Raw genomic sequence first — 59,325 nt, forward strand, 5'->3', positions numbered from 1 at the left:
AAAATAAATTGATAAACATTAATACATTATTACTTAAATAATTACTTGATTAATTATAACATTACATTATAGTTAAATGATTACTTAATTAATTATAACATTTCATTATAAATATTAGTACAATACTAAAAATAAATTATTAAAATTTTAATTAATTATAAATTACATTAAAGATTATAGTATAATTACTTAATTCATTATAACATTATATTATAGTATGATCATAAATTAAATAATTATTTAACTAATTATGACATTATATTATAAACATTAATAATTTACTACATTAGTACAATACCTATTAAATAATTAGAAATTTAATTATATAACATTACATTATAATTTATAGTATGATTACTAATTAATTATAACATTACATTATAGACAATAATTACTTAATTAATTATAACATTTCATTATACCATTAGTACAATACTTAATTAAATTATTAAAATTTAATTATTATAATATTATATTAAAGTTTATAGTATGATTACTTAATTCATTATAATTATTATATAATTAATTATAATATTACATAATTAAATGATTATTTAACTAATTATGACATTATATTATAAATATTAATAATTTACTACTTAGTACAATACTTAATTAAATGATTAGAAATTTAATTATAATATAATATATAAAGATTTATAGTAGGATTACTTAATTCATTATATCATTACATTATAATTTAAAGTATGATTACTTAATTAATTATAACATTCCATTATAACAATAGTACAATACTTATTAAATGATTAGAAATTAAATAATTATAACTAAATAATTGCTGAATTAATAATAACATTACATTATAATATAATCCTTAATTAATTATAACATTAAATAGTTAAATGATTACTTAATTAATTATAATATTTCATTATACACTTAGTACAATACTTAATTAAATGATTAGAAATTTAATTAATTATAATATTAAATTATAAGATTTATAGTATGATTGTTTAATTAGTTATTTATATTTTAGTTTTGATTGAGGAATTTTATGCGAATTGTGATGAATCGATTGAATTCAAGTGTTGTCTAGATATTAGAGGATTTATGAGTCACATTGAACACAAATTAATGAGTACAAAATTTGTTAGGAGTGTATTATAAACTTATGCATTTTTGTCATTTTTTAAACTAATAGGAGGTAATTGATTTTTTATAGGGTACCAGGGGAAGGAATCGAAACCTGCATTTTAGGTTCTGGTTCCTTGAATTTAAGAACCACACTGCATTATGCGGTTCTGGTTCCAGTTCCTTTTTTTTTTGGGAACCTACTTGTGCAGTTCTGATTTTAGTTCCGGTTCCGGTTCCTTTTTTTGGGAACCTCCACTGTGCGGTTTCGGTTCTGGTTTCCTTGAAAAATGTAGGGTACTCGAACTGATCACCCCTAATTTTGAGTGTGAATAAGAACCAAACTAGAAACTCTTTTATTAATATAAATTAAAAAACTTGCACCCTTTTTTTTTTCTTTTTTTTTTTTTTTTTTTTGGGTCTTTACACACTATTAGAAGAAGTGCAAGAGTGAAAGAGAAAATGTTGTTAACATTCCTTAACATACGACAAGGAACATGAAGAAATTTTAAATTTTACTAAAAGTAGGGAAGATCACTAATTAACAAATAACAAAACAATAGGGACTAACTTGAAATTAACTCCATTTTCCCGGGAGCCAAACAAAACAAAACCCAAACCACCACACATTCCGGACTAGAATGAGAATTCTTTAAATCCCACTTAAATACATTAAAAAAACTATTAGCACTAAATGAGAATGAATATTTTCTTCGTTAATGATTTATTTTGATTGTGATGTTTTAAACTCATCATTTCCATTCATTTTTTTTTTTTTTTTAATGATCGAGAGTATCCATAACAGTTTACGTGTAACTCGACTAATCCTCCGTTCTTAAATTAAGGATCACTAAAATCCCAGTTTCTAATGCCCGGGGCCTGAAGTTAAGGATCGAGTTCGACTAACTCTTGGTTGCTAACTTTTCTTTAAATCCCAACTTTAAAAACATTAGAAAAAACTATTAAGACTGAATGAGAATGAATATTGTTCGTTAATGGTTTATTTGATGTGATGGTTTAAAACTCATCATTTTCATTTTTTTTTTTTTTTTTTTTTGGTGATCGAGAGTGTCCGGGTCAACTTGCCCGCAACTCTTTTATCCCCTAAGGCATGAAGTAAGGATCGACTAACACTTAGTTGCTAATCTCCCAAGGCTTGAAGTTAAAGATCAAGTTCGACTAAACTCTCAATTGCTAATCTCCCGGCCTAAAGTTAAGAATCAAGTAAACTCTCGGTGACTATCCATATTAGCAATCGAGGGAATCGAACTTAAGACCTCTTGAGTATACACCCAAAAATCCTATTGGCCACCTGACCACCCAAGGGTGATTATTTCTCAATTCATTTTTATTACATAACTAATAATTGTATAATTTCATTGTTGGTAGACTTAATGATATAATTCTTAAGATATGATAATATAAAACTCCTCTTAGATTTTTAAAATAACATAAATCCTTCCGATGAATTATTAGGAAACTATTAAAATTTATACTAGGGATATTAAAAGGTTACTAGAATCTTATATTACTTAACAACTTATATTACTTAACAATCAAATATAATAATGCCGGTACTGGAGTAATGGGAGATAACACCCCGCCAACAGCCCCTCGTTACTCTTCGTACCCTCTCTCACCCAAGGAGCAAATATAAAAAATATAATCTATTAGACATTATAATTACCAGATTTCTGTCCAACAAATTTTAATTAATTTACAAAACAAATGCCGCAATTAAATCTATACAGTTTGAAACTGATTTAGAGATAAAACAACGACTCAGCTTATTTAAAAACCTATTAACTAAGATATAAGATAGTATCCTTTTACAAATAAAAGGGATGTTATTCATTTTCCATTTACAGAACATACTGCTTCATATGTAAATTTATTTATTAACTAATGTGGTGAAAATCATGAAAATACTCATATTATCAACTCATGTTAAGAGGCATGTTGAGAGAGTGATTAAACAATCGACATACATCTGTTCCATTAAGGAATTTCTATTATGACAATTGCAAAGGAAACAATGATATTCACTAAAGGTGAATTTTGAAAAGAGTCCCAAGAATTGAACTAATAGTAGAACAATATAGTTTACATAAAATTTCATATTGTGCGCGCACTATAGTATGCCCCAATATTTCTTTTCTTTCTGTGATGAATTTTCTTATTGTACACAAAATGGATGACAGTAATAAGTTACAGGAACCAATCGATTATGGAAACATCCTCTTGCAAGTGTAATCAAAGAGTGATTGTAAAAGACTTTTACGCACTTTCTCATCCGGTACCTTTAGAAGGCGACAACTTTACAGAATCCGGCATGAACCTATACAAGATTCTTCGTTTACTTCTGGTTTCATCTCATTGTTAGAAGGTTTGGCCTTGTTAGAGCCCATTGCATTCCCCATATGGCCAATGGACGCATGTAACATAGCGCTCTGAATCCCACCATCGTGGTCCAAGCTTCTGGAGTTTGGAAAGAATAGCTATGAACAAAATAGCCGTTTGTCAGTGATTGGAATAAAAAGTACTAGAGCTGAAATTATTAATGTAAATTATGCAAGTTTAAATAGTACTAGAGCTGATAATTGTTTCTTCTACTGAATGGTTCAACAGCACATCCACAGACTTAGGTAAGCAATGATTTTAATCAACAAACATGCTTTCAATTTCAAGTAACAATGTTTTTATAAAGTAAAGGGGATCTTACCCAAGTCCTTTTCAGACCATGTGCTTCATAGATTCCACTAGCAGTTTGAAATCCGATATCGACCAAATCTTCATGATCATCGTTGCAGCAACAGCATATGTGACACCGGACCATATTTCTCTTGACTGCAATTTTGTCATGTCAACTGTTCCATCAGGTAGCATCCCATTTACCGCTCCCCTCTTCCATCCATAATCTTCAAGACATTATAGTTAAAAACCTTTTCTAATGCACTTCTCGCTTTGTCTTCATCAACAATCGGTGAAAGACCACATGCTCGGGCATACCTACAACAGAGACACTATATATGCATCTTTAGTGAAAATGCAATCAGATCAATTGCTTTTTATATTGAAGTTTAAAATTTTTCATAAGTTTTCGTATTTTGATATTTAAGAATATCAATACAAAAGTTATATCTGTTGCAACATACCATTGTCCAGCCAATGATCAGCTTGAATAATGAACTTGAGCAGCTACCACTATTGTCAAATTGAAGTAAGACCCATTCCACAATTTCTCATATACAACTTTTGCTTTCTGAAATTTCCACCAAAATAATCCTCAGAACCCTTGTCACCAACTTCATGTGCCAATGCTGATGTGGCCTGCAATGCTGCCACCCATAGGCCTCCACTGTATGCACTCACACCAGAGACAGACCATGTATCATACGTCTGATCTGGGAAGCCATCATTCTCAATCATCCCATCACCATCCTTATCAATGGTCCATATATGCCATCGCAACATAAACTGAGGGCCACAGCTTGTGCAAACTTCTTGTCCCCTGTGGCAACCACATCCCTGTAAACTGGAGAACAAATTTTGGATTCAAGTCTTTCCATCGACACGTGTCTAAAGACAGTACCATTTACTTCAAACCAGGGGTCTCAATTCCAATATCATGGGGAACAGCTCCAAGACCTTTCTGGGGACCCATTCCATCATGTATAGTTTCATCTTACTGGATCATGCATCATTACTGCTGCTGCAAAGTCCTTTGGACACTGAGTTCAAGTTTAGGAAATAGCATGATCAATGAAAGATGAGTAGAAATGAACATCATAGGTGTTCCACATGGGATATTCAATTCCTTCAAGATAAAGGAATTGGCCAATGTTTTCTTCACCATCTTCAAGTAAATTTGTTCCGAAAGCAGAACTGAGTGCGACTGGAGTGTGTAATAGCTCAAAAATTGAAGTCATCTTCTCAAGAATGTTTACGGCAGTATCATTATGATTGGGTACGTCAACTTTTTTCTTCAAATCTGATTGTGACCTATCTAGGGAAACTTCCTATCACCAATGTTTATTAAACTATGAACAGAGGTGAGCCATCTGCAAAAAGAAAAATGTAGAGTGAATACATAATCATTAAGATGAGCCAGCATTCAATATAGTTATAGTAGACTCCATACCATCCAAATGGTGCCCCCTGAATTTAGGTAATAGAGCTCTTAAATAGAGTGATAGGGTACCTGCAAAGAACATTCAGAAAACCTTTAGAATCTTACAGTATGATAAACGACAAATAACACATCCTAGCTTACCATTCAGGAAGCCTCTTGTCTTCAAGAAGGTCTTTGCCATGCTTCTATCTGTGATTCCCAATTTCCATGCTCTAAGTTTAAAAAAAATGAGTTAAAGTTCTTAACAATTGAAAATGTTTTTTGTGTGCCTGCTAAGTACTAAATGGGAGCATAACAGCCAAATTTAGAACTATGTGTTACATGATATGCAATCTCGCTTCCTAATTTGCATACTTCAAAGTAAAAAGAAACTGCTAATTGGTAAAATGTAACTGAAACATTACCAAGAATAGCATCATGGGCTATACTTGCAGCTGCATCTCCATGAGTACCATAGAATTTCGTGTAACGCCTGTAGATAAACTTTCCAGAATGTGGATAATATTAAATTCTGATATTTTTCAAGAATATCCACCAACTTACCGATAATATGTCTTTCCACTAAAAAATCTCACTTCTGGCAATCCCATGCCAATGAAAATGTAACAGTGCGCACTGCACCCGTGGGACTTTCACAGAAGCTGCAATAGCTGCCCCATAGATGATCCCTGCTCTGAAGGCTTTGATGTTCAGTAGAATTAAGGCGATCGAAGGATCCATCTATTACAATGAGAATATATGTTATTAGATAAGGATATCAGTTCAGCAAAATTCTTCCTCTATGATGCACTAGTAAATTATCGGAATAAGTCTACCCACCTCTTTTATTTCATGCCACATATCTTTTGCTGTTAAACCCTGGAGTTTCCAGATATCACAAAACAAAGGCACTCTGAGACATGGACATCATCAGTCTCTTGTGCCGCATTGCGAAGTTAATGGGGATTGGCCATCTGCACTCCTGTATTTGTAGATAACATATGCTATTTAAGGAAACAAGAATACATAGTGACTAAGATTTATCAACTAAGTCTTGATTTCTTTTTTCTGTTTATATCAAGGAAAGGAGCCTTACATGTGATGTAGACCCTCCACGCACACCATCCTCCTCCTATCAGGATTGATGATCTTGTCAGTTCGTATAAACCATAGGCATGACACAGCAATAATGTAGTTTGAAAATCTTAGAGAAATAAGTTAAAGATTCATACTTTATTTTTGAGTTGTAGTGTTGACCAGTAAATTCAAAGCTCCTCCAACAGAATTCTGCATACAAATACAATTCAAACTCTTGCCAAAAATCGATATAATAATCTCACTTGCGCATACAAGGATAAATCTAACAAAGACACATAGATCAAACAATAGAGATGCAACATAAAAATGATCAAGGGATGAATACACCAAACAAAAGACTTACTGTCATGTGAAAAGCAAGGTGACGTCTGCAGAAGTCTTTCCGGAATTATTTAGCTGAATAAATGCGAATCAACAGGTTCTAAGAAATCTGTATCATATGTCCAACAAACTAAATTTACACAGAGTACTACTACCGTGAAGGAAAAACGATACAGGGAACTGCTCTCTTTGTAATTATGGGGTATAAAGAAATTTGGCGAGAAACAATTGTAAGTTCGGGGTCAGGTTCACCTGCATTTACAGATAATAGGATGGTTTCAACTTTCAATGTCATGATGGCCTTACAATTCAGAAATATCTATTTCTCAATGTTAGATTACCCTCATATACAGTCCAGCCCTTGGATACAAAGCGTGATATGTCGAATTATTCCCCTTCAGATTCCAGTCCCAAGATCCAATCCCCGAAGCCATTGTTGTATCCCGTTCATGCACATGAATCAGTTTTAGTTGTTTTTTTTTTTTTTCATATAGCTTCTTTTCTGTCAAATTGTTGCATGGAAAAAACTGTCCCCTGGAATATTAAAAAATAAATAAATAATTTTATTGAGAACAAAAATAACTAGGCAGTGAAATGCTGGCTTACTTGAGCACCTCTGAGGTCCTTTCGCACATACAGTAGAACGTTTTTCACCATTTGAGCGTGAAACAAACCTGCAAGTGGTGTTCGCATTCATGGTAAAAGTATAAGATTATTTCACAGAAGCCATCAACAAAAGAATTTTGCCTAAAAATTGAGGGTTGTCCCCCCAAATTCAGTAACTTTCATAAAGGAAACAATAAGGTAAAGTTGTGAGTCAGAATATAGGCCATGAAAGAAGGGAAACATAAGGAGGAAGTGAAAAGAAACTTCAAGAATCCAATTAAGGCCGTCTAGAGTCTTGTGGAACTTTATCGGTGGCTGACACTTACAAGTAATGAATTTTGAAAACAACTTTTATAGCCATGACTAAATTTTCGTCTTCATTCTCTTGTTACAGACTTACAGAAAATTGATTTGCTGGAATCTGTTTATCTTCACAATTCGAGGGAACATTTGAAAGCGCTGAATCCACCTCTGTAACTAGTTCCAATGCTGCCTCCACTGAAAGTTTGTTTCATTTCTCAAAACAGAAAAAGAAAGAAAAGGATATTAGAGGAGGAACAAATAAACAAGATAAGTTCAACAACTGATACAAAACAAACAAGCTACAGCTTTAAAAATCGGTCTTATATTATTTACACACAGGACATGTTGCAATATAAAAGCTAGTAAAAAACAATATTGTTTGATTGGTAATTTTATAGCTCTAAATATAAATTAATAGGTAAGATAAACATGCTGAAATTTATTCAACACTCAAAATACACTCTAACATAACTACCTAAAAAAAAAAATAGAATTAGTTTCTAATGCTATGCAATGTGGTAAAAGATATGATATATAGATGTAGAAAGGCTATTCATTATAAATATCAATTAAAACTAACGAAATAGTTGATTTCTTATGCTTGAAATGCCCCAATAAAAACTGCAAATAGAGGAGATTTAAGTAAAAAGATAACCCAATTCCACCAAGAGGAATGCCTTGAGAGATGTTAGTAACGCTTAGAAATGGATTGATAAAAACCCGCTGCAAATGAAACCACAAGGAAGCACATGCCGCAAAAGGTTTAGAAATTGTGATCAGATCAATTCTTCAAAGCTGTGATACACACGGTAAAGTGACTTTAAAGATATAAGAAAGTTACCTTTCCTTTGGCACCTCTTCTCGAATAAGCTGCAGAATCCGAATACCTATGGGGGCCTATCCAAACCAACAAACAGTGTTTAGACATTAAGACAAATGAGGGAGACAAAGATTTGTCATTATTAACATCTTAGCAAATGACTTAAGTTCTCAACTGTCTGCATTAATCGTACTATTGAAAAGCCAGCTTGTGACTAATTCATTTGTGCATTGAGCATAGAGAGCTGTGGATCATGAGTTCTAATTAAGCAATCCTGCTATAATCTCCATCATTAAAAGCTTTTGATATCTAATTAAGTAACATACCAGTGAATTATCTCCTTCCAGTCATTGAAAACGACGAAAGGGTGATCTCATCGCTATTTAGTTTTCTCTTCCGGTAAGAGATGGAGGTTTCGCTGGGTTGACCTGAATGCAGACATATAGCATATTTTATAGAGGATTGGAAGACTTATCTCTCTTTCATTAGAAATAAGAGAAAACAAATATGGGTTTTCTACGCTAAAGTCATTACCTTATAACGATGAATCTGATGCTCTTTCTCTCCTCCATGAAAGCCATTTTCCACAATCTTTTCCTCAGACATCTGTCCTGTTAAACAAATGAAGATAAATCAAAAGAAGAAAAACAGAATACAAATAACTGAATCCCAACTTCGCAAAACAAAAACCAGCACTTTACACAAAGATCTAATCTTCTGCAATAGAGTAGTCCGATAAGAAGAACATTAACTCTTACATCCTATAGAACATTCAAAGTTTCGATTCCAAAGTCTCTGCTAAATCAAACAATAAAAGTACTATGACCAAAACCTTCCTTCCCTCGAATCCTCCAAATTCCATGAAACTCAACTTAACCATCCTTAATTACTTAATGGGGTCAATTCCAACTCAATTTTTCAACAAAACTGAACTGAAAAACTCTACAGATGCAATGAAACAAAAGAGGTACATAAATCATCACCTCTTCAAACCCAAAAAAATTAAACAAAAATAAAAATTACACACTTTCATAGCGCTAATATCACAAAACTCACTCCTTTCTCATCAAACAAACACACATACATAATAAAATGGGGTCAATTTCAATACAATTGTTCAACAAAACTGAAATCAACATTCAACATACGCCAATAAAACAAAAACAAAAAATCAACACCACTTCAAAACCAAGAAAATCTAAAAATTTCGAAGACCTAATCTTCTGCTGTAGAGTAGTCCAATAACAAAAACATTAACTCATACATCCTATAAAAATTCAAGGTTCCAATTCTGAAGTCTCTACTAAATCAAACAATAGAAGTATTGAGATCAAAACTCCCCTTCCCTCGAATTCTCCGAATTCCATGAAACTCAACTTAACCATCCTTGATTACATTATAATGAGGTCAACTCCAATCCAAATTAACTCAAAAACTCTACACAAATCATCACCACTTCAAACCAAAATAAAAAATAAAAAATAAACAAAAATCAAAACTCCACACTTTCACTGCACTAATATCACAAAACTCACTCATTTCTCATCAACCAAACACACGTACATGAAATGGGGTCAATTTCAATACAATTGTTCAACAAAACTGAACTCAACATTCCACAGATGCCAATAAAACAAAAGCAACAAATCACCACCACTTCAAAACCAAGAAAATAAAAAAAAAAATTCCCACGTTCATAGAACTAATATCACAATTCACAAAGCTTACTCATTTCTCATCAACAAAACACACATGAATGCATGCATGAACAAGCACACATACATGCATAATGTACAAAGCCATTAAGAGCTTCAAACTCTTTCGACCCATTTGAGGAATCCATGAGCAAATCTCAAAAACAATCCGAACTTGAAGAAAAACTCATTGCATTCAAATGGGGTTTCAATACGTTGACTAAAAATAAATTAAAGGGAAGAGCTTGAAGCAATCAAAATCTGTCAAAAGCATCAGAACCAGAAAGAAAATGAAGGAACCGTAGAAACACTAACCTGAGAGGAAGAACTGGAAGATTTACAGTTATGTTTGAAAGCAAAAATGGTGGAGAGTTTGAAGAGAGAAAAACTTATGTTCTGTCTGAAACATTACAGTTACAGATCTTTATATAGAATTATAACGACCCGACATTAGGAAATTAAATAAAATATAATATCATAATTCGATGCTTGATTAGATAGATTTAAAATGTAATAAATACTCCATAGACCCCAAAAGTTTGTTTTAGTGTTTTGGCCCCACCAAATTTCATGAGGGACCCCATTTGAATAANAGTACAATACTTAATTAAATGATTAGAAATTAAATTAATTATAACTAAATAATTGCTGAATTAATAATAACATTACATTATAATATAATCACTTAATTAATTATAACATTAAATAGTTAAATGATTACTTAATTAATTATAATATTTCATTATAAACATTAGTACAATACTTAATTAAATGATTAGAAATTTAATTAATTATAATATTAAATTATAGATTTATAGTATGATTGTTTAATTAGTTATTTATATTTTAGTTTTGATTGAGGAATTTTATGCGAATTGTGATGAATCGATTGAATTCAAGTGTTGTCTAGATATTAGAGGATTTATGAGTCACATTGAACACAAATTAATGAGTAATCAAAATTTGTTAGGAGTGTATTTATAAACTTTTAAGGCATTTTTGTCATTTTTTAAACTAATAGGGAGGTAATTGATTTTTTATAGGGTACCAGGGGAAGGAATCGAAACCTGCATTTTAGGTTCTGGTTCCTTGAATTTAAGAACCTACACTGCATTATGCGGTTCTGGTTCCAGTTCCTTTTTTTTTTGGGAACCTACATTGTGCAGTTCTGATTTTAGTTCCGGTTCCGGTTCCTTTTTTTGGGAACCTCCACTGTGCGGTTTCGGTTCTGGTTTCCTTGAAAAATGTAGGGTACTCGGAACTGATCACCCCTAATTTTGAGTGTGAATAAGAACCAAACTAGAAACTCTTTTATTATAATATAAATTAAAAACTTGCACCCTTTTTTTTTTCTTTTTTTTTTTTTTTTTTTTGGGTCTTTACACACTATTAAGAAGGAAGTGCAAGAGTGAAAGAGAAAATGTTGTTAACATTCCTTAACATACGACAAGGAACATGAAGGATAATTTTAAAATTTTACTAAAAGTAGGGAAGATCACTAAAATTAACAAATTAACAAAAACAATAGGGACTAACTTGATAATTAACTCCATTTTCCCGGGAGCCAAACAAAACAAAACCCAAACCACCACACATTCCGGAACTAGAATGAGAATTTCTTTAAATCCCAACTTTAAATACATTAAAAAAACTATTAGCACTAAATGAGAATGAATATTTTCTTCGTTAATGATTTATTTTGATGTGATGGTTTAAAACTCATCATTTCCATTCAATTTTTTTTTTTTTTTAATGATCGAGAGTATCCATAACAGTTTACGTGTAACTCGACTAATCCTCCGGGTCTTAAAGTTAAGGATCAACTAAAATCCCAGTTTCTAATGGCCCGGGGCCTGAAGTTAAGGATCGAGTTCGACTAAACTCTTGGTTGCTAATCTTTTCTTTAAATCCCAACTTTAAAAACATTAGAAAAAACTATTAAGACTGAATGAGAATGAATATTTGTTCGTTAATGGTTTATTTTGATGTGATGGTTTAAAACTCATCATTTTCATTTTTTTTTTTTTTTTTTTTTGGTGATCGAGAGTGTCCGGGTCAACTTGCCCGCAACTCGTTTAATCCCCTAAGGCATGAAGTTAAGGATCGACTAAACTCTTAGTTGCTAATCTCCCAAGGCTTGAAGTTAAAGATCAAGTTCGACTAAACTCTCAATTGCTAATCTCCCGTGGCCTAAAGTTAAGAATCAAGTAAACTCTCGGTGACTATCCATATTAGCAATCGAGGGAATCGAACTTAAGACCTCTTGAGTAATACACCCAAAAATCCTATTGGCCACCTGACCACCCAAGGGTGATTATTTCCATTCAATTTTTTATTACATAACTAATAATTGTATAATTTCATTGTTGGTAGACTTAATGATATTAATTCTTTTAAGATATGATATAATAATAAAAACTCCTCTTAGATTTTTAAAATAACATAAATCCTTCCGATGAATTATTAGGAAACTATTAAAATTTATACTATGGATATTAAAAGGTTACTAGAATCTTATATTACTTAACAACTTATATTACTTAACAATCAAATATAATAATGCCGGTACTGGAGTAATGGGAGATAACACCCCGCCAAACAGCCCCTCGGTACTCTTCGTACCCTCTCTCACCCAAGGAGCAAAATAATAATAAAAAATATAATCTATTAGACATTATAATTACCAGAGTTCTGTCCAACAAATTTTAATTAATTTACAAAACAAATGCCGCAATTAAATCTATACAGGTTTGAAACTGATTTAGATATGAAAAACAACGACTCAGCTTATTTAAAAACCTATTAACTAAGATATAAGATAGTATCCTTTTACAAGATAAAAGGGATGTTATTCAGTTCCATTTACAGAACATACTGCTTCATATAGTAAATTTATTTATTAACTAATGTGGTGAAAATCATGAAAATACTCATATTATCAACTCATGTTAAGAGGCATGTTGAGAGAGTGATTAAACAATCGTACATACATCTGTTCCATTAAGGAATTTCTATTATGACAATTGCAAAGGAAACAATGATATTCACTAAAGGTGAATTTTGAAAAGAGTCACAAGAATTGGAAAACTAATAGTAGAACAATATAGTTTACATAAAAATTTCATATTGTTAGCGCACTATAGTATGCCCCAATATTTCTTTTCTTTCTGTGATGAATTTTCTTATTGTACACAAAAATGGATGACAGTAATAAGTTACAGGAACCAATCGATTATGGAAACATCCTCTTGCAAGTGTAATCAAAGAGTGATTGTAAAAGACTTTTACGCACTTTCTCATCCGGTACCTTTAGAAGGCGAGCAACTTTACAGAATCCGGCATGATACCTATACAAAGATTCTTCGTTTACTTCTGGTTTCATCTCATTGTTAGAAGGTTTTGGCCTTGTTAGAGCCCATTGCATTGCCCATATGGCCAATGGACGCATGTAACATAGCGCTCTGAATCCACCATCGGTGGTCCAAGCTTCTGGAGTTTGGAAAGAATAGCTATGAACAAAATAGCCGTTTGTCAGTGGTTTTGGAATAAATAGTACTAGAGCTGATAATTATTAATGTAAACTATGCAGAAGTTTAAATAGTACTAGAGCTGATAATTATTTCTTCTACTGATGGTTCAACAGCACATCCACAGACTTAGGTAAGCAATGAATTTTAATCAACAAACATGCTTTCAATTTCAAGTAACAATGTTTTTATAAGATAAAGGGGATCTTACCCAAGTCCATTTTCAGACCATGTTGCTTCATAGATTCCACTAGCAGTTTGAAATCCGATATCGACCAAATCTTCATGGATCATCGTTGCAGCAACAGCATATGTGACACCGGACCATATTTCTCTTGACTGCAATGTTGTCATGTCAACTGTTCCATCAGGTAGCATCCCATTTACCGCTCCCCGCTTTCCATCCATAATCTTCAAGACATTATAGTTAAAAACCTTTTCTAATGCACTTCTCGCTTTGTCTTCATCAACAATCGGTGAAAGACCACATGCTCGGGCATACCTACAACAGAGACACATATATATGCATCTTTAGTGAAAATGCAATCAGATCAATTGCTTTTTATATTGAAGTTTAAAAATTTTTCATAAGTTTTCGGAGTATTTGATATTTAAGAATATCAATACATAAAAGTTATATCTGTTGCAACATACCATTGTCCAGCCAATTGATCAGCTTGAATAGATGAACTTGAGCAGCTACCACTATTGTCATAATTGAAGTAAGACCCATTCCACAATTTCTCATATACAACTTTTGCTTTCTGAAATTTCCACCAGAAATAATCCTCAGAACCCTTGTCACCAACTTCATGTGCCAATGCTGATGTGGCCTGCAATGCTGCCACCCATAGGCCTCCACTGTATGCACTCACACCAGAGACAGACCATGTATCATACGTCTGATCTGGGAAGCCATCATTCTCAATCATCCCATCACCATCCTTATCAAATTGGTCCATATATGCCATCGCAACATAAACTGAGGGCCAAACAGCTTGTGCAAACTTCTTGTCCCCTGTGGCAACCACATCCCTGTAAACTTGGAGAACAAATTTTGGATTCAAGTCTTTCCATCGACACGTGTCATAAAGACAGTAGCCATTTACTTCAAACCAGGGGTCATCAATTCCAATATCATGGGGAACAGCTCCAAGGACCTTTCTGGGGACCCATTGTCCATCATGTATAAGTTTCATCTTACTGGGATCATGCATCATTACTGCTGCTGCAAAGTCTCTTTGGACACTGAGTTCAAGTTTAGGAAATAGCATGATCAATGAAAAAGATGAGTAGAAATGAACATCATAGGTGTTCCACATGGGATATTCAATTCCTTCAAGATAAAGGAATTGGCCAATGTTTTCTTCACCATCTTCAAGTAAATTTGTTCCGAAAGCAGAACTGAGTGCGACTGGAGTGTGTAATAGCTCAAAAATTGAAGTCATCTTCTCAAGAATGTTTACGGCAGTATCATTATGATTGGGTACGTCAACATTTTTCTTCAAATCTGATTGTGACCTATCTAGGGAAAACTTCCTATCACCAATGTGTATTAAACTATGAACAGGAGGTGAGCCATCTGCAAAAAGAAAAAATGTAGAGTGAATACATAATCATTAAGATGAGCCAGCATTCAATATAGTTATATAGTAGACTCCAAATACCAGTCCAAATGGTGCCCCCTGAATTTAGGTAATAGAGCTCATTAAATAGAGTGATAGGGTACCTGCAAAGAACATTCAGAAAAAACTTTAGAATCTTACAGTATGATAAACGACAAATAACACATCCTAGCTTACCATTCAGGAAGCCTCTTGTCTTCAAGAATAGGTCTTTGCCATGCTTCTATCTGTGATTCCCAATTTCCATGCTCTAAGTTTAAGAAAAATGAGTTAAAGGTTCTTAACAATTGAAAATGTTTTTGTGTGCCTGCTAAGTACTAAAATGGGAGCATAACAGCCAAATTTAGAACTAATGTGTTACATGATATGCAATCTCGCTTCCTAATTTGCATACTTCAAAGTAAAAAGAAACTGCTAATTGGTAAAATGTAACTTGAAACATTACCAAGAATAGCATCATGGCTATACTTGCAGCTGCATCTCCATGAGTACCATAGATTTTCGTGTAACGCCTGTAGATAGACTTTTCAGAAGGTGGATAATATTAAATTCTGATATTTTTCAAGAATATCCACCAACTTACCGATAATATGTCTTTCCACTAAAAAATCTCACTTCTGGGCAATCCCATGCCAATGAAAATGTAACATTGCGCACTGCACCCGGTGGGACTTTCACAGAAGCCAATAGCTGCCCCAATAGATGATCCCTGCTCTGAGGCTTTGATGTTTCAGTAGAATTAAGGCGATCGAAGGATCCATGCTATTACATAGGAGAATATATGTTATTAGATAAGGATATCAGTTACAGCAAAATTCTTCCTCTTGATGCACTAGTATTATCGGAATAAGTCACCCCACCTCTTTTATTTCATGCCACATATCTTTTGCTGTTAAACCCTGGGAGTTTCCAGTATCACAAAACAAGGCACTCTGAGACATGGACATCACGTCTCTTGTGCCGCAATTGCGAAGTTAATGGGGATTGGCCATCTGCACTCCTGTATTTGTAGATAACATATGCTATTTAAAGGAAACAAGAATCATAGTGACTAAGATTTTCAAACTAAGTCTTGAATTCTTTTTTCTGTTTATATCAAGGAAAGGAGCCTTACATGTGATGTAGAACACTCCACGCACACCATCCTCCATCCTATCAGGATTGATGATCTTGTCTTTCGTATAACCATAGGCATGACACAGCACTATATGTAGTTTGAAAATCTTAGAGAAATAAAGTTAAAGATTCATACTTTTTTGTGAGTTGTAGTGTTGACCAGTAAATTCAGAAGCTCCTCCAACAGATTCTGCATACAAATACAAGTCAAACTCTTGCCAAAAATCGATATAATATAATCTCACTTGCGCATACAAGGATAAATCTAACAAAGACACATAGATCAAACAATAAGATGCAACATAAAATGATCAAGGGATGAATACACAAACAAAAGACTTACTGTCCATGTGAAAAGCAAGGTGACGTCTGCAGAAGTCTTTCCGGAATTATTAGCTGAATAAATGCAGAATCAACAGGTTACTAAGGAAATCTGTATCATATGTCCAACAAACTAAATTTTAACAGAGTACTACTACCGTGAAGGTAAAAACTGATACAGGGAAGCTGCTCTCTTTGTAATTTGGGGTATAATAGGAGAAATTTGGCGAGAACAATTGTAGTTCGGGGTCAGGTTCACCTGCATTTACAGAAATAGAATGGTTTCAACTTTCAATGTCATGATGGCCTTAACAATTCAGAAATATCTATTTCTCAATGTTAGATTACCCTCATATACAGTCCAAGCCCTTGGATACAAAGCGTGATATGTCGAATTATTCCCCTTCAGATTCCAGTCCCAGATCCAATCCCCGAACCATTGTTGTATCCCTGTTCATGCACATGAAATCAGTTTAGTTGTTTTTTTTTTTTTCATATAGCTTCTTTTCTGTCAAATGTGTTGCATGGAGAAAAAACTGTCCCCTGGAATATTAAAAAAAAATAAATAATTTTATTGAGAACAAAAATAACTGCAGTGAAATGCTGGCTTACTTGAGCACCTCTGAGGTCCTTCGCACAGTACAGTAGAACGTTTTTCACCATTTGAGCGTGAAACAAAAACCTGCAAGTGGTGTCGCATTCATGGTAAAAAAGTATAAGATTATTTCACAAAAGCCATCACAAAGAATTTTGCCTAAAAATTGAGGGTTGTCCACCCAAATTCAGTAACTTTCATGAAAGGAAACAAGGTAAAGTTGTGAGTCAGAATAAGGCCATGAAAGAAGGGAAACAATAAGGAGGAAGTGAAAAGAAACTTCAAGAATCCAATTAAGGCCGTCTAGAGTCTTGTGGGAACTTTATCGGTGGCTGACACTACAAGTAAGTGAATTTTGAAAACAACTTTTATAAGCCAATGACTAATTTTCGTCTTCATTCTCTTGTTACAGACTTACGAAAATTGATTTGCTGGAATCTGTTTATCTTCACAAATTCGAGGGAACATTTGAAAGCGCTGAAATCCACCTCTGTAACTAGTTCCAATGCTGCCTCCACTGAAAGTTTGTTTCATTCTCAAAACAGAAAAAGAGAAAAGGAATATTAGAGGAGGAACAAAATAAACAAGATAGTTCAACAACTGATACAAAACAAACAAGCTACAGCTTTAAAAATCGGCTTTATATTATTTACACACAGGACATGTTGCAATATAAAAGCTAGTAAAAAAACAATATTGTTTGATTGGTAATTTTATAGCTCTAAATATAAATTAATAGTAGATTACATGCTGAAATTTATTCAACACTCAAAATACACATCTAACATAACTACCTAAAAAAAAAAAATAGAATATTTTCTAATGCTATGCAATGTGGTAAAGATATATATATAGATGTAGAAAGGCTATTCATTATAAATATCAAATTAATAAACAACAGAAATATTTGATTTCTTATGCTGTAAATGCCCCAATAAAAACTGCAAATAGAGGAGATTTAAGTAGAAAAGATTACCCATTCCACCAAGAGGAATGCCTTGAGAAGATGTTAGTAAGCGCTTAAGAAATGGATTGATAAAAACCCGCTGCAAATGAAACCACAAGGAAGCCACTGCCGCATAAAGGTTTAGAAATTGTGCAGATCATATTCTTCAAAGCTGTGATACACACGGTAAAGTAGACTTTAAAGATATAAGAAAGTTACCTTTCCTTTGGCAGCCTCTTCTCGAATAAGCTGCAGAATCCGAATACCTATGGGGGCCTATCCAAACCAAACAACAGTGTTTAAGACATTAAGACAAATGAGGGAGACAAAGATTTGTCATTATTAACATCTTAGCAAATGACTTAAGTTCTCAACTGTCATGCATTAATCGTACTATTGAAAAGCCAGCTTGTGACTATTCATTTGTGCATTGAGCATAGAGAAGCATGTGGATCATGAGTTCTAATTAAGCAATACCTGCTATAATCTCCATCATTAAGCTTTTGATATCTAATTAAGTAACATACCAAGTGAATTATCTCCTTCCAATTCATTGAAAACGCGAAAGGGTGATCTCTCGCTATTTAGTTTTCTCTTCCAGGTAAGAGATGGAGGTTTCGCTGGGTTGACCTGAATGCGACATATAGCTAATTTTTATAGAGAGATTGAGAAGAACTTATCTCTCTTTCATTAGAAATAAAGAGAAAACAAATATGGGTTTTCACGCAAAGTCATTACCTATCAAACGATGAATCTGATTGCTCTTTCTCCCTCCATGAAAGCATTTTCCACAATCTTTTCCTCAGACATCTGTCCTGTTAACACATGAATAAAATCAAAAGAAAAAAAACAGAATACAAATAACTGAATCCCAACTTCGCAAACAAAAAACCAGCACTTTACACAAAGATCTAATCTTCTGCAATAGAGTAGTCCGATAAGAAGAACATTAACTCTTACATCCTATAGACATTCAAAGTTTCGATCAAAGTCTCTGCTAAATCAAACAATAAAAGTACTATGACCAAACCTTCCTTCCCTCGAATCCTCCAAATTCCATAAACTCAACTTAACCATCCTTAATTACATTAAATGGGTCAATTCCAACTCATTTTTCAACAAAACTGAACTGAAAAACTCTACAGATGCAATGAAACAAAGAGGTACATAAATCATCACCTCTTCAAACCCAAAAAAATTAAACAAATAAAATTACACACTTCATAGCGCTAATATCACAAACTCACTCCTTTCTCATCAACAAACACACATACATAATAAAATGGGGTCATTTCAATACATTGTTCAACAAAACTGAAATCAACATTCAACAACGCCAATAACAAAAACAAAAAATCAACACCACTTCAAAACCAAGAAATCTAAAAATTTCGAAGACCTAATCTTCTGCTGTAGAGTGTCCAAAACAAAAACATTAACTCATACATCCTATAAAAATTCAAGGTTCCAATTCTGAAGTCTCTACTAAATCAAACAATAAAGTATTGAGATCAAAACTCCCCTTCCCTCGAATTCTCCGAATTCCATGAACTCAACTTAACCCCTTGATTACATTAAATGAGGTCAACTCCAATCCAAATTAACTCAAAAACTCTACACAAATCATCACCACTTCAAACCAAAATAAAAAATAAAAAAAACAAAATCAAAACTCCACACTTTCACTGCACTAATATCACAAAACTCACTCATTTCTCATCAACCAAACACCACTACATGAATGGGGTCAATTTCAATACATTTGTTCAACAAAACTGAACTCAACATTCCACAGATGCCAATAAACAAAAGCAACAAATCACCACCACTTCAAAACCAAGAAAATAAAAAAAAATTCCCACGTTCATAGAACTAATATCACAATTCACAAAGCTTACTCATTTCTCATCAACAAAACACACATGAATGCATGCATGAACAACACACATACATGCATATGTACAAAGCCATTAAGAGCTTCAAACTCTTTCGACCCATTTGAGGATCCATGAGCAAATCTCAAAAACAATCCGAACTTGAAGAAAATCTCATTGCATTCAAATGGGGTTTCAATACGTTGACTAAAAAAAATTAAAGGGAAAGCTTGAAGCAACCAAAATCTGTCAAAAGCATCAGAACAGAAAAAAAATGAAGGAGCCGTAGAAACACTAACCTGAAGAAGAACGTGAAGATTTACAGTTATGTTTGAAAGCAAAATGTGGAGATTTTGAAGAGAGAAAAACTTATGTTCTGTCTGAAACATTACAGTTACATCTTTATATAGAATTATAACGACCCCATTAAAATTAATATATAATATCTAATTCGATGCTTGATTAGATAGATTTAAAATGTATAATACTCCATAGACCCCAAAAGTTTGTTTTAGTGTTTTGGCCCCACCAAATTCATGAGGGACCCCATTTGAATAACTTTTTTTTTAATATAATATTTTTAAACATTATATTGCACTCACAAATTTGATGTTATAAAACTTTTTACATGTTTTTTTTTTTTTTTTTTTTTTTAATCATCAGGAGTTATGAAAATTGGGGTGTTTTGAATTTTAGGGAAAAATTGGAATGAAATGGAAATGGGGTATGTTCAAAGATTAGAAATAATTTAAACTTTTTTATAAGTGGGTTTTATTAAATAAACGTGCGGGTTAAATACATCACTTTCATAAAAATATATGTATTTATATATGTTGAGTCTCACACCGACTAGACACGCTTAACCTATTAGTTATAAGAGAAGGTAATCCTCTCATTCAACAAGGTCTTATGGGTGACGAGTTAAGCCAATCTCAAATCTATCATAGTATCAGAGCCCAGATTCAGTTGAGCTAAATGCTTGACTAGCGGGTGAGAGTTAGGCCCACCTCATTTTTCAAGAAGTTGGACAGTTTGAAATTTTAATTCATTGTGTAATTTGTTTTCTTCTTTAAGTAATTATATTTCATGTTCTTCAAAACATGATTGAAGATTTCTTGTTTGTCCTTAAGTGTAATAGCAACTCATCATTAAGTGTCCTTAAAATAAATTGATGATTTGAAGTTTTGAACTTGTGTTTTATTTTTGTGGTTTTGTGAATATATTTTACCTTAATTATATTTCCAAAAAAATATTGAAAATTTTGTGTCATAAATACGCAAGTTTTTTTATGTACCATCTATGAATACACGATTCAATAAATCATAAATTTATTCTTTAAAGTATATAAACTTAATTTTAAGATTGATTTTGTTGTAGAGTTAATCACTAATATATATTGAATCATAGGGTGTATGTGCTACTTTGAAACTAAATGGAATAATTTTGATAAATTAAAGAACCCAGAGGGTTTAAATATTTTTCTATCTTAAAAGGGGAATCAGCTTTTTAATTAATTAATTTTTTATTTAACGTGACCCAACTTGTATATTTTATAATCCTTTACTCAACATGAAAAAATAATAAAAAAATGAACTCATTTTCTAATTATTACTTTTAAGATATTGTTCCCCTCTTATAAATAAGCATAAAACTGACACAAAGCAAGAGCAAATAAAGAACAAAATTCTAAAATTAAAAAAAAAAATTATTTTAGTTTTAAATTATTATTTTTTCTTGGAAACAAATTCTAAAAATTAAAAAATTATTATTTTATTTTATTTTTAAATTATTATTTATTTTTTGGAATCTAATTTTTAGTGTTGTTGAAAAGTGCTTTTCAACTTATTGTCATTTATGATGAGTGGCAGACAGTGACTCATGCTGTCGAATAAATATCTTCGGTATGAGTAATAAATAATTATTATAATAAATTTCGAAATTCTTAAAATAATATAATTTTCTTTTATATTTTAAATCTGAACTCCTTTTATGGGTTATAAATTAATTTACGGTCTTTTATTTAAAAAAAAATTATTAAATTATAAGAAATATGGTAAGACAATGGTCTTTGATCTGGATATGATAATTTATTAAATTAATTATAGAATTCTAATTAAACGGCAATTAAGGAACATTGAGCATATAATAATCAAATGTGGAATCTTTGTTTTGCCCAAAAGGCTAGTAGTGAATATATACCTCTTTGTCTTAACTTAAATATTTTATTTATTATTATACAAATAGAGAAAATAGATTTATTGATATAAAAAAATATATCATATAAGACTTCTAATGCCGAATTAGGATCAAATATGACAAAAATTTTGATGATCAAGATGCTACAACATCCGATTCTATAAAACTTGACTGCGAAAATTATTATCAATTATTATTTTTTCTAATTTTAAATTACAATTTCACCATCATTGTTGATGAGAAGATAAAAATCATACATAAATCCAAAGATAATCACAACAAATATATCAAACATTAATTAATGGTTCAAAAAGATAAGTTAGGACCGATTTTATTATAAATGCTGTCGGGTAAAACCTATGGAATTGCCCAAAATATAAACAAGAATAAAGATAAGTTGACAAACATTTCTCATAACTTTCTCTCACAAGCACTGATGTGGTAGTTCATAATTTGTCAGTTCACATTTGGTCATGCGAGACTCATTGTTGAGATGAGACATATTACGAGTTGATACGTCGCGTTTGTGAGAAAAAGTTAGTGAGAATGATTTTTGAGTGTAGTATTATTGTATAACCAATAGGGCTTTTGGGTTCGGTGTGGACCGTGTGGTGGGTTAAGGTTTTTTTCCGTTTGTATAAGCCTTGCATTTTTATTTTATTTTTTATGGCTAGGGTGTTTGAGTCAACTTATACACACATCAATTAATCCTTCGAGATCTTGAAACTACAGGTCAGGTAAGAGTTTTTTTTTTATTTTTTTTTTTTTATGACTGGGTTTGGGTCAGCTTATACGCATCTCAACTAATCCCTCAAGATTTTGGCACTACCAGCCAGATAAGAGCTCCAGTGACTATCCCTATTAGCAACCAATGAAGGACTTGAATTTAGGATATCTTGAGTAACACACTGAAGAGTCTCTATCAAACTACTCGGTCACCTAGAGATAGTTATAATACCTTACTTTACTTTTCTATAATCAAAAAGTAATATTTGAGTCAAACATTGTTAATGCTATAACAATAATAATTAAAGAAATTCCCTTCACCTAATTATTCTTAATAAAAAATAACAAAAACAAAAATACTCGTAATATGCTAGACTTGATAGTCTAGCATGGTCTATCATGTTTTAATTAGACTATCAAACTATATCGTTAAATGTTAGACTTGATCTAAACTATGGAGTCTAGCAAAGTCTAAAGCTATATATTAGTAATATCGTATTTATTATTTTATGAAACGTATAATTAGTAAGTTATTGAATTTTATGGTTGTATTTTAAATAAAACCTATACATTTTGGGAAATTATGATTATTGAGTTGACTATATATATCCGAACCTCATAATAATTTGTATTTAAATATTTTGTACATCTCTCATAAAATTTGACGAGTTTTAAGATAATTAAATAATTTTAAATTAAAGATAAATTAAATAAATAAAGAAGTTATATCTCGAATATGTAAGAATATCACATCAACTTGTAGAGATTAGTTTGTATTAGTATCTAGCGATATTCATAATAGTTACCTCTTCGGTACACACTCGTTGTGTTTTTTTTTTTTTTTTTTTAAAAGAGACCTATAACTTTTCATAGTAAAAAGAGTAGTCTTTGAGGCAAACATGATTAATAATATAGTAACCATTGGATAAATTTAAATAGTCATTCTCTCGTACAAAAGTTCTCCGTCATACCTTCTATAACGTTGAGTTTTAATTTTTTGTAAAAATACCATTTTGCCCTCACTTTTATTGAAAGACAGAAAAGTTTTTTCTTTGAACTAGTGAATTTTAATTTAATTAAAATATTATTAAGTTTAGTTAACAACAACGGGTTAAGAGTAACTAGTGTTTGGTTAATTTTAATTAGGGTGGATTAAATTTACTTATGTTTGGTTAATTTTGAAATGACCATAATGCCTTGAAACTATGAAAATAATTTAATAGTATTAGTGATGAGGAATATTTTGCGATGATTTCAAATTTCCCAAAAAAATAATATAAAATGTTCGTATTTGAAAATTTTCACAAGTTTATTTAATAAGAGAATTAATTAATATTTGTCCTTTTCATAGAAATTTAATTGCTTTATTTCATAAATTTGAGATTTCAATAGTCTTTATAACTCTCTAAAATAACAGCCCTAAGCTAGAGGAAAAATATAATTGCAAGTTAGTAAAGCAATAAATGGTCCCTTCTTTTTTTTTTTTTTTTTTACTCAAAAGTTAAAAAAAAAAATTAAAATGTCATTGATTTTTTAATTCCTTCCTTTGTCTATGGAAATAGACATCCAACTTAATTCCTAGAAGAAAATAAAATACTTATTTGCGTAAAAAGATTTTACAAAACAAAGACTTTTGCAATCACTTGAAGCAAGACTTTAGCGTGTGAAAGGACTTTAAGAACCTTTGAGGGAGTGGGAAATTGGATTTTGTATCGTTGTAGAGCTCTAAAGTGATGTAAAGAGTGTCGGTTTTCGATTCATGGTGACTGAAATTCTAATGTGTCAATGTATATAACAAGTGAAATTATTTGAAATGCCGTAACCCGTAAATTCGCTCTAGTCTTGAAGATTAGTCTTAAAACAAATTTCTCTGGTTTTTATGATGAGGGTAGGTACTCAAATGTGGCTGTCTGATAAATTGAATTGTTTTGTACCGCTCTTTGGGTGTCTGTTACAAGAGATTCCTAAGATACCTCTTTTTTCTTTATTTATCATAACTGAATAGAGGTTTTGAGTTTACCTTTGTTGATGTATGTCGGATTTAGACATGTGATAGGTAGGTTCTCAAAGGTATTATCCAAATCTTTATTTATCATAACTGGATGAAGGTTTTGAGTTGATGTTTATTGATGTATGCTAGATCCAAACATGTGGTAGGTGGGTTCCCAAAGATATTGCTCACTTTAAACCTTGAGATCTGTACGGTTTTATATGATAAATTGAATTGATTTGTATTGCTCTTTGGGTGTCTATTACAAAAGATTTTTAAGATACTTTTTTTTCTTTATTTATCATAACTAGATAGAGGTTTTAAGTTGATGTATGTCGGATCCAGACACATGGTAGGTAAGTTTCCAAAGATATTGTGCACTTTAGACCATAGGGCCCACACGTTTTTATCCTAAAAAGGTGTCTCTGGGTGATGAGAGTATCCTTGGGATATATAAGTGATCAAGCCTCCTGTCTCCTAACTGATGGGAAACTTTGGCACCAACAACGTCCTCAGGGGGCGATCTTTTTGTCTTGAAAATGCGTCTTTGAGTGGTAGGGGTGTTTTAGACTATATAAGCGACCAAGACACTCGTCTCTTAAACAACGTCAGATTTTGACACCAACAATGTCAATCTATTTTTTGTGGTTTTTGAGCTGCTGTAATTTCTCTCTCTTTTTGGTGTTCATTAATTTTGTTTTATTTTTTGCTTAACCACTTGTATTTGTACAAGTGTTCCTAGATTTCACCTCATTCATCTGTTTTTTCCGTATTTTATATTGTATTATTTTGAATTTACCCCCTTTAAATTAATTCCTAGCCCACCTTTAGGCTTAATCTCCACCGTCTGATTCTCTTTGTTTATAGATGTGCTTGACATGCGATGCTCTCAATACTTCTCTCTTTCTTTATTTCTTTAGCCTCAATTACAACCTTGATCTTGATCTATGAAAAAGCCTTTGTGTGTATGATGTTTGAATATAATTATTTTGAGAGTTTTTAAATGTATTAAAACTTAATATTAGAGTGGAAATGTATTTATAAATTATAATATATGTTTTTAGTTAAATTTAAAAAAAATATATAATAACTAATAATTTGAGTGGTTTTGAAACTTTATAATAAATTAGAAAATACTACGTGTGGACAAAAATAGAATTTATACCTAAAAATGAAAGATAAATAATTTTTATCATGAAGTTCAATAAAGATATACTAAACAGTGAAATAGTATATATAAAAGTGTATAAACTATTTATAAAAATAAAATTTAAAAAATAAGAAATGAATATAATAATATTTATTATTTTTTAGAATAAATTGTTAAATATTAATTTAGTATCTTTTTAGAAAAAAAAATTTAAGAGTAAATTGAAATTTTAAATTACATTTGAACAGGCTTACAAATTTACAATGTCAAAGCCCAAAAGGCCCAAACTGATTATAAAAAAAAAATTTCGTTGTGAAATACAATACACAGGATTACACAATAGTTCCAAAATTTGAGCCATTTTATGAGATTCTTTTTTTTTTTTTTAAATCTTATATTTGAATGGACTTAATTGTAATTACCTTAGGTGTTTGTTTTTCAATTTTAGAACCATTTTTTTGTAATTGCACCCTATTTGTTCTGCTCGTACCAATCCAATTAGTTCACCGGGTAAAAAAAAAAAACAATAAACATTCTATTTTCTAAAACCAACACTTTTAATGTTTAATTTTTTTTAAAATATATATATATATATATTTTTTTTTTTTTGGCCGACAAAGTTTATCTAAAACCATAAACATTTTTTGAAACTTTTTTACGTTGTTTAGTTGCATCTCAAAAGCGTTTATTGAATTTCAAATGAGCTAATTTGAGCTTCTCTTATAAACGTTTTGCGAGCTTACTTAAAGTGCTAAAAGTTTCAAAAATTCCTTTATTATAACTTATAATTTGACTTGGTTTATGCTTATAATTACAACATTTTCAGTAAATTATTACTAGAAAATTCTTTTATATATTTTTTTTAACAAGTCATGTTATTTGAGCTCTATTAAAAAAATTTCTACGCCACTTGGGTTAGTTATATCTAAAAAGTTTTGTGTTCGAGTAGCATGTGAGGTACTTACCATATTTATGCAATTGTCTTGGTTCATTGGGTTATAAGTTGTTTTGTGACCTTAAAGATTAGGCAATGTGAGCCTGGATACCTCGGATACATAAAAAAAATAAAATAAAACATTTCTTTCTAAGCCCCTAATTAAATAATTTTTTAAAATAAATTATATACATAATAATTTTCCCTAATTAGCCTTATTTTCTTCCTCTTTCACTAACCTTCCCAAGTTAACAAAGTTTTTACAATAATAATAGGTTCACAACCTTCTCTCACAACTCTTGACGTGATAGCTCGTAATTGGTTACTGCGCAAATGGATAGACGGGCCCACAACAATAGATAGGACCCATTTGCGAGCTAACCAATTACAAGCTGTCATGTTGGGAGTTGTGAGCCGCAAATTAAAATAAATTATATACATAACAATATTCCCTAATTAACCTTATTTTCTTCCTCTTTCACTAACCTTCCCAAGTTAAAAAAGTTTTTACTAGGTTCACAACCTTTTCTTATAACCCCTGACGTGACAACTCACAATTAGTTAGTTCACAAATGAATAGGCTGGACCCATAGCAAACAGACGAGACCTATTTGCGAGCTGACCAATTACAAACGGTCATGTCAGAGATTGTGAGATTGAGTTATGACCAGTGTTTTAAAACCCGGCCCGGCCCCGCCTGTTGAACCGGGACCCAAAGGCTTCAACGGGCCGGGTTTAACTTTTCCGATTCACCCCAAAACCCTAAGATTTGGGAGGATGATCGGCGAACAATCAACGGCCAGAAGGTTGGGGCTTTTGAAGACTAAGTGCCGCTGAATGTAATGGTGTGATGGCGTTGATTTCTGGTGAGTAAATCGACCGAAAATCGAATAAATATGGTAGCGGCAACAATGGAATTTTGTCGGCGATTGGCGAGGCTAATGGGGGTGGGGTGAGTTGGGTTTTGGTCGGGAGGAATAGGGGAGTGTTGTCGACGCCGGCGTGGATGAGATCTGGCCTGGAATGCCAACGCCGGCGTCGGTGAGATCTGGTCGAAATCGAACGGCTAGATATTGGGTGGATTTTAATGGAAATGAGCTCAATGGACTATTAGGGTTGCATATGTGGTGCCGTCGCCGCCAATCAGTAGCCGGTCGATTTGTATTTGGGGTGCGTTTGATAAAGTTCAAACACATGGGACTTACATGTAATTTTTAGGGGCGTATTTGAATGAATTTAAAAGTTTTTGTCAACCGGTTTGACCATTAACCTGAGACCCGAAAACTTTGCTGGGTTTCACCCCAGGTTGGGTTTTAAAACACTGGTTATGACCTAATATTACTTAAGTTTTGATATGTAATAAGCATTACTCTGATAAATTATAATTTAATAAGATGGTCGAATAAAGGAAGCCTAAAACCCATTTGACACTTCTAATTATTTAATCAACTTAAGAGTTTGATGACAAATTCAATCTAATTTTATCCAATCAAATTTTGAGGTGCCATGTCACAAAGGGAATTGATTGGATGAAGAAATTAGTTTTATTGGTGTGTGCCTCACTTCTTAAATTCAATTTCAATTTAATTAATTTAATTTAACAGAATGTGAATTGTCCTTTTCATTATTCGGCCGTAGACTTGGGTTTGGGGAGAAGACTTGGAAATTTCAAAGAAAAACTCTAGTCAACTCTTGAGTCCAGTCTTTACTTTCAGAATTACCTAAATACCCTTCTCCTTCGACGAAATTTCAATCTTGACACAATTAACTTTTTAACACATGGCTTCCAATATTCCGAATAAGATCATATTGAATGAAATTTCAATCATGATGTTATTTCAAGGATTGATGAAATTACTGGTGGGAACGCATATTTAGTCAAAAGCAATTCTTACAAAAAAAAAAGAAATATAATTAATTTGGATAAATTAAAAGCTTGACTTGAAGGTTGACTAGAAAATTGATTTCATATTTCTATTATTAATTTTTGGGTGGAAATTTTGGGTACATTGACCTCCAAGTCAATCATGTGAATCAAACTTTAGGAATTTTCACAATAAAACAAAACTTTTTATGTTTTTCTTCTATTTTTTGTTTGATGGGTAAATAATATTATGTTTTTCTTTTCACTTTTTGTTTGTTTTTTGAGTCATGAAAATTTAAAAAATACTTTTTATATTTTCAAAACAAAACTTCACTAGCAACAAATAAGTTTTCTAGTCATTTACATAGTTGTATTTTTTAAAATTGATATATATATTATATAATATAATAGATATATATATATATATATATATATATTATATATTATATATATATATATATTTAATATATTCATAGTTTACATTTTGAGAAAATGGTATGATAATAATATTTAAAGTGAGGCTTGTATTTTTTTATCCATACTCTTGTTAATTGGTGCTTGATATAAGAAAAATGGATTATTTTAATCCATCAGCTTACACATACCTCAATTAATTTTTGAGATCTTTGAATACCCTACACCCAAAGCACTATATAGTCACAACGTGATAAAAATGTTATTAGCTTGATGCCTTAATACAAGAGGATTAAAACATGTTATTATTTTTAATTTGATCAATTTAGTTCTACTTTTACCCTCTAATACATCAAAAATAAAATATAAGTACTTAATTAAGTCTTTTCAAAAAAAAAAAAAAAAAAAAACTAAAAGCAATTTTCAAAAAGTAAATTTGAGTACATTTACAAAAGAAACATTATTCCAAACAATATTTGTTATTAAAAGTATTCTCAAATCAAATGAACTCCTCTTTCCATCCTTTCTCATCAACTTTAATGAGGTTAACTTGGACCCCCTGAAAGTTTAAACCACTAGGCCTAGCAATTTATTTTTATTATCTTACAACATATAAATATGAATTATAAGTAATTAAATTATATTTAAATTCTACAAATATTTTTTTACATTTAAAAATCCCAAATTTAATATTCTTAATTTTTGCAAATATTATTTAAATACTAAATTTAATATATTCTTAATTTTTTTGCAAATATATATTTAAATATAATTAATAAAGGATTATAGGAATTAATGTGGTCATTAAAAAAAGTCAAGGGTATAAGGGTAAAGTCCCAATAAGTCTATGGGTAAATATGTAAATCAGCGGTAAAACCTGGTCTTCCATCACTTTTAACGCAAACAAACGGTAGGGGGTCTAAGTGGCTATATTGGAAGTTTGTCGGGTTGGCGTATTTTTGAATCTTTCAGGCGGTCTAGGTGACATAACCCTTAATAAAATGATTCTTGACGGCATATATTTGCAAAAGCAATTAAATCGATTTGAGAATTGATAATGTAAACATCTAAAATAAATGAGGAAGAACAAAGAGCGTGTGGAAACAAAAACAATTGGACAGTGCAACGTCTTGCTGATTCCTGATTGGCTATCATCCTCAAAAGGTCTCATTTATTACAAAATATGGCCCTACCATTTTAAATTAATTTTAAAAATTGGGTCATTTGTCCCTTTTGCAACTCCATGACCATTAATATCCTATGAGGAGACTTGAACCTAGACTTTACGGGTGCAAACCATAATGGTACAAAAACCATAATTGACGAGTTTGGGTCAGTGAAGGAAGGATTAAATTCTATTATGAATCCGGGGTCTACCTGATGAATCAAAAACTAAAGGGACCCCAAGACAACCCACTAAATTTGAAAATTTCCAAAATGGTACAAAATGTATTAAGCGCAAAAACAAGGCACAAGTCAATCAGATTTCTATACTAGGCTAACCAGCAACCTCTCACTCCATAAGCAAGAGCCCTCCCAGTGGCACAAACACAAATGGCGGAGCATGTTTTAGCGCTTAAGCTGCTTGTACTTTCCTTTCTCATTCATTTTTCTTTTTCTGAAATTATTCGAAGACGTTTTTGACGGTAATTTTCTCTCAATTCATGGCTTCACATGCTTGTACCTTTCTATTTGTTTTCTTTCTAATTTTAAATAAATTATTTTTTATTTCATTTTTCGCTTATTTAGCCACGTCACTAACTGTAAGAAAACTTCTGTTTTAACAGACAGTTTGTTCTGTTAAAAAAAAAAAGAAATGGTGGTGTTTCGGTGTTTGGTTCCGGAGAAAATGTGAGAGAAATAAAAAGTGTCAAATTTGAAGTAAAAAATTGATTTTTGGGTACCCTTTTGCTTGAATTAAACCGCAATCAACTTCTTTTTTTTTTTGTTTTTTTTGTTTTGGCCTTGTAACTCTTTTTCGCTGCTGAGAAACAGCAGGAAAGTGAATAAAATGAAATGCTTAATCTTTTTTCTTGACTCTCCTGCAATTATTTTTCCACCTCGAAAGCCTCTATGTGGCTGCTGAGAATCAGTAGGAAAGTGAATGTTTAGTGCTTTTTGTTGAGCTATGCTGAAATCAACTTTTTTTTTTTTTCCTTTTTCTCTTTGGTGCCTTGAAACTCTGTTTGGCTGCTGAGAAACAATAGGAAAATGAATGAAAGTTAAATGAATATGTTTTTTTTTTACGTTGTGCCTTGATTTTGTCAAATTGAAGTAGAGGAAGAAACTGAGAAAATGAAAAAAGAAAAATAAAAAAATCTAAGTCAACTAGTCAACTCTGATTATATTAAACTACCAGTCTATTTCACGTCACCATCATGATAACTTCCTCCTTTTTTTATTTATTTATTTATTTTAATATTTGTTTGATATTTCTGAATGGAAAGCTGGAAACTGATGTTCTTGTAATAGTTTAGTGCACTGAAATATACTTTCATTTGTTAACTTCGGAGCTTTTGTTGCTTTAGTTAACAACTTTGGTTTGTGTTTTGATATCGGAAATAGATGGATGGCAATCGCGGTGGGTTAAGTCCGACTGGAAAAGAGCTGAAGGAAAAGCTGGAACTTTTAAACATACAGCTGGAAAGTGGAATGGAGATCCGGATGATAAAGGTACATAATTCTCAATGATTTGTTGTTGATTAGCTTCCATAATACCCAGTGTTGTTTTGATTAAATACATAGCTGTCTACCTGTTAAAATGTTGTGGTTTTGGAGAAGTTATTGCTGAGTTTCTTCATTTTCCTGCTTCTTAAAAATGGTAACTGGTTTGTTATTGAAAGAAAGGATAGTAATCAGAACTTCACCGAGTATATTTGTGTTTCAATTTATCCAAATTTTCAACATTCATCAAGGCTATCTTTGCTGTCGTCTTATTTGCTTTCAGGGTTCAAACCCGCTTAGATTATAAACACCAGGATTGTCGACAATGATGTCGCTATCCTTATCACCTCCTTAGCACTGTCACCAGCATCGTACAGCTGCCATCACCATGTAATACCTGATCTTATCTATTTTGTCTACATCCTGCTGCTAAAGTCGCCATCCTAATGATCACTCTGGATTTGTAGTTGCACTAATTCTGCAATTTTGAAATGTTAACTGGTGCTACTTCTTTCCTAATACCACACTCCATTGTGAATTAAACATGCCCCACCACTAACAAGCCTGCCACCATTTCTACAGCACATGGTGGTACTCCCACCACTTATCCCGTCTTTCCCTCCGTGACATCATCATTTCCACTGAAATTTGCACATATATTGCATATATTCAATATGCTTCTAGTTTGTTAAATGACATCACCATTGGTATGAAGGAGAAATGTGAGCTTTTTGTCTATTTTAGTGGTTTGTAATGTGCATAGATTTCTTGAGCAAATAAGGGTGTTAAGTGTAAAAGTTATACAAGGAAATAAGTTGCTCGCTGTTATTTTGTTCAAAATAGTTAGTGACTTGAACTGATACAGAAAAGAGCTAGAAAACAAAGACCTGAAAATGTCCTATGCACCCTTCTTGTCACCAAGTGGGAGTTCTGAATGGGATGCAGGGGAACTATTGGGGATTGTATCTAATGGACCTAGAATAGCTTCCTCTACTCATTTCATTATCATATTAAATCCCACTTTCAGTACAATTATTAAGTTTCTAAGGATCTTTATAATGTTGTAGGCATTCAGACTCACACTGATGCAAGACACTATGCCATATCCGCAAAGATACCAGAGTTCTCCAACAAAAACAGAACACTGGTTGTCCAGTATTCTATAAGATTTGAACAAGAGATTGAATGTGGTGGCGGTTACATAAAGCTTCTTTCTGGATATGTCAATCAAAAGAAATTTGGTGGAGACACCCCGTACAGGTAGCATTTCTTTATGCATATTTTATATGATCAACTCCTCAGTGCTTTAAGTTTGTGTAGCACCCATTTGTTAATTTAAATAATTGTCTTTAAGCATATCACCATTATGATCTCAATTGATGAAAATGACCGGAGACAAGATTATCATTTGCTATATTTCTGTAGTAATAGTGTTGAGGAAAAGGGCTTTTCTTTGACCTCAGTGAAGAGTGTCGTGTAATGAGAGCTTGAGACAGTGATCATATGCAGTCCTCTGAATTTGACCATATGCATTATAGGTGTCAGTTGGCCTGCTTAGAGCTACTGAATAGAGAGAATACAAAATGAATGGATGATATATTGATATGGTGATTCACAGTCTTCATTATATAGATGTTTTAAACTACCCTACATGAAGAGATAGCAAACAAACACAGAAAGCTTTTCCATTATTCTAAAGCTTTCAGTTAGTTTCTATGTTGTTTTAATTTAAGCTTTTTTCTATTTCTCCACCTAATCAATTGAGTTCTTATAGATCTTTATCACAGTAAGGAATTCCTGCTGACAAATTTTGTTCGTGTAGTTTTATGTTTGGACCGGATATATGCGGCACACAAAAGAAGCATCTGCATGTCATCCTCTCCTACCAGGGCCAGAATTACCCCATCAAGAAGGAGTTGGAATGTGAAACTGACAAGTTAACACATTTCTACACATTTATTCTTAGGCCTGATGCCTCTTATAGCATTCTCATTGACAATCGAGAAAGGGATTCTGGAAGCATGTATACAGACTGGGATATTCTTCCTCCACGGAAAATCAGAGATGTCAAGGCTAAAAAGGTTTCCTCAAGCTCAAAACTCCGTTCATATCAAGCATAGATTATTTCAATAGATCTGTAATTATATTTTAGTGTTAGTTGCTCATTCTTGCTTGTGACTTTCTCATTGGATTAAGTTTCACCTGTTTTTTTTTTTTTAATTACTGAGTCCAACGTAATTGTTTACCATGTTTCACAGCCTAAGGATTGGGATGATAGAGAATATATTGATGATCCTAATGCCGTTAAACCTGAGGTATTAAATTTTTATATACTTACTAATCATTCGTTTGATTTGTAATTGCAATGCATAAATTACTCTCTCATTCGTCTATAATTTGGTCTTACAGGGATATGATTCAATTCCAAAAGAGATACCAGACCCAAAGGCTACGGAGGTTTGTAAAATGGTTATGAAACAACAATATCAACAAAGCCATGTGTGTGAATGAGAGTCACAAGTGAAAGAAAATCAATTAACTCTTGTTTCCTTTTCCTTGATCAGCCTGATACTTGGGATGAAGACGAGGATGGTATATGGAAAGCACCAAAGATACCAAATCCAGCATACAAAGGGCCATGGAAGCCCAAGGTATGTCAATTTTACTTTTATAAGTGCATCAAAAGATTGAAGCCTGATACTTTTCTCTAATTTCTAATCAATTCAACTTTTTTGGGACACATCAGAGAATCAAGAACCCAAATTACAAAGGGAAATGGAAGGTTCCTTATATTGATAATCCAGGTACTACTTATACTGTCTGCTTTTTAACTGTTCAAGAAAATTTTTCAACAAAATGTTTAAATCTTCTTTTTTCTTGTGTAGAGTTTGAAGATGATCCCGATCTTTATGTGCTTAAGCCTATTAAGTATGTTGGCATTGAAGTTTGGCAGGTACGAATGTTGGATATGAATACCAATATCCTAATCTGAGAATGTCTTTATTTTTATGTTGCAATAAAATTTAATTCTACTCAGATGAGTGACTCGGCTATATGGTTGAGTGCAGGTCAAGGCTGGTTCAGTTTTTGACAATATTTTGATCTGTGATGAACCGGAGTATGCAAAACAAGTGGTAGAGGAAGTATTCCACAATCGGGAGGTGTGTCCCACTCTTTCGCTTTTTTCCAATGGAAGATTGTTAAGTAACTGTTCCTAACTTCTATTTTGATCTTTCAGATTGAAAAAGAGGCTTTTGAAGAAGCAGAAAAAATCAGAAAAGCAAGAGAGGAAGAGGTGATTATGCAGACATAATCTCATTTTACCGAACTATTCACATTCAGTTGTAAACTTTGTTTTTGTTGATTCCAAGTCATTTGAGCCCCTGAAATGTGCAGGAAGCTCAAAGAGCAAGAGAGGAAGGTGAAAGAAGGAGAAGAGAGAGAGGTTATGATCGACGCAGGGATCGCTACAGAGACAAATACAGAAGGGTTTGTGCCTTATAATACCAAAAAATTCTTTAACATTGAACACTATGTGCAGGATCTTTAATTTTTTGTTCTGTTCGAAGAAATGTAGTTTCTAAAACGGATTATTTCTTTTGCAGCATCCCCGCGATTACCTGGACGATTATCATGTAAGCCTCATTTCTGCTTTACTCTTGTCATTTGAATGCTAAAGAGTTGTGACATCTGTTCTATAGTGGCTCCCATTTTTTACTTGAAAAACCGACTTTTTATCTTCCCATACAGCATGGACAGATTTGTTCCGATCCTTGTATCTGCCATGTAGTTTGTTTACATCATGAAAACTTGGAAATGACAATCAACATACTCACTTTTGAATTGAGAAATTGATATGCTCGTTTAACAAATCCGTGTATATGTTTTCAGGATGAGCTTTGAGACGTTTGTTCCACCCGCTGCCCTCCTAGTGGTGGCATTGCCTCTTCTTTCAAGTTGTCAGAGCAGGGGATTGCTGAAATAACAACATTTTACCTTAGAGAGTAGTATTTTTTGGTCCTAAGTATTAATTGTTCTACAAGTTTATGTTGTAATTTTTTATTTGGAAGTATCACTTGTGCATTGTCATAAAAAAACTAGTTGAAACGTATTTTTGAGATATAAAGCCTGGCTCAATCTAAAGTTTGAAGGTGAGTTTAATTATTCAAGACCAATCTTTTAATAACCAACCCAGGGTGAAACCCGAAAAAGTTTCCGGGTCTTGGGTTGACCGATTTGAATGGCCGGTCAAACCGAGTGTCAAAAAGTTTAAAATTTAGCAATACACCCCTAAAACTTTTGTGACGTCTCTAAAGTTTGAAATTTAGCAAACACACCGCAGACACAAATCGGCGATCAACTGGTTGGCGATAGTGACACACCAAATGCAATTTCAATCATCCCTTGAGCCTATTCCCTAGAAAACCTACCCAATATTTGGTCAAAATTGACCGATTTCGGTTAGATCTCACAATCGTTGACGTCGACAACCCAGGTCAAATCTTACCACAGTCGGCGTCGACAACCCTCCTTATCACCTCGAAAATACTTCCCTTAACCTCCTGACCAAAACCTATCTCACCCTACCTTTGTTCACCTCGCCAATCGCTGGCAAATGCCGACTATTTCCGCAATTTTTTTTTTTTTTAATATTTTCGGTTGATTCACTTACTAAAAATCATTTCCGTTGTCACTATTACACTCATTGACCCTTCCTCTTCAAAAGCCCCAACATCCCTATCTTTAATTGTTCTTCGATCATCATCCAAATTTCTATGGTTTTGGGTGAATAGGAAAATTGATGAGTCTTGGTTGAACTGGTTTAATCGATCAGGACGGGTCGGGTTTTAAAACACTGTTGAAGACACTAATCACCTTTTTGTTATTAGACAAGCTAAATTCTTACCAACTCTTTATCCAAGTTAGGAGAGGATTTTTTTCGCAACCATTGTATATACAACCAGGCAACTATGAGACGTACATTTAAACCTACCAAACATGCGAGCAGGGCAGGTACATGCAAGGTAACAACATGTAATGTGTCAAACGGGAACAGGTTGACGAGTAAATTTTTGAACGGGTAGGGAAAGGCACCACCCATACCCACCTGTGCAGGTACCGGCTGACTTGCGGGTCTCCCATTTCCCACATATATTTTCACTTTTTTTTTTTTTCAACTTTTGTTATTCAAACCATAAAATATAAATTAACAACATACAATTTCAATACAATTAAACCCAATACAAAAAAAGTACACAGCTAATCGTTTATTATTTCTTTAAGCCCAATAGATCCAATACATTTTTTGTTATTATTTATTATTTCACAACTAATAATAATAGGTGATAATTGGTACAAGTCAAACTCATTAGTTTATACTGATTTAGACTGTAAACTAGGGTTTAGGAAACTACAAAAAAAGTTTACATTAATTTAACACATCTAATTAAACAAGGATTAGTTTGAAGGTTGTTTAATAAAATTGTCATTATCTAAATATTTTTTTTTTTTAATCTTTAATGAATATATATATATTTTTTTGTTTTTCCAGTTTGGAAGAAGGGCAGAGATGGAGCAGTAAGCGCAGGCAAATAGCAAATAAAAGCATAATTGAAAGGAGAGAGGGGCAAGAGCAATTCTTAATTCCTCAGATAATTACTTACAAAAAAAAATTTAATGTAAAATTAACACACCAATGATCTAGAGAACTTAGATAAAATTATGAATGTAAATAAATATTTATGAGAACAAATTGAGTAATGTTATTGTCCCATTCAAATCACAATGTCTCTTGAAATAGACCGACTTATGGGAATTCACCTGAAATATAAAACAAATTAAAAGTATTTGGTATTTTGATTGTTTGTAGCTTGGAATTATTGTCTGATCTGTTAACAAAGAAGAGAAAAAGGAAGTTACTTGAAGGGTTTTTTACTCACCTAAGGTTTAAGTAAATAGAGTTTCAACAAAATGGACCGTGCACTACCTCGGCTTTATAAGATAGTGACGGTTAAGTAATCAATTTTTTTTTTTTAATTATATTTAGATAAAGGGACGAAAATGATACTTTTCTATATAGAACTCGTCACAAAATGACCAGAGTCAGAGCTACACGCAGGCCTGGGGTGGCCACCCCACTCACACAATTTTTTTCTTTTTTTTTTTTAAATTTTATATAGAAAAGTATCATTTTCTCTCTTTTATTTTTGTCACCCCAGTTTATGAACTTCACACCTTGACCCCCATAATGTATCTTCCTAACTCGTAACTGACCCCTTCATTCATTCAACATATATTTTGACCCCTCGGAATAAATTTTCTGGCTCTGCCCCTGTTTGTGACCAACTTATGACCTGGTTAAGTTCATCACAAATTGATCATAGAAACACCATCCCATAAAGGTTTTTACTATGAATTTTTGTGATTTTATGATGATTTTTTTACATTTATTTAAAATATATTTATGACAATCTTCAAAATAAATAATTTTTTTTAAAGAAAGTCCATTATATATATTCTAGTGGTCTAGAGATGGCAATTGTACCTGGAATTTCGAGTACCCGACTCGGCTTGTTACCTGCTGTTTGTGGGGATGGGCACAAGACTGGGTACGGTTTTAGGGCCCACCCTTGGGCTCGGGACAACCATTGCCCGGCTCAGCCCGAGTTTTTAACATGGACCATTGTTAATTTTATTAATTTATGTATCAACCTTGCCCATGTTAATTTCTACAATTTATTTTCTCAGCTCACTCTTTATACATATATACAAAGCAAAGTGGTAACTTGCTATGAGTATATGCAAATTCTTCTTCCCAATTCATGGTATTTTTTCCTCCTTTCCTCCTTTCCACCATATTAATAATATTAATTATTAAAAGTTCACAATTTGTATATATGTAATAATATCCCTCATATTATTATATATACAAATACATCAAGATCCCTTGTCCACTGTATTAATCTATACACACAAAAAATATGATGATTAAAGCAAGAGATACTACTAATTAAATTAATATGAATGACAAAGAAATATATATCAAAGATTGTCAATGAGAAAATAAATTATAGAAATTAACATGGGTCGGGATTGGGAGTCATAGAAAGCCTGTTGGGCTGAGCTTAGGCATTACCTACCATCCTCGTGATAAGCCTAGGCCAAGGGGTATCCAGTCTTGGCTTGACCCATTGCCCTCTTTATAGTGATAACCTCTATTAGCAACTAAGGGGAATTGAACTTAAGACTTTTTGAGTAATATACTCAAGAGCTGTTATCGCCCCACCTGACCACCCAAGGATGGTTCATTTTGTTATATATTGCCTAAATATTTTTGTACATAATAGGCAAAATAAACATAATTTATTGTAACAATTATTATATACCCAAGCACATTACTTTCACTTAATTTGAATAAACCTCAATCCTACTAAATATGGTTTAGACAATAAATTTTGTTTTTCTTTATTTATTATAAAAATCTTTATTGAGTTGTAAACAATAAATATAAAGTTTTTTATACTATTTTTATCCCTATCTTATAAAGTATTTTTATTATCTTTTTTGTACTTTTACTTAAATTAAGCCATTTGTATTGTTACTCATTATTAGACTTTGCTAGAAATGACAAAGCCACCTTAAATGTTTCTACTTCCCTTTTACTCAATTAATTAATATTAATGTTTTTATTTGGAAATTTATTTCTTTTTTGTTTCTTACCATATATAGATGTTTTATATTTTTTTTTTCTAATTTTATATAGAAATATATATTTCTAAACAATTCAGGACTTTTATTAATACTAACCTTTTCTATTATTGGGCTGAGATTAATAACTCAAAGCCCTTTTTTTTTTCTTTCTTTTTTTGAAGGGGGGGTTGGGCGTGGGGGGATTATTATATATTATGATCTTCAACTAATTAAAGACAAAAAAAAAAAAAAAAATGCTATATTCTATTTTTTAAGTTTATATTTTGCATAAAATCTATATTCTTGCAACTTAATTTAATTTCTTTATGTGATATATTATATGTTAGAAATCGCAAAAATGTTCTTGTAACATGAAAAAGTAACCAACAATTATTAATGACTGACATCTAACCGTAGATTTTTATTATCACACGCCATTTGTCATTTTAAATCAGAGAATCGTCAATCCTAAATCAAAATATAAACATAAATGAAAACCTTTTTAGAGGGCCGAAAAGTAATTTTGTTTCGTTACATATGAGTATAAAAAGCATACACACCCAAGCGAGAGAAACATAGAAGCAGAAACAACCGAGTGAGCAACAAAGAGACTCAACCATTTTCGATTCTTGATTAGGGTTCTGGTTTTTAGCATATCCATTACCATGTATAGAAGGAGGTTAGTCTTCTATTCACTATACATTTTGTACATGCATTTGTTTTACTGATTAATAAGTAAATTGTTTCCATTTTTCATTTTTCCATCAAACATTATTAGTTCATAAAATTATAAACTTTGATTCAAGTGATTTCATACTTTATAAAATTTCTTAATAAGCCAATTTGCAACAAATTTAATTTCCATCAATCAAAACTTTAACATATATAAAAGTTTATCTTCTTCAACAATTTTTGGTATATTCTTATTATTACAAGCTATTTGTCATTTTAAACCAGGGAATCGTTCGTTCTAAACTAGAATATTGAATATAAAGGAAAACCCTATTTGAGGGCTAAAGAGTAATTCTTTACTCGGTTTGTTTTCATCAAACTTCGTTACTCAATTTTTGATGATGTTTATCATTTGTTATAAATCGTCTGATACACTAATTTTTTATATCAAAATTTTTCTAGTTGAGTGATTTCATACTGCATATAATTTCTTAATAAGCTAATTTGCCAAATTTTCATTCACAATAATAATAATAAAAAATAAAAAATTAGATGAAAATTTACCTTCTTCTTTATTTTGTTTTTTAAAATTTTCTTACCCCCAATTAAAATTTTGGGTAAATTTATGAAAATCCTTAACATCGCACTTAATTTTAAAAAATTCCAACAAGTTTCAAAATTTTCAAAAACCCCTTAAGGTTTTCCAATTCACCCAAGATCTCTCTAATTTCTATGATCATCACTTTGTCCCACAAAGAAACTTGCAATGCTTAAGTAAATCATTTTTTCGCATTAATATGTGTGCATCACTAAATATAAATGAACATAAAGATTCTTTTTAGATGAATATCGGATATAAATAGTTTCTTGAAAATCGAAATTTTAATTCTTACTATGATTCATCTAAATAAGCAAGTTTTTACTCTATTTTACGAGTCATTACGTTTTATGTTATAAGTATCATGTTGATATTACTAATCTTTGTTCTTTCTGTGTTGGTACTTGTAATTGTAATAGGCCACCTTTATCATGCTCGATTCCTGGATCAATTCAAAGGAACATGCGATACCTAAATCGTTTGAGAAGAAAAATCAGAGATTTGGAGCAAGAAGAGGCTGAATTGTCTCAAAGATTGAACATGCTCTTGGTATATCAATTAATTACCTTTCTTAATTAATTTTTTTAATATAATTGTTCAAGTGTTTAATTACTATAAATTAAGTTTAATTTGCTAATCAATATTTTCCTGTGTGTAAATTAAACAGGCTGATGTGGATATGAACATTGATGAAAATAATGGTCTTAGGGTATTTCAGCAGGAAATTGATCAACAAGTTCAGGTTCAAGATGGTGAGAATTAAGAATTTCTATTAAATTATGAAGTTATTTAATATTGCAATTTAGTTTCCATGAAATACTAAAGTAATTGATATAATTTGTACTCCAATGGAAATCAAATGGCTAAAGTTTAATAGAATTTATTTTCTGTTTTTCATGTTTCATCAAACTTTATTATTCTTATAATGTTTGATATACGTTGTCTGATACATGTCATTTTTTTTTTATATACTATAAACTTTGATTTGAGTGGTTTATTAAAATTTCTTAATAAGTTGATTTATTTTATATACATACATACATATATATATCCTCTTTGAGTTTATAATTATTAACTTTTAATGTTACCAATATCATTTTCTCTGTTATATAAAGCACCCCTTTGAGTTTTAACATACTTCATAATATAGCTCAAATTTTTATATTTTTTTATATTTATGTTTTAATTTATAAAAAATAATTATGGGATCACAGATCAAACTTGAACCCTTCTTATTTAATCATCCAATAGTATCATTACATAAATATAATGCATTGTTTGAAACTATACCTTGGCAGCTTTAAATCTTTCACTGCAAGAAGAAATTATGCAGCTAAGGGTGCTAGTTGCCCAAGATGCCCAGCAACAAGCACCACCGCAACAGCAGCCAGAGCTAGAGCAAGAACCTAAGCCAGAGCCAGAGCTAGAACCTGAGGCAGAGCTGGAGCCGGACAGAAACACTGACCTTGGCTCTCTTCCGTTGACAAGCGGAGGTGTCGAGGTGGATGGGAATACTAGTCCACCAGAAGCATGGGGGGCATAAAGAATTTAAGAGATGAGTATTTGGTGAATTGTGGTGGCCAATAAAACAGAAAAAATAAATAGTAATAGACTCTTTGCATGAGGTAGAGAAATAAGGCCAAACTTTATCTTAGCTTTTGAATTTTAATTTAACTTCAATTATGTGGATTTAATTAAGTAAAAACAATTATGTGTCACTCCGTTAGATGACTACTTCAATTGTAAGTTTACCAAATGTTTCTTTATTGGTAAGCATCAATTTGTGCTGACAGTCAGGCCACCTGTCATCTCATGGGAGAGTTACTTCATGTGTAAGACTACCCCAAGTCGCATGTTGCTTTCTATAAGGGTTACTTCACCAATAAGTATACCCCAGGTCGTGTGTCACTCTCTGTAAAGGTTACTTCCTCACGAGATTTATGTACTTCTCGTTGATGCGGAAAATCATATCAACATTTTAGCACTAGAAGGAGGGACTCTGCAGACCTCTTCAAGTTTTCCAGCAAAATTGATTTGATTTTCCTAGTTCGTTTGACACCAATCATGACATGCGCCACCAGGGCCAATTCAAAAAATAAGGCTGTTGCCAGCCAAGCTAAAAGCTTCGCTAGTTACCTCAGGCAGCCTCTGAAGGGCGCCTCCGCCCGGATTGGAGAGCGCACTAACTATTTCATAGACAGACCCCGCAATAGCAAACATCCTTGGACATCAACACCGCCCTCCAAACGCTATTACAATCCTGGATGCCATCCTAACAATGATACCAAGGAACCCAGCTCCTGGCCACGAAATGTTGTCCAGATGGTGTTTGAGTCCTAAGTTAATTTTTGAGTCCGTACTTGGTTGGCGTGTTTGGTTAGAATGAGCACACAATTCCTACTGAAGTCCATGGATGGATTATCTATAGTTCCACATCACAAGTTCTTAAAAATCCAAAAGAAAAAAAATTCCATGGACAAGTTAGTGTGTAATTCGTTATACATACTACTAGATTTTCGGCCTCCTCCATGGCTAAATCCTGCCCGCCCTTGTTAGATTACGCCAACACAGAATGGTGTCGACGCATAATTAAATAGCAACATCCCGAGATTGTTTAAAGAATTCTATCATTTATTTCTTTCTTCCTCTGGAGTTGTTGGTGATTCAACAACAAAAGAAAGTTTTACATCGATGGGATTGTGTCAGAAAACTGTTAATTTTCGAAAACATTCCAATTCATTTCAACCTAATGCGTTTTCATACGAATCTTTATCTCTGTTACTTTCCAAAATGAATTATGTATCAAACAAGTCCTTACTCATTAGTTCTTTTTCTTTTGTTTAATCGGTTTTCTTTTTTTTCGGATGCTTTTCTTACATTATGAGTTTTGAAAGGATTAGAGTAGTAATAGTATCATGCATCTTTCCAATTTAGATTATCAATTAAGTCAAGGTTACTTGAGGTATTCAAAACCGTTAACCGATTTGTGAACCAAACCGTTTCTTTGTTCAAGAATTTTCTTGAACCGAACCGAACCGGTTAAGGGGAAAACCGTTTTTTAGTAATCAATTAGTAAAACCGTTAACCGATTGTGAACCGTTTTAATTTAATATTAATATATTTTTAATTTAATATTTTTGTAATAAATTGGATTTTTTTTTTTATAATTTAATTTAATCTTTTTATAATAAACCGGTGTAAACTGTTTCCCATATTCTCCCAACGGTAGCTGAACCAAAATTCAGTTTTTTAATTTCTTTGAACCGAAACCTTTCCCATATAGTAGAATAATATGATGCATCTTTCCAATTTAGATTATTATTAAGTCAAGGTTACACTAGAACCTCAAACTTGTATGTTTTCTATTACAGCAGAGTGGCCAGGAGCGAAGACAAAAGGATCATTTTCGTCCCTTTTATTAAGTTTTTTCTGGTCACCCCACTTTCTAAATTCATAATTTGACCCCATAATGTATCCTTCATTCATTCAACATAAATTTTGGCCCCCATAAAAATTTTCTGGCTTTGCCCCTATTTGTGACCAACTTATGACCTAGTTAGTTCATCACAAATGGATCACGAAAACACTATCCCGTAAAGTTTTTTACTATAAATTTTTATGATTTTATGATTATTTTTTACATTTATTTAAAATATATTTATGACAATCTTCAAAAAAAAAAAAGCCTCAAGTCCATTATATATAATATACTTCATTAGTCCATCTATTACAACAAGAGGAATTGAACTTTAGTATATTGTTTAACACATCAAGATTACTATCGTCCCACCCGCCACCCAAGGTGTTCATTTGGTTATATATTGCGTAAATATTTGTACAAATGGGCAAAATAACATAATTTATTGTAACAATTATATATACCCTAGCACATTACTTTCACTAACTTGAATAAACCTCACTCCAGCTAAATATGGTTTAGACAATAATTTTGTTTTCTTTATTTATAAAACTCTTATTAAGTTAAACAATAAAGATAAAGTTTTTTATACTATTTTTATCCCTATCTTATAAAGTATTTTTATTATCTTCTCTGTACTTTACTTAAATTAAGCCATTTGTATTATTACTCATTATTATACTTTGCTAGAAATGACAAAGCCACCTTAAATTGTTTCTACTTCCCTTTTACTCAAATAATTAATATTAATGTTTTTATTTGGAAATTTATTTTCTTGCCATATATAGATGTTTTTATTTTTTTTTTTTCATTTTATAGAAAGATATATTTCTAAACAATTATGACTTTTATTAATATTAATCTTTATTTTATTATTGGGCTGAGATTAATAACTCAAAGCCCTTTGTCGTTGGAGGTTTATATATTATGTACTCAACTAATTAAAGAAAAAAAAAATGCTATATTCATCTTTAAATTTATATTTTGCATAAAATTTATATTCTTTCAACTTAATTTATTTTCTTTATTGATATATTATATGTTGAATGGCTAAAAAGTTCTTATAATATGAAAAGTACCCAACCATTATTATAATGACGGACATGATTCTTATATCAGACGCCATTTTGATTTTAAATCAAGCATCGTCAGTCTTAAATCAAAATATAACATAAATGAAAACCTTTTAAAGGGCCAAAAGTAATTTTGTTCTTTACATATGATATAAAAACATACATACCCAAGTGAGAGAAACAAAAAGCAAAAAAATTGACCGAGCGACAGAGAGACTCACCATTTCGATTCTTGATTAGGGTTCTGGTTTTTAGCATAACCATCACCATGATAGAAGGGTTAGTCCCTATTCACTATACTATTTTGTACATGTTTTGTTCTATGATCAATAAGTAAATTGTTTCCATTTTTCATTTTTCATCAAACTTTATAGTTTTTTAAATTATAAATTTGATTTAAGTGATTTCATACTTCATAAAATTTCTTATAAGCTTATTGAAACAAATTTCTTAAAAATTTAACATATATCAAAATTTACCTCTTCAACAATTTTTTGTATATTCATTAGTTTCTTCAACTAATTTTAAGACAACAAAATACTATTTTCTATTGTTTAACACTATAATAAAACCCCCTTTGTGAATTTTTTTATGTGATATATTATATGCTAGAAACAGCCGATATAAAAAAAAATTCTCATAATATGAAAAAAGTAACCATAATTATCTTTGATTGACATCTATTTATAGATTTTATTATTACACACTATTTGGATTTTAATTGGATAATCGTATGTCTTGAACCTAATGTTAAATATAAAGAAAAATCCTTTTTAGGACCAAAAAGTAATATTTTTCTTTACATGATATAAAAAGCATATTTATTAGTACTTTAAATAATTTTAAGACAGCAAAATGCTATTTATTATTTTCAAATTTTAATTAAAACCTATATTTGTGCACCTTTATTATTATTCTTCTAATTTTTTTTTTTTAAATTTTTTTACCACCAATTAAATTTTGGGTAATTTTATGAAAATCCTTACATTGCACTTAATTTAAAAATTACATCAACTTTCAAATTTTTAAAAACCCCTTAAGGTTTTCCATTCGCCCAAGATCTCTCTAATCTCTATTATCATCACTTTGTCCCACAAGAAACTTGTATTGCTAAGTAAATCATTTTTTCGCATAATATATGCTCACTAGATATAATGATATAAGATGCTTTTTAGATGAATATCCGTATAAATAGTTTTTTTAAAATAAAAATTTTAATTCTTACTATCATACATCTAAATATGCGAGTTTTTGCTCTATTTTACAAAGTCATTATGTTTCATGTTACTAGTATACATTGATATACATCTTCGTTTTTTTTTGTGTTGGTACTTGTAATTGTAAAGGCCCCTTTACTTGCTCGATCCTGATCAATTCAAGGACATGCGATACTTAAATCGTTTGAGAAGAAGGATAAAGATTTGGGCAGAAGAGGCTGATTGTCTCAAACATTGAACATGCTCTTGGTATTCAATTAATTCCCTTTCTTTCTTAATTAAATTTTATTTAATTTAATTGTTCAATGTTTAATTACTATAAATTAAGTTTAATTTGCTAATAAATCTTTTCCTCTGTGTAAATTAACACGCTGATGTAATGAACATTGATGAAAATAATGGCTTAGGGTATTTCAGCAGGAAATTGATCAACAAGTTCAGGTTCAAGATGGTGAGAATTAAATTTTCTATTAATATAAAGTTATTTAATATTGCAATTTAGTTTCCATGAAATACTAAAGTAATTGATATAATTTGTACTCTGTGAAATCAAGGCTAAAGTTTAATGGAATTTTTTTCTGTTTTTCATTTTTCATCAAACTTTATTATTCTTATAATGTTTGATATACGTTACTTGATACATGTATTTTTTTTATATATTATAACTTGGATTTGAGTGGTTTATTAAAATTGCTATAAGTTGATTTGTTATATATATATATATATTATATTATATTCTTTTTTTATAAGCATATCATGAATTTTTTAATGTGCGACCAGGGCGGCATCCATTGCTCATTTCACAACATTAAAATTAAAGTCTTTTTGTACGTTGGCAATCTTATTCATATTGTAATTCAGTGAAATAGAATTAGACAATTGTATAGTATATAATCTATAATTCTGATAGAGAGCCTCTTTGAGTTTACGTATTATAATTATTAAACATTTAATTTTATTAGTATCTTTTTCTTTGTTATATAAAGCACTTCTTTGAGTTTTAACATACTTCATAATATAGCTCATTTTTTTATTTATATTTATAATTTTTTTATATTTATGTTTTAATTTATAAAAAATAATTATGGGATCACAAATCAAACCTGAACCCTTCTTATTTAATCATCCAATATTATCATTACTAAATATAATGCATTGTTTGAAACTATACTTTGGCAGCTTTGAATCTTTCACTGCAAAAGAAATTATGCAATTAGGGGTGTTGGTTGCCCAGATGCCCAGCAACAAGCACCTCCGCGAGAGCTAGAGCTAGAGCAAACCTAAGCCAGAGCGAGCCAAAACTGAGGTAGAGTGGAGCGATCAGGAAACACTGGCGTGGCTCTCTGCCTCAACGACGGAAGTGCTGGGGTGGATGAAGTACTAGTCCACCAGACAAGGGGGGCTAAGGAAATTAAGAGATGAGTATTTGGTGATTTAGTGGCAATAAATTGAAAAGATATAGTAATGGACTCTTTGCATGAGGTAGAGAATTAAGGCCAAAACTTTATCTTAGCTTTTGAATTCAATTAATGTGGATTTAATTAAAAACATTTATTGTCACTCCATTAGATGACTATTCACTTAAGTTTACCAAATGTTACTTCATTGGTACCATCAACTTGTGCTGACAACCAGGCCATGTGTCATCTCATGAGAGTTACTCATGTGCAAGACTATACCAAGCCGTGTGTGCTCTCTGTAAGAGTTACTTCACCGAAAGTCTACCAAACATATGAAAGAGATATTTGAACACATTATTATTTTGATGTAGAAACCGCTTTATTTGTCCTTAGGATTGAGATCCCTTGCACTTACAAAAACCACAACAAAAAATAAAATTAATAATGGACTAAGATTTGCACCTTGCATCAGAACCATTTTAAAAATTCTCTGTTCTTTCTATTTATTTATCGTTTTAGCATTAGTCCAACACTAGATTACTTGTTTATCACAAACCCTTATGTAAATTTTTCCTTGAAATTTACATATTTCTCGTTGGTGTGGAAAATCACATCAACATTTTAGTGATAGAAGGAGGGCCCTTGTAGAGCTCTTCAAGTTTTCTAACAAAATTGACTCGATTTTCCTAGTTCATTTGACACCAATCATGACACGTGCCACCAGGGCCAATTCAAAAAATAAGGTTGTTGTCAACCAAGCTGAAGAAGCTTCCACTAGTCACCTGAGGACAACCTCTGAAGAGCGCTCTCCACTCGGATTGGAGAGCGCACTAACTGTTTCACAAATAGACCCGCAAATAGCGAACTATCTCGGGACACTCACCACCGCCCAGAAAACGCTAGTACAACGCCTGGATGCCGACCCAACAATGATACCAAGGAACCCAGCTCCTAGCCAGCGAAATGTTGTCCAGACGGTGTTTGAGTCCTAAAGGTAATTTTTGAGTCTGTACTTGGTTGGCGTGTTTGGTTCGGACGAAGCACACAAATTCCTACCGAAGTCCATGATATGGATTATCTATTAGTTTTACATCTACAAGTTCTTATAAAATCCAAAAGAAAACAAAAATGCTATGGAGAAGTCAGTGTGTAACTATAGGATTTTCGGCCTCGTCCATTGCTAAATCCTACCCGACATTGTTACATTACGCCAAAACAGAATGCTGTCGATGCATAATTAAATAGCAACATCTCGAGATTGTTTTAAAGAATTCTATCATTTCTTTTTTCCTCCGGAGTTGCTGGCGATTCAACGACAAAGTCCTAAAGCTATTGGTTTCTTTTTTGGATTAAGAGCTCATTGAGATTCTTAGTTATGGTGTGATTATAATTGTAAGATATATTGCATAGATTTCAATGCTGTTAAATTGTTGGATAACGTTTACTTGCAGAAAAATCATATTTATATTTCAGAAGTATCAGGGACTAAAGCTGCAGCTTTAGAGGAGAGAAACTTGAGTTGCTTTGTATAATTTTGTCTCAAAGCTTAAATAAGAAGCCACATGAGAGCCATGAATTATTGTCAAAAGAAAGTTTTACATCGATGGGGTTGTGTCAGAAAACTATTAATTTTCGAAAACATTCCAATTCATTTCAACCTAATACATCGTAAGAATCTTTATCTTCATTACTTTCAAAAACAAATCATGTATCAAACAAGTCCGTAGTCGTTAGATTCTTTTTCATTTTGTTTAATCATTTCTTTTCTGGATATCGGTGCATTGCAGGGAAAAATCTAAGGAATTGTGAATCAAGTTGGTGATATGATCCCTTTTGATTAATGCTTCATAGAGCTTGGTAATATTATCACTTAGGTTGTGATTTGCTGATTTGATTGGATTTTATTTCAACGTTTGTGAGCATTGAAATGAAAAGTCATCACAAATTTTAATTTATTCCATATTAACCACCTCTAGATAGTTGACTGGTCGAATAACGATTCTTAGGTGTATTACTCAATAAGTTATGAGTTTGATTCTTCTTGATTGCTAATAGGAACAACCACTAGAGGTTTACTTGGTCCCTAACTTTTGGGTTCCGAAGGATTAGTTGAGGTGCATGGAAACTGACCCAAACACTGTGAGCTTAACAAATTCAGAGGATTTGATTTAGGGATTAAACATGAAAAGAAATCTGTTTCTCTATTGATTGAATGAATTACAAAAATACAGAGAAAATTTTCTTTATATACAGTTGCATTTAGTAAAGTAAAACAGTAGCTGCTTAAAGTGGAAGGAGGAAACTATTTGAGTCTTCAAAACGGCATCACTTTGGTCAAATTACAAATAGATCATCATACTCTAATTTTTGACTCTTTGGTCTACATGCCCACTCAAGCTAAACTTTCCACAGTTATTTTGGTCTTTGGTTCTTTGGTTCACATGCCCACTCAAACTAAACTTTCCAGAGTTTTGCCACCTTGTAGAGTTCATACCCTTATTAGCTAATATGATAACTAAGCTGTTATGATCTTCATCCGCACTCAAACTAAAATAATTTGGTAACCCCAACACTGCAAGAAGTTGGAACTTTGGAACTACCCTTATTCTTACTTTAATAAGGACAAATATCCCAATAATAAAGCATCATCAACAAATCAGCAAAAGTTCACTCAATGTGAATGATAAGCATGAACCAAGAAAGAGGCAAGTAATTGCAACCATAACCAATGAGTTAACCAAATTTAGAACTGAATGATTACTAAGATAGAACAAAACCAAATTTAGGTTCATCAAAAAATAGCTTTGCGCAACTGAATGCAACTCCGAAGTAAGTAAAAAACTTTGTTTCACCAAAAATGCAGCTTTGCACAACTGAATGAGCAGAATTTTTCATTCAACATACGTATTCTCATAGCTGAACCAGAGAGAAACCAATGTAGCTTAAGATACTGCAGATGTAATTCAAGATCAGAAGTTTTCAGGCAGCAGAAGTGTTCTCATAGTTGAACCATTTTAGAGAGAAACCAATGCAGCTGGTAGCGTGCCGAATGCACCAAATTAATTAAACTTACTAACCTAACTACTAAATTGTATATAGGGTGAGCAAGGGTCGATCCCACAGGGAATGATTTGATTAAATCCTATATTCTATGCCAACATCCACAATGAAAACAACACAATAAAACCCTAAACAGTGAACAGGACAACACAACAGAGTAATGAAAAGGGGTGTGATCAATGCAATCTAAACTGAAAAACAAATAATGGTAGAAAATATCAGATTAAAACACCAGTTCTCGGTTCAAGATCCACCTAAACATGCATTGAATATACTAACTGTAACATTATTCTGTCTCGTTATTCTGAAACTACTGACCCTAGGAAACAACAAGCTCTGTTACCCGAATTTTCCTTTAATTGTCACTACTGAAATAAGCTCTTCAGGTAGATCCTAACCCTTGAACAACCTAGAATAAGCTCTCTAAGTTTAATTCAATGGCAGCCTTAAGAATTAGGAAAATAGATCAATCTAAGCAACAATCACGCAGGCTCGGATTATTTAACTTAGGTTATGTTTTCAAGATGACAGACTGAAAACTTGTCCATAATCATCTGTCACCATGTGTTACTCATTGAATAGAAATAGGAGAATTACGTATTACAATTCCTAATTCTAACAGATAAAATTCCGATTAAACAACTCAGCAGGTCATTATTAAATCACTCAAACAAAAAATTATAAACGATTGAAACAGAATAGCATAAACAATTCCAATAAAAACGAGATTGAGAACAATGTTACTGAAGTTAAGTTACACCAATGACATAAATTCAGGCTTCAAAATCCCCTTAAACTGAAGAAGAAAGATCAGCCTCACATCTTGACGTAGAAAGTAAAAGAAAACTGAAAAAACTAAAAACTACTCCTGTCTCTTCTCCCCCCTTTTTTAAGCTAACAACTCATCAATAAATAACATGTGTTTCCTTAATTCTACCCCAGGAATCATGGAAATTACTTTCCTAGATCTTTGCTAAAAGATAGACTTCCAAAATTGTCAAAATCTTATCAGTTATGGAAAATAGAATTCGTCTCCAGCTTGCACAAGGATTCTCTCAATGAAAAAGAACTTTTCTGGGATTGGTCACTTCATAAAAGTTGTAGTCCTGGATGTGTAAATGAATCTGGGCTTTTGAATCACCTGATTTCGATTTCTGAAGCTCTAGTAAGGCCCATTCGAAGACTCAATACTCAACCAGGAATCCTTTTGCGAGTAGGATTCTAGGTCCGGTTTTGCAACAACTAATGAGGACCCAAACGAACTCGGATTCCGCCCATAATACCTTCCTAGAAAGCTTGATTCGTCTACTTTACTTTTCCTGAAGAACCCTTTTGCAATCGAGAAGTCTGACTCCATGAAAAACTTGAAAAACGCAGCACTGGTCAGAATAACAAAAATTCTGGAATTTCCTCAAATAGGCATAAAACATAACAAAAACATAATATGGAAGGAATAAAAAATATATAAATTACACTCTTATAAGCAGCTTGAGAAAATTGAAGTAAAACAACATTTTTTTAATTTTTTTTTTTTGTAGGTAATTGAACCATCACCAATGCTTGAGAAATCCTGGACAGGGAAAAATATAGTAGAAAAACAAGCCAAGAAGCAACTAGTTAGGATAGGAACATGAATAACATTAAGTTTCTCCTTTAATTCTTGAAATTGAGCAGTTGAAAGTGCTTTGGTCATGACATCTGCTATCTACAGTTTTGTAGGTACATATTGAACCAAAAGTTGCTTAGCCAAGACTTGATCTTTATATAATGTGCATCAATCTCAATGTGCTTGGTTCGGGCATGAAATACAGGGTTGGCAGCCAAAGCTCCTGCACTAAGGTTATCACACCAAATGACAAGTGCTTAAGTGAAGTTAATACCCAATTCAGAGAAAATACTCTTCAACCAAGCTACCTCAGTTGTTGTATGAGCTAATACTCTATATTCAGCCTCACTAGAAGACAAAGCCATAACTTTTTGCTTCCAGGAACTCCACTGAATCAGATTGGGACCCAAGAATACACAAAAGCCACTAGTTGACCTCTTATCATCAAGATTGCTACCCCAATTTGCATTAGCATAGCATTCAACACACATTGATATTGCTGGTTTGAATTGAAGCCCATGATCTTGAGTTCCTTTAAGGTATTGAAGCACTCTCTTGCAAGCCTGCCATTGAATCTCGATTGGGGCTTCCAAATACTGACTTAGCTTATTAACAATGAAGCTAATGTCAGGTCTTGTAAGAGTAAGATATTGCAAAGTCCCCACTGTGCTCCTGATACGTTTACAAGTCCTAAAACACTTGTAAACATGAGTGGACAAGGAATTACAAGTTCTAAAATGCTTGCTAATTCAGTTGAATTGAAGAATTTTACTCCAAGTCCTAAAACACTTGGATTGTGAAATGTGGAATGCAATGGAGAAAATTTGGCCCAAGCAAGTTCCAAGGAGGGAGAAAGTCCAACATTTCAGCTTAAACCATTCCAAGCCCAAGCTCAACAAGGGAAGCTCAAGCCCACCAAGAAAGAAGCCTAAGTGTTGAAGTGGTCCAATCTGGCCCAAGTCTCATTCCAAAAGGGAAGGTCCACATGAACCCTTATTGGATCCATTTGCATGATTCTCAAGGTCCAAACTCTTACACCCTTATTAGTAGACTTAATTAGGGTCATTGATCAAGTTTTGATCTATGAAGTAAGCTTATTTCAACTAATGGGGTGGTTAAAGACGTAGATCCTAGAATTAGGGAATCATGTCTCTTTTGCATTAAATAGGCATGACCTTGCTTTTTGAATGAAGGGCTTGTAATATTAGTTAAGTTTATTTCATTTTAATGTATTTGTCAATTACTTTTTTATCCTTGTATTTGCCTATATAAGGGCAACTATTTTCATTGTAACATTTAGCTTTTAAAATATATGAAAATTGGTTTATCCATTTGAAAGAACTTTTGTGTTCTTGAGTGTGAATTCTTTTTTAAGGGGGTGTGGGGCTGTGTGTTTGAGGTGTGGTGTTGGGGATTACTATATATTATGATCTTCAACTAATTGAAGACAAAAAAAATGCTATATTCTATTTTTTAAGTTTATATTTTGCATAAAATCTATATTCTTGCAACTTAATTTAATTTCTTTATGTGATATATTATATGTTAAAAATGGCAAAAATGTTCTCGTAACATAAAAAAGTAACCAACAATTATTAATGACTATCATCTAACAGTAGATTTTATTATCACATGCCATTTGTTATTTTAAATCAGAGAATCGTCAATCCTAAATCAAAATATAAACATAAATGAAAACCCTTTTAGAGGGCTGAAAAATAATTTTGTTTCCTTACATATGAGTATAAAAAGCATACATACCCAAGCGAAAGAAACATAGAAGCAGAAAAAACCGAGTGAGCGACAAAGAGACTCAACCATTTCCGATTCTTGATTAGGGTTCTGGTTTTTAGCATATTCATTACCATGTATAGAAGGAGGTTAGTCTTCTATTCACTATACATTTTGTACATGCATTTGTTTTACTGATTAATAAGTAAATTGTTTCCATTTTTCATTTTTCCATCAAACTTTATTAGTTCATAAAATTATAAACTTTGATTCAAGTGATTTCATACTTCATAAAATCATTTGTTATAAATCGTCTGATACACTAATTTTTTATATCAAAATTTTTCTAGTTGAGTGTTTCGTACTGCATATAATTTCTTAATAAGCTAATTTGCTAAAATTTCATTCACAATAATAATAATAAAAAATAAAAAATTGGATGAAAATTTACTTTCTTCTTTATTTTGTTTTTTAAAATTTTCTTACCACCAATTAAAATTTTGGGTAAATTTATGAAAATCCTTAACATCGCACTTAATTTTTAAAAATTCCAACAAGTTTCAAAAATTTCAAAAACCCCTTAAGGTTTTCCAATTCACCCAAGATCTCTCTAATTTCTATTATCATCACTTTGTCCCACAAAGAAACTTGTAATGCTTAAGTAAATCATTTTTTCGCATTAATATGTGTGCATCACTAAATATAAATGAACATAAAGATTCTTTTTGGATGAATATCAGATATAAATAGTTTCTTGAAAATCGAAATTTTAATTCTTACTATGATTCATCTAAATAAGCAAGTTTTTACTCTATTTTACGAGTCATTACGTTTTATGTTATAAGTATCATGTTGATATTACTAATCTTTGTTCTTTCTGTGTTGGTACTTGTAATTGTAATAGGCCACCTTTATCACGCTCGATTCCTGGATCAATTCAAAGGAACATGCGATACCTAAATCGTTTGAGAAGAAAAATCAGAGATTTGGAGCAAGAAGAGGCTGAATTGTCTCAAAGATTGAACATGCTCTTGGTATATCAATTAATTACCTTTCTTAATTAATTTTTTTAATATAATTGTTCAAGTGTTTAATTACTATAAATTAAGTTTAATTTGCTAATCAATCTTTTCCTCTGTGTAAATTAAACAGGCTGATGTGGATATGAACATTGATGAAAATAATGGTCTTAGGGTATTTCAGCAGGAAATTGATCAACAAGTTCAGGTTCAAGATGGTGAGAATTAAGATTTTCTATTAAATTATGAAGTTATTTAATCTTGCAATTTAGTTTCCATGAAATACTAAAGTAATTGATATAATTTGTACTCCAATGGAAATCAAATGGCTAAAGTTTAATAGAATTTATTTTCTGTTTTTCATTTTTCATCAAACTTTATTATTCTTATAATGTTTGATATACGTTGTCTGATACATGTCATTTTTTTTTTATATACTATAAACTTTGATTTGAGTGGTTTATTAAAATTTCTTAATAAGTTGATTTATTTTATATACATACATACATATATATATCCTCTTTGAGTTTATAATTATTAACTTTTAATGTTACCAATATCATTTTCTCTGTTATATAAAGCACCCCTTTGAGTTTTAACATACTTCATAATATAGCTCGAATTTTTATATTTATGTTTTAATTTATAAAAAATAATTATGGGATCACAAATCAAACTTGAACCCTTCTTATTTAATCATCCAATAGTATTATTACATAAATATAATGCATCGTTTGAAACTATACCTTGGCAGCTTTGAATCTTTCACTGCAAGAAGAAATTATGCAGCTAAGGGTGCTAGTTGCCCAAGATGCCCAGCAACAAGCACCACCGCAACAGCAGCCAGAGCCAGAGTTAGAACCTGAGGCAGAGTTGGAGCTGATCAGAAACACTGACCTTGGCTCTCTTCCGTTGACGAGCGGAAGTGTCGAGGTGGATGGGAATACTAGTCCACCAAAAGCATGGGGGGCATAAATAAATTAAGAGATGAGTATTTGGTGAATTGTGGTGGCCAATAAAACAGAAAAAAATAATAGTAATAGACTCTTTGCATGAGGTAGAGAAATAAGGCCAAACTTTATCTTAGCTTTTGAATTTTAATTTAACTTCAATTATGTGAATTTAATTAAGTAAAAACAATTATGTGTCACTCCATTAGATGACTACTTCAATTGTAAGTTTACCAAATATTACTTTATTGGTAAGCATCAATTTGTGCTGACAGTCAGGCCACCTGTCATCTCATAGGAGAGTTACTTCATGTATAAGACTACTGTAAGGGTTACTTCACCAATAAGTCTACCCCAAGTTTTGCGTCACTCTCTGTAAAGGTTACTTCCCCACGAGATTTATGTACTTCTCGTTGATGCGGAAAATCATATCAATATTTTAGCACTAGAAGAAGGGCCCCGCAGACCTGTTCAAGTTTTCCAGCAAAATTGATTTGATTTTCCTAGTTCGTTTGACACCAATCATGACATGCGCCACCAGGGCCAATTCAAAAAATAAGGCTGTTGCCAGCCAAGCTGAAAAAGCTTCGACTAGTTACCTCAGGGCAGCCTCTGAAGGGCGCCCTCCGCTCGGATTGGAGAGCGCACTAACTATTTCATAGACAGACCCGCAAATAGCAAACATCCTTGGGACACTCAACACCGCCCTCCAAACGCTATTACAATGCCTGGATGCCATCCTAACAATGATACCAAGGAACCCAGCTCCTGGCCAGCGAAATGTTGTCCAGATGGTGTTTGAGTCCTAAAGTTAATTTTTGAGTCCGTACTTGGTTGGCGTGTTTGGTTAGAATGAAGTACACAAATTCCTACTGAAGTCCATGGTATGGATTATCTATAGGTTCCACATCCACAAGTTCTTAAAAATCCAAAAGAAAAAAAAAATTCCATGGACAAGTTAGTGTGTAATTCCGTTATACATACTACTAGATTTTCGGCCTCCTCCATGGCTAAATCCTGCCCGACCTTGTTAGATTACGCCAACACAGAATGGTGTCGACGCATAATTAAATAGCAACATCCCGAGATTGTTTAAAAGAATTCTATCATTTATTTCTTTCTTCCTCTGGAGTTGTTGGTGATTCAACAACAAAAGAAAGTTTTACATCGATGGGATTGTGTCAGAAAACTGTTAATTTTCGAAAACATTCCAATTCATTTCAACCTAATGCGTTTTCATACGAATCTTTATCTCTGTTACTTTCCAAAATGAATTATGTATCAAACAAGTCCTTAGTCATTAGATTCTTTTTCTTTTCGTTTAATCGGTTTCTTTTTTTTTTGGATGCTTTTCTTACATTATGATGTTTTGAAAGGCATATAGTAGTAATAGTATCATGCATCTTTCCAATTTAGATTATCAATTAAGTCAAGGTTACTTGAGGTATTCAAAACCGGTTAACCGATTTTGTGAACCAAACCGGTTTCTTTGTTCAAGAATTTTCTTGAACCGAAACCGAACCGGTTAAGGGGAAAACCGGTTTTTTAGTTAATCAATTAGTAAAACCGGTTAACCGATTGTGAACCGGTTTTAATTTAATATTTAATATATTTTTTAATTTAATATTTTTGTAATAAATTGGATTTTTTTTTTTTATAATTTAATTTAATACTTTTTATAATAAACCGGTTAGTAAAACTGGTTTCCCATATTCTCCCAAATCGGTAGCTGAACCAAAAATTCAGTTTTTTAATTTCTTTGAACCGAAACCGTTTCCCATATAGTAGAAATAATATGATGCATCTTTCCAATTTAGATTATTATTAAGTCAAGGTTACACTAGGAAACTCAAACTTGTATGTTTTCTATTACACAGAGTGGCCAGGAGCGAAGACATAGAAAGTATCATTTTTCGTCCCTTTATATTAAGTTTTTTCTGGTCACCCCACTTTCTGAAATTCATAATTTGACCCCATAATGTATCCTTCATTCATTCAACATAAATTTTGGCCCACCATAACAAATTTTCTGGCTTTGCCCCTATTTGTGACCAAACTTATGACCTAGTTGAGTTCATCACAAATGGATCACGAAAACACTATCCCGTAAAGTTTTTTACTATAAATTTTTATGATTTTATGATTATTTTTTTACATTTATTTAAAATATATTTATGACAATCTTCAAAAAAAAAAAAGCCCTCAAGTCCATTATATATATATATACTTCAGTAGTCACCTCTATTAACAACTAAGAGGAATTGAACTTTAGATATATTGTGTAACACAGTCAAGAATTACTATCGTCCCACCCTGCCACGCAAGGATAGTTCATTTGGTTATATATTGCGTAAATACTTTTGTACATAATGGGCAAAATAAACATAATTTATTGTAACAATTATTATATACCCTAGCACATTACTTTCACCTAACTTGAATAAACCTCACTCCAGCTAAATATGGTTTAGACAATAATTTTGTTTTTCTTTATTTAGCATAAAAACTCTTATTAAGTTGTAAACAATAAAGATAAAGTTTTCTATACTATTTTTATCCCTATCTTATAAAGTATTTTTATTATCTTTCTCGTACTTTTACTTAAATTAAGCCATTTGTATTATTACTCATTATTATACTTTGCTAGAAATGACAAAGCCACCTTAAATAATGTTTCTACTTCCCTTTTACTCAAATAATTAATATTAATGTTTTTATTTGGAAATTTATTTCTTGCCATATATAGATGTTTTATATTTTTTTTTTTCAATTTTATATAGAAAGATATATTTCTAAACAATTATGACTTTTATTAATATTAATCTTTATTTTATTATTGGGCTGAGATTAATAACTCAAAAGCCCTTTGTCGTTGGAGGTTATATATTATGTACCTCAACTA

The 59,325-nt window shown here is 32.0% G+C and overlaps 2 protein-coding genes and 1 pseudogene across 2 annotated transcripts; 1 reads left to right on the forward strand and 2 right to left on the reverse strand.

Moving 5' to 3' along the window:
- Positions 1 to 3,463: 3,463 nt before the first annotated feature.
- On the reverse strand, positions 3,464 to 7,289 carry LOC116107224 (annotated as a pseudogene).
- A 5,844-nt stretch (positions 7,290 to 13,133) lies between these two features.
- Positions 13,134 to 19,255, reverse strand: LOC116107225 (non-lysosomal glucosylceramidase-like). The gene is given in 21 exon segments (XM_031393533.1): positions 13,134 to 13,557; positions 13,787 to 14,077; positions 14,230 to 15,157; positions 15,243 to 15,304; positions 15,378 to 15,450; positions 15,646 to 15,663; positions 15,666 to 15,712; positions 15,784 to 15,962; positions 16,061 to 16,132; positions 16,572 to 16,581; positions 16,660 to 16,712; positions 16,796 to 16,896; positions 16,986 to 17,040; positions 17,250 to 17,319; positions 17,651 to 17,744; positions 18,209 to 18,278; positions 18,398 to 18,454; positions 18,706 to 18,754; positions 18,756 to 18,808; positions 18,926 to 18,993; positions 19,198 to 19,255. Coding segments are annotated over 21 exon segments (2,685 nt in total). The 3' UTR covers positions 13,134 to 13,280.
- Positions 19,256 to 30,880: 11,625 nt separating this feature from the next.
- LOC116107182 (calreticulin-3-like) lies at positions 30,881 to 36,159 on the forward strand. Its single transcript, XM_031393482.1, is given in 15 exon segments — positions 30,881 to 30,951; positions 30,953 to 30,972; positions 31,892 to 31,999; positions 33,058 to 33,250; positions 33,813 to 34,071; positions 34,249 to 34,305; positions 34,400 to 34,447; positions 34,555 to 34,641; positions 34,737 to 34,794; positions 34,876 to 34,943; positions 35,059 to 35,151; positions 35,229 to 35,285; positions 35,387 to 35,479; positions 35,596 to 35,625; positions 35,882 to 36,159. Coding segments are annotated over 15 exon segments (1,254 nt in total). The 3' UTR covers positions 35,894 to 36,159.
- Positions 36,160 to 59,325: the final 23,166 nt, after the last annotated feature.

This window comes from Pistacia vera, unplaced genomic scaffold (genome assembly GCF_008641045.1).
Source record: "Pistacia vera cultivar Batoury unplaced genomic scaffold, PisVer_v2 Contig529, whole genome shotgun sequence".
Lineage (NCBI taxonomy): Eukaryota > Viridiplantae > Streptophyta > Magnoliopsida > Sapindales > Anacardiaceae > Pistacia > Pistacia vera.